Source organism: Cnephaeus nilssonii (assembly GCF_951640355.1).
Source record: "Cnephaeus nilssonii genome assembly, chromosome: 3".
NCBI lineage: Eukaryota > Metazoa > Chordata > Mammalia > Chiroptera > Vespertilionidae > Cnephaeus > Cnephaeus nilssonii.
Genome location: NC_137074.1, coordinates 53,319,611 through 53,389,783, shown reverse-complemented (window position 1 = coordinate 53,389,783; position 70,173 = coordinate 53,319,611). Strand labels below are relative to the sequence as shown.

Below are 70,173 nucleotides of genomic sequence, written 5' to 3'. Positions count from 1 at the left end.
ACCTCACAGTGGGAGTGATCTTCCTTATTCTCAGAGCTGATCTTGTCTCTATCCTGCTTACCCTCCAATGTCTGCCCAGTGCCCTCAGGATAAAGTCCAAATTTCTCACCACAGCTTATAAACCCTCCCGGGGCATGCACCTGCCTGGCTCTCAGCCTCATCTTACATTCCACACTTCAGCCTACTGAACACTTTGTCTTGAACCAGCCGGGCTGTCCCCCAACCAAGACTCACCACTTTCTCTCTGAAGTTCTTCTCGAGCTGTCGCCCACCCTGCAGACTGGATGAGACCTCACACAAGCCTCCCCATGGCATCATGTTTAGCTCTGACCCCTTCTCCTTGTTCAAATCTCCACTCAGTGTCACAGTGTCAACTCCACAGAGAGGCCTTCCTCGTTGATACTAGGTCATTGCCCACCCGTCATTCGATCACATTTCATTTTTAGCACTTACAGCTATGTGAAATCTTGCTAACTTGGTTGCTTGCTTATTATCCATCTCCTTGCCCTACAATATATGCTTCCTGAGAGCAGGAACCTTGCCTGACTTATTTATCTCTGAACCTCCACATGAGAACAGGGCCGGGCACACAGAAGGGACTCAGTAACTATACATTCGGTGACTAATAGATGTTCAATGTGAAAATTGTTTTTTAAAATCACATAATGATGTTTTTAAGTCACACATCGGAAGACCCCTTGCCAAAGGCCCTCTATCACTGGGATGCACACCTCTCCTTGACTTCATCCTTCTTTACAAAAGGTCACTCTCTGACCTCCATAGCTCCGGGGCCATCCTGGTTCTCTCTCTGACTGGTCCTTTGTCTACTTGTTTCCTGTTTCCTCTTCCTCTTTCTTCTCCTCCCAATTGTGAGCTCTCCCCACTCACCTGAGTCTTACTTCTTTCCTTCAGCGTATCACGCACCCCTTGGAAGGCATCTGGCTCACTGCGTGGACGGCTCACCAGTCCTCCCACCACCTGCAAACCACAGGGTCCCACTTGGAATTCCCTTTGTGCCTTTATTTATTTTTATTTTTTAAATATATTTTTATTGATTTCAGAGAGGAAGGGAGAGGGAGAGAGAGATAGAAAAATCAATGATGAGAGAATCACTGATCAGCTGCCTCCTGCATGCCCCACACTGAGGATGGAGACTGCACCTGGAATATGCCCTGATTGGGAATGGAACCGTGACCTCCTGGTTCATAGGTAGACACTCAACCACTGAGCCACGCCAGCTAGGCCCTTTGTGCCTTTAAACTGTGTCATGGGAGACTGCCAGCTCCCAGCAATGGGCTCCTGGGGACTTTGTAATTCCTATGAACTTACCCTGTCAAAACCTCATTATAGAATCTTCACACCATTGTATACTGTGCGGCCAGTGAAAAGAATGAGACGGCTGCACACATACTGATTTGGAACAATTTCCACAATGTGTTAGGTAAACAAAAGCAAGATGTGGAGCAGTGTGCAGGGCAGTGCTGTCCAGTAGAAATACAATCCAAGTCATGCATATAATTTTATTTTATTTATTTTTTTGCAATTGTATATTTCAATGTAAAGCTTTAAAATTTAGCTTGGAGAGAAAAGAGGTGAAAAATGATAAATTACCTCCTGGTACATTATTGGCCATAGTGAACCAAAATGTTATAAATAGACATTAAATGCAGCAATTTTCAACTGGTGTGCTGCAAGAATTTTTGAAACATGCAATACCAGACTATTTGGTCAGGGACACTCACCTCTTCTTCACTTAGATTGTCAAATTAAAAAAATGACAACAATAGCCATACAATGTGAACATGCATGTAATTTTGAATTTTCTAGTACCCACATTAAAAGTAAAAGAAAGAAAGAAAGAAAGAAAGAAAGAAAGAAAGAAAGAAAGAAAGAAAGAAAGGTGAAATTAATTTTAACAATATAGTTTATTTAACCCAATATATCCAAAACAGTATCATTTCAACATATCAATATGAGAAAGTATTAATGAGATAGTTAATATTTTTTTTCTCCTACCAAGTCTTGGAAGTCCAGGTTACTTTATATTTCCTGTACAACTCATATTGGCCTGCCCATATTTCAAGTGCTCAAAGCCACATCTGGCTAGTGGCTGCCATATTGGACCATGCAGGTATCCCCCTGGAAGACAATGTGAATAGCAAGCACATGCCAGGAACAACTACACAGCACATCCCGGAGCACATCCTCCGTCCTCAGTCATCTTTCCCCCTTGAATGCTCTATGGGACCATGGGCCACAGGATCAATTGGAGGTCCCTTCCCATGGCCCTGCTTAGATATTTCAAAAGTATTGCCAGTCTAAATTTTCACCCAGAGGCTGTGTCTCTCCTAAGAAGCAAGATAGCTCCTCTGGTTGAATCTCTTTAATATCAGTCAGTCAATCAACAATGTTCGTTGAGTGCTCACTATGTGCCAGTTGCTTGCCAGGCTATGGGGACACGATCCAAGCCTGGTTCCTGCCCTCACGGAGCTCCCCATTTGTCGGGGAATTTCTCCCCATCCTTCCTGACCCACTCTCTCCACCTGCCCCTCTTTTTTCCCTTGGCCCCCTTCCTTGCTCTCCCTGGGCCTCAGGTCTCTCTCCTGGCACCCACGGACCATGATGAGTGGCTGCCAGGGTTGCCAACCACATCCCTTTTGGGCTTGGTTTCCACTGCCATGGTCAGGGTGGTCTCTGTTCTCCCTGGGAGATTTCTGTGCGTTAGTCACTTTGCTCAGGAACATGAGATGACAGAAATAATGTGGTCACCAGGAGGACAGGGAGGAAGTCTGGCCTGCAGAGCAAGGACTCAGCTTGGGGTCCCATAGCCTCTGGGCTGCTCTGAAATAACCGAGGCCAAGCCTGTCCTGGAGAGGCAGGAAAGCGTGGGCCGTGGTGAGTGCAGTTGAGCTGGTCCTGGTGTAGGGTTCCAGCAGGGATTTGCCTGCTCTGTCCACACACCCAGTGGAGACAAGTACTAGCTGCCCGGGGTGTTCAGTCCTGCACTGACTCTTCTCTCCCCTTCAAGTCTGTCACAGATCAACTTCCTGCTTGTCCCTCGGTCCTGCTCCCTGAAACCACACAATAGCCTCTTTCCTAATCACCCCAACGCCAAGAGCCCCTCCCTCAGTGGTGCCCACTCCTGCTGAACAGCCCTGCACAACTCTTTGCCTTGGGGTTGCCTGAGACCATACGATCTCAGGTGTTTCTCCTACTAACCTGGGAACAATGTAACAGGCCACCACATTCACCCCACCCCACACTCTTCCTGGGGTGGGTTCTTTAGGAAAGTGAAGGGGAAAAGAGATGCTCTTAGCATAATAGTGCACCAAAGTTGTGAAGCTGTCCGTGTTGACAAAAGAAAGGTTTGTTGGCCCTCGCCGGTTTGGCTCAGTGGGTAGAGCGTTGGCCCTCGGACTGAAAGGTTTCGGGTTCAGTTCTGGTCAAGGCACGTATCTGAGTTGCAGGCTGGATCCCTGGCCCTGGTCTGGGCATGTGCAGGAGGCAACCAATCGATGTGTCTCTCTCACATCGATGTTTATCTCTCTCTCCTCCCTTCCACTCTCTCTAAAAATCAATGGAAAAATATCCTCAGGTGAGGAGTAACCAAAAAAAAAAAAAAAAAAAAAAAAAAAAGAAGAAGAAGAAAAGAAAGGTTTGATGGTTTTGTGGATGTGCCTCTCTGAGGCTCGACATGGAGGGCCATCTTCCGACATCCTTTCCCCTCCCTGTTTCCTCACCAGCTCCAGGAGTCGTAAAGGCTGACAGAGCCAAGATCCTGGGCTGATGGAAAGGCCTACAAAACCCAATGTGTGTGTGTGTGTCTGTGTGTGTGTGTGTGTCTGTGTGTCTGTGTGTGCCTGTGTGTGTCTGTGTACCCGTGTGTGTCTGTGTGTGTACCTGTGTGTCTCTGTGTGTGTGTGTGCTTGTTTGTGTCTCTGTGTCTCTGTGTGTCTGTGTGTGTCTCTGTGTGTGCCTGTGTGTGTCTGTGTGTGCCTGTGTGTGTCTTTGTGTGTGTCTGTGTGTATCTGTGTTGTGCCTGTGTGTGTGTGTCTGTGTGTATCTGTGTGTGTGTGCCTGTGTGTGTGTCTGTGTGTGTGTGTGTGTGTGTGTGTGTTTGTGTGTGTGTGTGTGTCTGTGTGTGTGTCTGTGTGTATGTCTGTGTGTGTCTGTGTGTGCCTGTGTGTGTCTGTGTACCCGTGTGTGTCTGTGTGTGTACCTGTGTGTCTCTGTGTGTGTGTGCTTGTTTGTGTCTCTGTGTCTCTGTGTGTGTCTGTGTGTGTCTCTGTGTGTGCCTGTGTGTGTCTGTGTGTGCCTGTGTGTGTCTTTGTGTGTGTCTGTGTGTATCTGTGTGTGTGCCTGTGTGTGTGTGTGTCTGTGTGTATCTGTGTGTGTGTGCCTGTGTGTGTGTGTCTATGTGTGTGTGTGTGTGTGTGTGTGTGTTTGTGTGGGGGGGGCGGTCTTTGGGGTCAGTGCAGAAGACCCCCAGGCCCCCAGCTCCCAAGCAATGACTGACTGTGGCAGGGATAGTGCCCGTTCCTGAGAGACACAGGCTCCAGGACCCCCGACGGCCTTGCTGAACCCCGTGTAGATGACCAGGGGTCCATCACACGCCCCTCCCTCCCCTCCCTCTCTCCCTCAGTGGGCTCAGACTTGTCGGCAGCGGAAGGCTCTCCCAGTGTCTCCGGATCCCTCCTTATTTCCTCTCACACAGTCACTTCCCCAAATAAAAGCCTTGACTCTTGGTCGCAAGTTGGTGACGGCTTCTCGGAGGATCTGGACTAACACAATTGGTCTGTGCATATTCTCTCCACACACCCTCAGCCCAACCAGACGCAGCTCGCAGAAGAAGGTGCGTAGCAGGGGGCGTAGGGACATGGAGGGCGTGCCCTCAGTGCTCCTGCTGCAGGCCAGCGAGGGGGCACGGGGAGAACGTGCCCCTCGCCTCCCATCTTGGCCCCTACCTCCATGTCTTTGTCGGCTCCCACTTACCCCTGCCACACTCAGGCGTCCTTCTAACCCTCACTCAAGGTCAAGTCAGTTCTCGGTGAAGCCGCATGGCCTCTGAGCTAGAAATTGGAACACTCTTCCCCCCATGTGCGGCCCAGGTGGGGAGGGTGGGGAGGGCCTGCAGGGCTGACTGGTGCCTCCTGGATCCTGGCCTGCGGGTCTCTCTGGGGTCTGTTTGTGATGTGTGGGGTGGACAGCTACTTGGGTGTCACCAGAGGAAGGAGGCCTGGGCTGTGGCCCCATCTGCCCACCCAGGCTCTGGGGCACAGGCAGCGAAGGTGGGAGTTCTCCAGGGAGGCCCAGCAGCTTCAGCCTCAAGTTGCTATAGTTGCCCTGTTGTCCCCAAACAGAGTGGGTTTTAAAGGCTTATTCTCTTCTGTATAAACAAACCTGACCACACCCTGGTGACCATGAAACTCTTGATAAGCTGCAAACACTTGCAAAACAACCCATAGCGGGAAACAGGGGCTTTGGCGATGGGCAGAGTTGGGCTCAAATCTTTCTTGCTCCCCCAATTACTAGCACTATGAGCTTCTCTAAACTTGATTTTCTCCATTAAGGAGAGGGAGTCATAACACCTACCTCCTAAACGACTGGGAGGATTCCATGAGTAACTTGCCCAAGTTCCCGGCACAGGGCTTTCTGTAGGGACCAGTGGTTTTCAGCAAGGACAGTAGCGACCCCTAGTGGACAGTGCTGGGTGTTTTTCAGTGGTCACTGACAGAGGCCACTGCTGTAGAAGGCAGGAACCAGGGATCGCCTACACTGCACAGAGCAATTGTACAATGAGGACAAGCCCTCTATTCTACATGGCAAAGTAGGTGTGGGTTTTTGTTGTTGTTGGTGGGTTTTTTTCACAATTTTAAGACGCTGAATTTTCCAGGAACACAGCTACTGGGTAGATTGAGGGGATTTCATAATGTCTTTTGTTTGGCACTTTTCCAAGAGTTGTTCACTGATTTGGAAAATCTTATCACTGACAGTACTTCCACTTAGTGGCCAGGTGATACCCGTGCGTCAGTCCACATTCGTAACGTCACACCTGACCCATGCGGTATCTCTCCGTGAGGCTCTTCTCACGCTCTCTCTGCGCACACATCCCCTGGGGACCTTCCTACGGGACAGATTCAAATTCCTGCAGGTCTGAGGTGGGGCCTGAGGTATGCATTTCTCACCAGCCCAGGAGAGGCTGAGCTGCCAGGTCCTCGTGCAGTCACAGCTGAGCAGCAACGTGTACAGAACACGTGTTATTGTGAGTTACATTTGTTATTCCCGTCCTTTGTATGACAGGACATTGTCTCAGGTCGAGTTCTCCAGGAACCAGGCTCGGAGGGAGATTTCTGTGCAGGTGGTGAGCCGGATGTGCTCTTGAAAACACCGTGAGGGGTGGCAAATGCAGCACTGGGCAGAGGAAGAGGTTGGGATGCGAAGCCAACACAGCAGAGGCCTCAGCTTACCCCTTGGGGAGCTCAAGACCTGGGGTGGCCCTTCAGAGAGGTCTCCAATTTAAGCAGGGGACCAGGCTTCTGCTCTGACTCCAGAGGATTCTGGTCGGGTTTTTGTGGGTTGTTTTTTTTTTCCACCCATCCTTTAATTCATTCATTCACTCATTCACTTATTTATTAAACTAGTGGCCCAGTGCATGAAATTTGTGCACATTAAAAGGGGATTAATTAGGGGGAAGAGGGGAGAGATCAACCAAAGGTCTTGTGTGCATGCATATGAGCCCAACCAATGGTTAAGTTCAACAGGGGGTTGGGGCATCCGTGGGGAGGGGTGTGGGATGGGAATGGGGGGATGAGGACAAATATGTGACACCTTAATCAATAAAGAAATTTAAAAAAAAACTTGGTGTAAAATACAGTAGAGATCGGTTCCAATATCCAAAAAAAAAGGGGGGGGGATTAATTAGAGGAAATAATTTAATATTGCTATTTGCCCTTTCTCTATAATAGAAGTGTCAGAGATGAAAGAAAATGAGTAAAATGTATATAAAACCTTCCTCCTGTCAGAGTCTGGGGCGCACCACGGGACCCAGAGTCAAGTCCCCACCTACCCACATACGCCTCAAAATCACGTGAGACCCAGACCAGGCCACCGCCCCCCCCCCCCCCCCCCCCCGATTGGGCTAGATCCAGACCCGGCCAGTCCCACCCTTGTCAAGCCCTTCCAGGCAGGGGGCATAGCCTCAGGTCCCCTGGCCCAGTGCCAGGATGGGAGGCATGGCCTGAGGTTCCCAGCCCAGACCAGGAGGGGGGCACAGCGTCAGGTCCCCCGTCAAGCCCCACTGGGTGGGGGCATGGCCTGAGTTCCCCTGACCCAGCACTGAGGGTGCACCTTGAGGTCTCCCGTCAAGCCCCACCTGGTGGGGGGGGCGCGGCCTGAGGTCCACCAACCTGGCGCTGGGGCGGGGGGAGCAGCCTGAGGTCCCCTAGCCCAGCACCAGGATGAGAAGCACACCTTGAGGTCCCCTGTCAAGCCCTGCCAGGTGGAGGGCGCGGCGCGGCCTGAGGTCCCCCGGCCTGGTGCTAAGGCAGGAGGCATGGTCTGAGGTCCCCCAGCCTGATGCCAGGGTGGGGGGCGTGGCCTGAGGTCCCCTGTCAAGCCCCACAGGGGCGGGGGAGGGCGTAGCCCAGGTCCCTGCTGATTGCTCGTTAAGGCTCCTTAAGGGAACTTGGCCTCAGCTGTGGGTGCAGCCATCTTTGTGATGGAGTGATGGTCAATTAGCATGTTCTCTCTTTATTAGATAGGATTCTTTTCTTTCTTTTTTTAATATATTTTATTGATTTTCTTCCAGAGAGGAAGAGAGAGGGATAGAGAGTTAGAAACATCGATAAGAGAGAAACATCGATCAGCTGCCTCTTGCACACCCCCTACTGGGGATGTGCCCGCAACCAAGGTACATGCCCTTGACCGGAATCGAACCTGGGACCCTTGAGTCTGCAGGCCGACGCTCTATCCATTGAGCCAAACCGGTTTCGGCTAGATAGGATTCTTACTGAGGGCATGAACCCACTCCGGGCCCCCTTTCCTCTGCGGCCGCCCCTCCCCCACGTCAGCTCGTACCCCGCCCTCACTGACTCACGTCTGGGAGAGAGAGCGGAGCCTGGGGCTCAGTCCAGGAGAGCAGGGGTGGGCCCCGAGCAGGAGGCCCTGGTGGTCCTCCCACAGCAGCTGTGTCCTCCCCTGGCTGCACGGGCCCCTCCCTGGGGCAATGCCACCCCTGCCCCGAGTCAGGGTCCTCATGCCTCAGATCCAGCCCCAAGCCCCAAGGAGAGCCAGGCGAGGGCCCAGGCAGGGGAACAGAGTGGCCATTTTCTGTGCAAATGGACAACACGCGTTTTCCTGCACGTTCCTGAGTGTCCATCCCGGCAGTCAGGACCCAGTTACACAGACTAACTTTCTAACGCACCAAAAGCCACAGTTATTACAACGGTCTATTTCTGTAATGTTTGATTTCCTCTGAGCATAGAACACCCACACACACATACATGATTTAGAAAGTTGAAAAACCTTTATAAAAACAAAAGAACTGAAAATTACCCACCATTTCACCACCCACAGCCAGGGGCACTGCTAACATCAAGATGAGTAAGGTCCTGGGCTCTTTTCTCTGCAGAATTACAACTGAACTGCATTTTCCCTTTGATTTTTCCGAGAGAGTGGAAGGGGAGACAGAGACACATCAACATGACAGAGACACAGTGATTGGTTTCTCACACACACACACACACACACACACACACACACACAGGACCCGACGGGGGGCAGGGATCCGACCTGCAACCCAGATACGTGCCCTTGACCGGGAATCCAATGCATTTTTATTAAGACCTTAGCATGTGTTCAAGGAACACGTGTTCCAGCCACATTGCTGTCCACATTCCCTCCCGGCACCTTCTCCTGCGTCCCCAGCCTCTAGCTTGCCCCACCCCCTCCAAAAGGAGAAACTGCCATTTGTGCCGAGCACTTTACATTCTTTACCTCATCGAACCTTTACAACCGCCTCAAAATAGGTTTTATCACACCCATTTTACGGGTGAAGAAACGCAGGCTCACAGTCTAAATAGTTTGCTAGAAGCGGCCCGTGGAGCACCCAGCTCTCTGGATTCCGAAGCAGCGGGCATGCTCCCTCGGGGACTTTCCAGGGTGGAGAAGAGACTGAAGGAAGATTCAGGAGCTATCTCCTGGTCCATGTGGAGGTTTCATTGGGCTGGTGCCTGTCCTGTCCCGAGAACAAGGCCAAGCCTGTGGCCAGAGCGTGGCTTAGCATTCCCCAGTGGTAGGGTTGACTCCGTGGGGTCCGTGCTGGGACACTTCTGAGAGTGCAACACCCCATGTCCTAGCAACACCCGGGAGCAATGGGCATCAACAGGAATGTGCCAGAGACACTGGGAGGGAGGGTCACCCTGCCCGGTGGAGGCGGGGTGGTGGAAGGGCTCTCCTGGGGGATTGCCCCGCGTGGCCGGAACACATAGCTCGGCCCCCTGGGTGAGCTCTGGGCACCAGGAGAGGTTCCAAAAGGTCCCGTGGTGCCTGGTGCCCTGGCTGGCGTGGCTGAGTGGTTAGAGCGTCAGCCTGCACACTGGAGGGTCTCAGGTTCAATTCCCAGTCAAAGCCAGGTGCCTGGGTTGCAGGTCCGATCCCTGCTCCCCATCAGGATGTGTGTGGGAGGCAACTCTGTCACACGGATGTTTCTCTCTCTCTCTCTGTTCTTTCTCCCCTTCCACTCTAAAAAAAATCAATGGAAAAATATCCTCACTCCTCGGGAGAGGATTTTTAAAAAAACACAAAAAGTTCTGTGGTTTCTTCAGTTGTCCTCTGACTCTCTTCACGGCTGGGCTCCTAGGATCCAGTCTGGTAGCCACACTGGGTGCTTATGCAGCAGGCAGCTATGTGGGTGCTGGAGTCACCCAGATCTGAATTTGGATTCCAGAGCCGTCTCTTTCCATGGCTTTTGGTAAAGTCAGCTGACCTTTCTGACCCTCAGATTCCTTGTCTATAAAATGGGACCAATAAAATCTAATTTGTGGGTTATTATCCATATAGTAAAGAGGTAATATGCAAATTGACCCTCACGCCGTTGCACAAGATGGCCGCCCCCATGTGGTCAAAGATGGCTGTCTGGGGAGGGCAGTTGTGGGTGAGCAGGCCAGCAGGGGAGGGCAGTTGGGGGGGACCAGGCCAGCAGGGGAGGGCAGTTGGGGGCGACCAGGCCAGCAGGGGAGGGCAGTTGGAGGCAACGAGGCCAGCAGGGGAGGGCAGTTGGGGGCAATCAGGCAGGCAGGCAGGTGAGCGGTTGGGAGTCAGCAGTCCCGGATTGTGAGAGGGGTCCAAGATTGGAGAGGGTGCAGGCTGGGCTGAGGGACACCTCCCCCCCCCCCCCAGTGCACAAATTTCATGCACCGGGCCTCTAGTATGGGATAAGGTCTGTGAAAGAATCAACTGCTTAGTAGGTGCTCAATAAAAATAGTGTTAGCCTCTGAGGTGGGGTTTGTGGGCGGGCGGGAGTGGGGTCATCAGGGTGATGTTAATTAAGTGATAGGTCCAAGTTTTCTAGACCAGGGTGAAGCCTCAGTTGGCCCGTGGCTTTCTCCCACATGGACGCCTCAGGAGCACGAACCTGGGAGGCAGATCCCTGTTCTAGCCTGCGATGGGAGACTCTGGGAAGTAAATGGTGGCAGGTGTGTGAGGAAGAAAACCAGAGCCTGAAGCAACACCAAGCCAGCAGTGAATTTTCCTTTTTTTCCTTTTTTGCTGGCATCTCCCAGCCTGAACTCAAAGACAACTGAGTGGATAGAGCTCGCACTGAAGGGTCCCAGGTTCAATTCCAGTCAAGAGTACCTGCCTGGGTTGAAGGCTCGATGCCCAGCCCTGGTCGGACAAGGTGCATGTGGGAAGCAACCAATTAATGAGTCTCTTTCACATCGATGTTTCTCTCTCTGTGTCTCTTCCCCTCCCTTCCACTCTCTAAAAATCAATGGGAAATATCCTCTGGTGAGGATTAACAAGGAGGAGGAAGAAGAGGAGGAGGAGAGAGGGAGGGGGGGAAGCTCTCTATTTCTGGTCAAAGAAGCAGAAAAGGGGGCTCCTAGGAGTTAAAGTGAGTGGAGCAAATCTAATTTTTTGTTGTTTTGTCCATCCTTCTCCACCCAGTTTCCCGGGCAAACCTACAGCATCAGTGGCAGCAACAGCTGGGCAGGCACCTAAAGCTCCAAAGGACAGGGTCGCCTCTCTGATTAGAGACTCTGGGGTCCCAGAAGTATGGAGGCAACCCCACTGCTGCTTTCCCTCTCCCCATTCCTGCTCTGCCTGCTCAGAGGCCCTTGTGGTAACGCTTCCAATGACCAGAGCGCGGGTGTTTGAGGGTGTCCTGCAAACCACCGGAGGGCAGGCGCCGCGTCGCAGGACAGCACAGGGCGTGTAGTCAGCCGTTCTGCACCTGGTAATGACTACGCGTGGTGGCAGGTGGTACTAGACGTATCGGGATGATCACTTAGTAAGGTACAAACATGTCTAGTTACTATGCATACACATGAAACTAATATAATAATGTATGTCAACTGTAATTGAAAATGTAAAATGATTTAAATTAAAAAAATAAAAAATTTTAAAAGTCAAGAAGAGACTTAGAGAAGAAAAGTGGGAACTACTTCTATACTCAAACAAAGGAGAATGATTAAGACTATTTGGCACTTGTACTGAATGAACTATGTTTATGAATCTATGGTGAAGTGAACATAATAAAAATAAATAAACAGAACAGAAACATCAAGATGTTAAATAAACAGTAGTTGTATTCAAGTATCTGGCTACAAATGAGCTGAAGATTCTATTTTTCTGTGTTCCAGAAATTCTATAACGAGAATGTCCTTTTGGCAAAAAAGAAAAGTGTTTTATTTGGGGGGGAGGGAAGCCACTCCTTTATTTTGGTGGTAGGACAACAGGTGGAACAATAGCAGCGTCCATGGCTGGTAACCCATTTGTATTTTGCTCGTGGCTATATCTCTACCTCCTAGTACAGTGCCAGGTACCCAATAGGAATACCGGGAATGTTTGGTGATGAATAAATGGACGGGTGGATGGATGACATATTTGGAAATATTTAATACTTGAAATTTAAAAACACCTAGTCGAGAAATAAAGGAATTAAGTTTTATTCCAAACAGGAACTATGTAACGGAGACAAAGAAAAAAAAATGTGCATGATAGAGGAAGCTGTCAGCCTTCTTCCCGTGTTAGGCTGTGGTTAAACACACAGAGCTCAAACCCAGAGCTACAGCAGCCAAACCACCTGTCCAAGACGCAGGCCTGACGCTGATTTCTGCGCCTCGGCCACCCTGTCCCACCAGCTCTCCCTTCCCTCCACAGCTATGAGGCGCTCTGAGGTTCCCAGGGGAAGCAAGTAAATGTGAGAAGTGGGCAGCTGGCTGGCCAAGAAGCCCTGGGGGCTTTCCCTCCAGGCTGTGTCCCTCCAGAGGCCGCCCCAACACGGTGCTCACTGCCCCCAGGGCCTCTCTGGTTCTGGCGGGGCGGGGGTGGGGGGGGGGAGCCGCTGGGGAGGCAATGATTTACCATCAGAGATGGTGTGTGTTAAAGTAACACAATTTGTGTATTCTAAGCGCCCAACAGTAGCCCCTCCATTACAGCAGGGCCACTCAGGGTAGGAGGAAGGGGGGAGGGAGGGAGGGGGATGAAACTGAGGCAGGATAGTAAGAAGCTAGGCAGGAGGAATGGGGAAACTGACACGATAATTAAATGAGGCCAGTTTGAACTACTGACAGACAGCCAGTGAATCGCAAGACCTTATCTTCCCTAACCAAAGTCACTGAGAACAAACACTTGATACCTCTCCTCTCTGACCAGAGAACACATAGCTTAAATCACCATGGCCAGGGAGAGAGAGGACAGAGACCCAATGAATGCCATCTGTGCCAGCCCAACGCAAGGGCGGATGAGGTTGGGGGAACACATAACAAGGTGCCTCTCCTCCAGGAGCAGGCTGGTCACCCCCTGGACAATGGCACAGCCAGGATAGAAGGTGCTGGTGTGCCTGGAGGGAGAGCCGGGCCCACATCACGGGTGTGGAGAGAAGAGAAGGCGGAAAGCAGGATTCCTAAAGCCCGTGAGCCAGATGGTGAGCGATGAGGCTCCAGGTCATGGGGTCCAGCAAAAGCGCAGTTAGAATGACAAAAACCCAAACAACCCAATTAAACAACAGAAAACAGACAAATGACCAACAAGCAACAAGATGCTCCCCATCACTAATCATTAGGAAAATGCAAATCAAAACCACAAGATACCACCTCATGCTCAGGAGAATGGCTGCTACTTTGAAAATAACAACAAAAAGCCCAAATGTTATGTTATGCGTATTTTTTAAAATATATTTTCTTGATTTTTTTACAGAGAGGAAGGGAGAGGGATAGAGAGTTAGAAACATCAATGAGAGAGAAACATCAATCAGCTGCCTCCTGCATACCTCCTACTGGGGATGTGCCTGCAACCAAGGTACATGCCCTTGACCAGAATCGAACCTGGGACCCTTCAGTCAGCAGGCCGACACTCTATCCACTGAGCCAAACCATTAGGGTATGTTATGCGTATTTTACCACAATAAAAAAAGTTGAAAATAAAAAGTATGACAGAAGCCATTTTGTAATAGAACAGAATACAGAAATTTAAAAAAAAAATAGCCACAATCTCATCACTCAAATTAGTTGAATATTAATGAACTCTCTTAAGGATAAATGGATTGCTGTGTTATTTCCCATTCAGTGGATAAAATAAAGTCTATTTAACCAATCCCCTATTACTGAACTTTTCCCCTCATCAGAGGATATGTTTTTATTGATTTGAGAGAGAGAGGGAGAGAGGGAGAGAGAGAAACATCAATGTGAGAGAGAAACATCATGAGTTGCCTCCTCCACACGCCCCGACCGGGGATCAAACACAAAACTGGGTATGTGCCCTGACCATGAATCAAACCCACAACCCTTCAGTGCACGGGACGATGCTCCAACCAACTGATCCACATTGGCCAGGGCCTATGACTAAACATTCTGATGGTTTCCAATTGTTTACTATTACAAACACTGTTGTGATTAAATTTCATGTATATTTTTTAAGTTTTTCTATTCAGAAAAGGGGGGGGGGGTTAGGATGGGTGATAGGTCATCGAGAAGGTGGGCAGGGAGCACAGCCCCTGCTTGGAGAGGACCAGGGGCTCCCGGGAGCCAAGGCCACCAGCGTTTTAGGATAGAGCAGAGCTGCCTTCGTTCAGGGTTCCACACACGTGACTGCATCCATGGATCCGGGAGGAGTCTTCAGAGAAGGACGATTCCAGCCAGTAGGTCCCGGAGGGGGCCTGGGTTCTGCATTTCTAACAGGCTCGCAGGTGTTGCTGATGCTGCAGGACCTCAGCCCACCCTTGAAGGCGCACGGCCCCGGGATAAAGGGTGAGCACACTGGAGGCTGTGGCGACAGGACTGCTGGTGTTTCCCTCAGAATTTGGCCGGGTGGTCTGTCAAGCTCCACCTTGTTTCTGCCTCACACAGGCCAGCAAGGGAAGGGGTTCCGTCCATCTTGTGCAAGAGCCGAGAAGGGAGATGCGAGGGAGAAGCCGTGCATCCCAGGGGCCATCCTGGTGGTGGCAGCAGGAAGCAAGTGAGAAACCTCCGAAGGGTCAGCTCCAGAGAAGACAGCTGGGCCGGTGGGGATTTCCCCATCTGGAGAGTGTGTGCATTTCTGTTTAGCTTTTCCTTGTGTGAAGGTTCATTCATCCTCTTAAGTTGAGGAGTACAATGACCAGCTTCAACAATTACCAACTCATGAGGGAATGGTCCCTCCAACGGTACGGACTCTTCTCAACAGATCATTTCATTCAGAAAATATTTCACAACACATCTGCAAAATAGATGTCCTCTCTTTCAAAACATACGTGTTTTGTTTTAATAAGGGAGACAGATCTTTCTGGAAAGCCATGTAGGAACATTTGCCAAGATAATTTGTTACCAAATAAGAAGGTTAATAAAAGAATGTGTTAAATAACAGAATTATATTTCATTTCTATCAAATGGAAAATATGCAGCGTCTAAATATTTTTTTCAAAAGATGAATTTTAAGATATAGGAAACTGCTTGCGATATAAAATATTAAGTAAAAAAAAAAAAAGTCAGGTTACAAAACAGTACAAGCCCCATGACTTTATTTTTATAAAACCATAACGCATACAGCATATATGTTCCCAGGAACCAAACTGGAATAAAATATTTCCAAATTTAAAGTGGCTTTCTGGGTAGTTTAAATTTTCTCATTGTGCTTTCCCAAATATTCCAATCCAACAACGAGCAGGTATGACAATAATAAAAACATTAAAAGGAAAATAGTGGTGTTGCTTCACGAAGGGCCTTTTCATTGGCAAGCGATTGTATGGGCTTCCTTCGCCTGTAGTATCTCCCAGAGAGCCCCTGGTTTCCTTCCTGGGTTGAGGGGTTGCCTCCTTCAGAGCCCCCAACCTAGTCCCTTTTCCTGGCTTGACTAGTTGGCTTTGGCTTGCCTCCAGATGGTGTTCCTTTCCCTCCCAGCTTCCCTGGGATAGATCCCTTCAGCACCCATGGGCCTGGACCAGCAGCTCTTGGACTTAACTGATCTATTGGGCAATGACTTTACACAATCTTACCCCTCCCCTGCGTTACCCTGAGACTGCAAAGTCACATGCTGCCAATAGGTGGCGCTGCCTCACACAAAAGCACTCTGCCCAAGGGATCTGAAGATCGACTTGAGGGATCATTAAAATAGTAATTGCTGGAGAGGGCATACTGACTGGCATAGCACTGCTACATAAAAGCATGGGGACCAATTTCCCCCTACCGCTACTGTTACCATCACAAGAATAGTCATTTCAATACCAAAAAATGTAGGAAGTCAAAAATCTCAGAGTAAAGACAGTCCTTGAAATGCAATACGTTTCATTTTAAGAAAAACTCAATTGTGTGGCTCTTATTTTTATTTCACCTCAGGCCTGTGAAAACTTGAACCTAGATCAGCACTGGCCCTTGTCTAGACTCCAGGAACCCCTGCTCTAGCCAAGGATCCCCCAAGCTCAAATTTCTGTAAAAATTAATTTGCTTCAAATTATGAATACCTTTGTGTTCCCAGTGTGCACCGGGACACGTGCTTTCTTCCACTCGTGGCTGAGCGGAGCAACGAGCCTCCTTTAAGCGGAGTCATCTCTCTTAAAAACACATCATTTCTCTGCTTATTCTCCTTTGCTGTCTCCTTTTGTCTATTAAGTCAGAAAACTCACCATTTCACCATGGCTTCATGGTCCAGGCCTGCCTCACTCGCCAGGATCACATGAAAAACCACCTCTAACCCACAACCAAAGCATAAAAGAATGGGTGCTGGCTTTGCTGAACGTCAGCACTGAGCCAGTTTGCACCTCCACAGCTTTGCACTCGCAACTCCCTCCACCTGCCATGTTCTCCTGCCCTCTCACCTGCCTGGCGAATGCCGTTTCCCCCATCAAGTCAGCACAGTGTCACCTCCTCCGGGAGCCACCTCCTCTGCTCTCAAGGCACCTGGCATGTAATGACCTGGGGCACTCATATTTTCTGTGATGCCAGGCTGCTGGGGCACAAACTGTTCAACTTGTATCCCCCCTTCAGGGCTTGACAGAGAGAAGATGTCCAATGACTCCTTGCTGATTTATTGATTCTCCATGTTGGCAAACCAACCCCAGTCAGCTTTTTCGACATCCTCCCTTACGATCTTTTCAATAACCCCAGGAAATTCTGGCAAAAGCTAGCAGGTTGATTTTTTTTTTTTTAAGATTTTAATTTTTTTGCCAAAGCCGGTTTGGCTCAGTGGATGGAGCGTCGGCCTGCGGACTGAAGGGTCCCGGGTTCGGTTCCGGTCGGGGGCATGTATCTTGGTTGCGGGCACGACCCCAGTGAGGGGTGTGCAGGAGGCAGCTGATCGATATTTCTCTCTCATCGATGTTTTTAACTCTGTCTCTCTCCCTTTCTCTCTGTAAAAAAATCAATAAAATATATTAAAAAAATAAAAATATTTTAATTTTTATTTCTTTTGTTAATGCTCAACCAAGGGTATTCTTTGCTATTGACTTTTAGAGTGGAAGGGAGGGGTAAAGACAGAGAAACATCAATTGGTTGCCTCCTGCAAGTGCTCTGACCTGGGGCCAGAGATCAAACCTGCCACCAAGGTACGTACCCTTGATTGGAATTGAACCTGGGACCCTTTAGTCCTGGGGCTGATACTCTAACCACTGAGCAACCGGCTAGGGCTAAGTGAGAAAAACAGCAGGAAACCCTGGGGTCTGGAGAGCTGTGTCTGGCAAGAAAAGTACATTGGGTTTCCTGATCCCCTGAAGGACCCCCAGATGCTTTCTGGAATGTATCACCTCTGCCATCATTTACAAAAAAAACCAAAACTTTTTTTTTTTTTAAGAGTTGAAGACATCCATGATCTGTAAAATAGGAATGACTGTGTAGCAAAACAACAAATTGATTTTTTTTTTTTTTTAATAAGGGAGGCCCTAGCCAGTTTGTCTCAGTGGATAGATCAATGGCCTGTGGACTGGAGTCCCAGGTTAGATTCTGGTCAAGGGCATGTACCTCAGTTGCAGACTGGATTCCTGGCCTTGGTCGGGACACTTGCAGGAGGCAACCAATTGATGTGTCTCTCTCACATCGATGTTTCTCTCTTCCCCCTTCCTCCTACTCTCTCTGAAAATCAATGGAGAAAATGTGAAAATTAACAAAATAATAAGGGGAAATGTGAAAAGACAACCCTGTATACAGAGTTGTGGTCAGTGTATAATGTAAGCTATTGATTGGTAGAGAGAGGCAAGAACATGGAGAACAAGAACTTATAAAATGTATAATGAATACCATTTATTGAGTACTTACCATGGTCTATGCACTAGGCACAATGTTCTACCCATATGACCTCATTTAATCCTCCCGACCGTTCTATAAAGCAGGAATTACTCCCCCAGTTTATAAGCTCAGGAAGGTTAAGTAACTTTCCCAAGATCAAACAGCTGAGAATGGAACCCAGGTCTAATAGCAATGCCCAAAGGTTACTTAATACTAACTTTGCCCTTTTATATCATATTTGACTACATTTTAAAAATCTCAGTTAAATAATTTAATTCCTTTCTTGGTGAATCTGAAGGCTCCAGAGCTCCCAAGCTTCAGGGCCCACCACATAGACCAGTGATGGGCAACCTTTTGAGCTTGGTGTGTCAAACTTCGCCAAAAAACTGAGCATAACTCGGGCAGTGTGTCACTTTGAGGAAAAAACATTATTTTGCAAATGTTTCATCCTCAGGAGCAGCAAATGTTTCATCCTCAGCATGCGGCTGCCTCAGCGGCCGCGTGTCATCAGAAATGGCTACGCGTGTCAGTGCTGACATGCGTGTCATAGGTTCGCCATCACTGACATAGACCAACCTGGGGCCAGACACACAAAGATCATCCTGAACGGCCTTTGTTTTATTTTTAACAACCCAAGCCATCATCTCACCTTTTTATGATTTACCTCTTTTTTAAAAAATTCAGGAAATATGGTAAAGCTCAGAGGACTAATTGCTTTGATCTAGTCATTTCCTAAAAACCAATGAGAAACAGGTTAATAATCAAGCTTTTTTTAATGGACCAAGGGTAGTAATAGGTAACTCATAGGAAATATAAATGGTCTAAGTTTTTTTTTTTTTAATGTTCATTCATTCATTTGAGAAATGCAGATTAAAGCTATAGAGACACATTTTTCACCTGTTGGACTGGCTAAAACCAGAAAGCTCCATAAAAGCTCTCACACCCCGGTGGCTGTGACAACTGGAACCACCCCTTCTAAAGAGAGCAATTCAGCAAGATCCATCATTACTGCGCACATTCTCTGACTCAGGAGTCCCATTTCTGGAAACTCATCCTTCAGTTGTAGGTGAAAAATAACCCACATATGCTATTTATTGCAGCAGTGGTTGCAATTGCAAAGGATTAGAAACAACCAAAATATCCCTTCATCAAAAGGGGCCTGGTTAAATAGATTATGGTATATCCATACACAAATGCCACCCCAACCAAGAACAGTGACGCTCTTTCAGTGGCTAGGGAACTCTTCAAAATACTGTTAAGTGGGGAACACACACACACACACACACACACACACACACACACACGAGAAACTGATGATCAGATCAGCTTATGGGGGGCGGGGGAGGTGGGCCGCTGGGGTGGGAGACTTCACTGTATGTATACTCTTTAGTACCTTTTGAATTTTGAGCCATGTGAAGTATCAGGTATTCAGAAACACGAAATTAAAATATGTATCCACATTGAAGCCTTGCTTGCTACTGAAGTTTCTGGCTGAGCCCCAGCTAATTCAGTTACTGTACTCTCTCCTGCAGTCTATCCTGCCTTACGTGGCCTCTGCAGCAAAAACATGGGGACTGTGAGCCAGTGGGGGCTCTGCCCCTCTGCCAGCTCAGGAAAGGGAGAAACCCTTAGGTCCACCAGCCCTGCACTTCCTTCCTCTGCCCACAGGTGGCGCTCTGAGGCCTGCTGCTCTGGACAGATGGTGGTGGCCTAGGGAGCACCCTGAGGCCTCAGGCTGCTGACCAAGATGCAAAGACACAGGCAGGCACAAGGAAGTAACATAAAATAGAAACTAATTTTATTTCTCTGGAAGAAGCAGGTATCCATAGCTGGGCAGCAACTTTGGCGACAGAGACTGGTGGGAAAACGGAACAGCACAGGGGAAGAGCTGGATCCGAGGAAGCTCTAGTATCCCTCCAGGGAAGCTACCCCTTTGGTCTCCTTCCAACCTGGGCCCTGGGCCCTGGTCCCGGCCAGAGAACTCCTGGCACCAATGCTCTGCTTCCTGGGCCACTTCAGGCTATTTCCAGGCACAAGATCCTGACAGCAGCCAAGTCCCAAAACACTGTCTACGGTAAGGCCCCAGTTACATCCTGTCCGACACCCCAGAACCCAGGGGCTCTCTGGAGAAGGGCCCAGCCGCGTGCTCGTCCACCTTTCAGTGTGGCCAACACATCCTCCCCGCCCAAGGTCAAGCCTGGCTTTCCCCTTGGCAGGACCTGGGGACACACTCCAGCGGCAGCCCCACCAGGGTGGATGCAACCAGAGGCACGTCAGCCGCAGGCCTGCTGAGGCCACCCCCATGCTGGCCTTCATGGGCAACTTCTTGCACCTTGGCTTGGGGCCCCGTGGGCTGAACCGAAGTTGCTGGGATGGTGCTGGGTGAGGGAGGGACAGGCAAGGCGGGGCTCCCAGCCTCCTGCTGCCTTAGCCTCGCTCTGCCAGTGGGTGTCCGCAGGTTCTCCAGGCCTGGGATGGGCATCTTCCCACCCTTGTCAGACAGACAGGCTCAAGTGATTCCTTCAGGGCAGATCTCCTGGCTCTCCAGACAGCTCAGCGCCTAAAGGAGGAAAAACAACCATAAAACCCTTCATCAACAGTGGCCAGTGCAAAGAGCATGCCCAGTGTGGGAGTATGCCCAATGCGGGCATGTGCCCAGTGCGGCCGTGTGCCCAGTGCGGGAGTGTGCCCAGTGTGCCCAGTGCGGGAGTGTGCCCAGTGCAGGAGTATGCCCAATGCGGGCGTGTGCCCAGTGCGGGAGTGTGCCCAATGCGGGCGTGTGCCCAGTGCGGGAGTGTGCCCAGTGTGCCCAGTGCGGGCGTGTGCCCAGTGCGGGAGTATGCCGTGTGCCCAGTGCGGGAGTATGCCGTGTGCCCAGTGCGGGAGTGTGCCCAGTGCGGGCGTGTGCCCAATGCGGGCGTGTGCCCAGTGCGGGAGTGTGCCCAGTGTGCCCAGTGCGGGCGTGTGCCCAATGCGGGCGTGTGCCCAGTGCGGGAGTGTGCCCAGTGTGCCCAGTGCGGGCGTGTGCCCAATGCGGGCGTGTGCCCAGTGCGGGAGTATGCCGTGTGCCCAGTGCGGGAGTGTGCCCAGTGCGGGCGTGTGCCCAGTGTGTGCCCAGTGCGGGCGTGTGCCCAGTGCGGGAGTGTGCCCAGTGCGGGAGTGTGCCCAGTGCGGGAGTGTGCCCAGTGCGGGAGTATGCCGTGTGCCCAGTGCGGGAGTGTGCCCAGTGTGTGCCCAGTGCGGGAGTGTGCCCAGTGCGGGAGTGTGCCCAGTGCGGGAGTATGCCGTGTGCCCAGTGCGGGAGTGTGCCCAGTGCGGGAGTATGCCCAGTGCGGGAGTGTGCCCAGTGCGGGAGTGTGCCCAGTGCGGGAGTGTGCCCAGTGCGGGAGTATGCCGTGTGCCCAGTGCGGGAGTATGCCGTGTGCCCAGTGCGGGAGTGTGCCCAGTGTGTGCCCAGTGCGGGAGTGTGCCCAGTGCGGGAGTGTGCCCAGTGCGGGAGTATGCCGTGTGCCCAGTGCGGGAGTGTGCCCAGTGCGGGAGTATGCCCAGTGCGGGAGTGTGCCCAGTGCGGGAGTGTGCCCAGTGCGGGAGTGTGCCCAGTGCGGGAGTATGCCGTGTGCCCAGTGCGGGAGTATGCCGTGTGCCCAGTGCGGGAGTGTGCCCAGTGTGTGCCCAGTGCGGGAGTGTGCCCAGTGCAGGCGTGTGCCCAGTGCGGGTGTGTGCCCAGTGCGGGCGTGTGCCCAGTGTGGGAGTGTGCCCAGTGTGGGAGTGTGCCCAGTGTGTGCCCAGTGCGGGCGTGTGCCCAGTGCGGGCATGTGCCCAGTGCGGGAGTGTGCCCAGTGTGTGCCCAGTGCGGGAGTATGCCGTGTGCCCAGTGCGGGAGTATGCCGTGTGCCCAGTGTGTGCCCAGTGCGGGCATGTGCCCAGTGTGGGAGTGTGCCCAGTGCAGGTGTGTGCCCAGTGCGGGCGTGTGCCCAGTGTGGGAGTGTGCCCAGTGTGTGCCCAGTGCGGGCGTGTGCCCAGTGCGGGCGTGTGCCCAGTGCGCCCAGTGCAGGCGTGTGCCCAGTGCGGGCGTGTGCCCAGTGTGTGCCCAGTGCGGGCATGTGCCCAGTGCGGGAGTGTGCCCAGTGTGGAAGGGCATCTCTGTACCAGGCAAATCGGTTGAAAACTGGTAGTTCTAGGCAATAATTCTGGAACTTATCATCCTGGGATGCCTTTTTTCTTTAAGGAACTGAAAATAAGAGACCAGCAGGATTGTGTATTAAGAGTATCCATGATGACAGGCACAGTAAAGCCTAAATTTATTTGGAGGCAAATTAGTAAGAATTTACTCATGGTGTTGTGTGTGCTGTGAAGTGTGACAGATGCATCCCTCATTAATTCTTCTACTCACGTCTGAGGCAGGAGGTGTCATTCCAACACCGATGAGGGCCTGAGAGATGGGGACACGTGTAAGCTGACGCTATGTGAGCGGGCACTAGGCTCCAACCCGGACTGTCTGCTGCCACAGCCCAGCTGCTCTGAAACCCCACATCCCACCAGCGCCTCCCAGAATGATGCTGGAATTTACCCATTCCACCACTTTTTAACTTGATAAAACTTTCATGTATATATTTATACTACATATCGCTGTATGTTATTTTTATAACTATTATTCTATTACATATACACTAGAGGCCCGGTGCACGAAATTTGTGCACGGAGGGGGCGGTGTGTCACTCAGCCCAGCCTGCACCCTCTCCAATCTGCGACTCCTTAAGGGATGTCCGACTGCCTGTTTAGGCCCGATCCCATAAACGGGCAGTCGGACATCCCTCTCACAATCCAGGACTGCCAGCTCCCAACTGCTCGCCTGCCTGCCTGCCTGATTACCTCTAACCGCTTCTGCCTGCCAGCCTGATCACCCCCTAACCACTCCCCTGCCAGCCTGATCGCCGCCTAACTGCCCTCCCCTGCCGGGCTGGTCACCCCTAACTGCCCTCCCCTGCCAGCCTGGTCACCCCTAACTGCCCTCCCCTGCCAGCCTGGTTGCCCCTAACTGCCCTCCCCTGCAGGCCTGGTCCCCCTCAACTGCCCTCCCCTGCAGGCCTGGTCACCCCTAAATGCCCTCCCCTGCAGGCCTGGTCCCCCCTAACTACCCTCCCTTGCAGGCCTGGGTCCCCCCCAACTGCCCTCCCTTGCAGGCCTGGGTCCCTCCCAACTGCCCTCCCCTGCTGGTCTGATCGCCCACAATAGCCCTCCCCTGCTGGCCATCTTGTCGCAGCCATCTTTTGTCCACATGGGGGCAGCCATCTTTGACCACATGGGGGCGGCCATCTTGTATGTTGGAGTGATGATCAATTTGCATATTACTCTTTTATTAGATAGGATATACTTACATTTTTTTACAGAAAAGTAATGGACTTTTTTGGTTACACATTCCTTTAAAAAGGCACTTAAGCTCTAAATGTTACTTTGAACTATGAGGTGCAGAGGTGAGAAATACCTATTTAAATCATTGGGTCCCAAACTGCTGCCCCCCCAGAGTGGCTCATGGTGCTGTGGGGCAGCTAGGGAAACAAACCCCAGAAACCAGAGAGGCTCCAACGTCCTCTTTCCCTCATTAGTTCATTTGAACCACGTGGCTAAAAGTCTAAGTAAAGGCACTTAGGAGAAACTGCTTTTACCCCGAACGACCTGCGTCCTGGGATTGGGCCCAACTTCCCTCCTCCAGCTGGGGAGCCTGTGTCCCCTGGCTGTGTGTGGCTGTGGACACCCCTCTGGGAACAGGAAGGTGACCGGGTACGGGGCTCACTCACTTGTGGTGGGCAGGGCCACAGGAGCCCAGGAGGTGGCAGCCGGCTTGCTCCAGGTTCCAGTCGAACATCTCCAGCACTTTGTGGCACTCGCCTCGCGGCCGCAGACCCAACCCAAAAAGCTGCTCCACCTGAGGGCAGAGGGTGGTGCGTGGGACACGCGGGGCCGAGGGGAACCAGACAAGGGTGGGGCAGAGGAGAACCAGAGGGGGTAGGGCGTGGGAGAGAGCAGCAGAGCCAGTCTTCAGGGTCCCTGCAAACCAGAGTGGGCAGGCGGTCGTGGTACCTTCAGATACTGGGCAGCCCTTTGCACGTTCCAGCTGTGGCTCTGCAGGGCCGCCTGGCACTCCTCTGTGGTCACCCCATGCACCATGGCCTGCAGCTGGGCACACCCACCCCTGGTCAGCACCAGTTGGGCCCATTCCTCCGGGCCCCTCAGGCTCCTGCCCGCCTCACCCAACAGCCAGGCCTGATACTCACCATCTGGATCTTCTCTGTGGGCCGTACAGCCTCTGGCCCGTCCCCCGGGCAGCCCCTCTGTGACAGCCAAGCGGTGGCCCTCGGGGCTGGCGGCCGGACCCCTGGATTGCTGTTGTTGGTGGAGAAGTTGGCCTTGGGGTCTGGGGCAGCCTGGGGCATGGGTCGAACAGTGGCAGTGGGGGCAGCAGGGGCTGGAGTGCTGGGTGGGGGCAGCAGGGGCACAGGCAAGGGGGTGGGTCCTTCGGGGCTCTGTGCCTCACGCAGGAAGCGCTGGTAGCGCTCCAGGTAGGGCGGGCGCTCAGGCAGCAGGTAGTAGTGGGTACTGCTGACCTTCTTGCCGTCGCGGACGATGGGCAGGATGCAGGGACCAGCCCGTGGGCCAGGTGCCTGGATCACCTGGGGGGTGGCGTACTTGGGGTCTGAGGCAAAGCTCTGGGTGGTGGGCATGGCCTTCCCAGGTGAACTGGAGAGCCGGGGTGGCAGCGGGGAGCTGCCACGTGGCACTAGGGGGCTGGGGGTCCTTGAGCCTTGAGGGGACAGGGGCTCCCGGGGAGGCACCCGGGGAGGGGAAGCAGGTCCAGGCCACCACCCCGTCTCCTCCTCACCCGAGGGGGCTGGAGACAGGTCCCCGCGAGGGCGCGTGGGCCTCGGGGGGATGGGCACCCGGGGGGGCACCTGGGGCTTGTCATCGCCCACTGGGCTGGGTGAGGGGACCAGCGAGCTGGCGGGGACCTGCAGCCTCAGCATGCACTCCTGCTGCAGAGCCTGGAAGATCTCCGCGGTCTGGGCCGAGCTGGGTGGCTTGCTGCTGCCCTGGGGTGGGAGGAACAGGTTGTCCTCCAGGGGCGCCAGGAGCCGCGCCTGCTCGGGCACGAAGCCGTAATTCGTCTCACCCTGGCCGGGCCCAGGAGAGACCCCTGCGCCCACCAGGGTGCTGTTGATGGAGCAGACTTCGAAGTCATCCTCGTCCTGGGCCACATCATCGTAGGCGGGCGGCGGCGGCAATGGGCGTGCATCCCAGTCCACCACAGGCGTGGGGTGCAGGGGCCGGGGCAGCGCCCGCGTGGGGCTCTGCGGTGGTGTCTTGTCCAACAAGGAGCAGGCATCCATGGCCAGCTGCGCCAGCGAGGGCGTGCAGGGCCGTGGGGACGGGACCACCGGCTCCTCGCCGAAGTCAATGAGTGTGACCTCAGCACCGCTGCCACCGCGGCCGGTCTTGGTGCCTGACACCCGGGCCGAGGGCTTGGTCAGCCACAGCCCACGGGGCAAGCCCGGCTTCCTCACAGCCAGCCTCTTGAAGTCGCTGGACAAGGGGTCTTGGTCCTCGCTCACAGGGTCATAGGTTGGTTCTGCAATGGACGGGAGACCCGGACAGGGAGGCAGTGTCAGGCAGGGGGACAGGGAAGGTGGGGTGTGGGAAGAAAGCCAAGTTGTCCCTCACCCACTCCCCCGGAAATTGGCCCTCAGCTGCCAAATTCTCAGTGCACAACAACTCCATTCAAACAGGAGGGCAAAGCCTGCTCTGGACACTGTCAGCCCTCTACATGGGCGGGTGAGCCCCTGCCTCCCTCAGCTAGAGCAAGGGACACCCACACCCACCTGCCTCTGATGCCCCTCCATCAACACAAGACCCCAAATGCTCCTGCCCCTGGTTAGCAGCCCCTCTCCCTCCCCGTTACCACACACCATTAGTGCAGGCGGGGGGCTACGGGCAATCTCCCACCACCAAGAGCAACAGGAGCTCCTGGCCCCCCATCATGAAAGCCCAGCCTCTGCAGGTTGCAAAGGGAGTGAGGCAGCCAGGCAGGTGCAGAGGCAGAGGTGGGCACCAGGACCGCACACCTGCTCCAGGAGCCCAGGCTTTTTTGGGAGGGGGAGGGGCGGGGGGTTGTTGAAAGGAGAGGCAGGCATGCTGGGCCAGGTCAGCAGCCAAAGCTCACAGCACACTCACTTCCCCTCCCACCCACCCAGCCACAGGGCTCTGTACCTTCCAGGAGAGGAGGAAGGAGAGGAGAGAGGGAGAGGGGGCGGGGGCCAAGGCGCCGAGAGCAGCCCCACTTACTCTGAGTGAAGATGGCAGGCTGAGGTGGGCGAGGTGGAGGCTCCCCTGCAGGAAGGGCCATGCAAAGAGTAGAGGGGGCAGAGCAGGACAGACAGAGGACAAGGGAGGAAGGCAGAGCCAGACAGAGAGCAGAGGGTGGAGAAAGAGAGAGAGAGAGCAGTGAATAGGGGCGAGTGAACGTAGAACTAAGAGCAATGGGAAGCAATGGGGCGGCAGGATGGGGGACTGTTCCGGAACGACAGGCCCAGGATCCAGGGGGCGGATGAGGCTCCTGGCCAAGATGAAGCCTGTGGGGTGGTTGTGGCTTAGGAGAGGAGAGGGGGGTTAGAGTGTGAGGAAGGCTCGGCTCTGAGCACGGCGAGGAGGAGGGTGAAGAGAGCTCAGGCAGCCGATGCAGGGCCGACCGAGGAGGCCCACCTCGGCGGATACAGCTGCCTCCCATCTCCCACCCCACACCCAGCTGGAGCCAGGGACACGACTGTCCCCTGCTGTGCTGAGCCAACCACCACAGAGCCAGGACAGCCGGCTCGGAGTGGACCTGAGAGGACGGTGCCCCTGGGCAGCCAATGAACTAGAGGACGCCAGGGAGTGGGGGCTCTTACTTTTCACCCTTCCCAGATGCTGGGTGGGGCGGGAGGTGCTCAGTTCCACGCTCAGCAGGTCGGGAGGGTCCATAGGGTTTCCCAGATACAGTCTGTGGGGAGAGCACGGGGTCAGAGGGGCGTCGGCGTGCAGTGAGGACACCTCTGGGGGAGCGCCTGGGGCTGCCCCCTGGGGTCAGGCGTCCAGGGCCCACCTCGACCAAGTCCTGCAGACGTGGGTCTGGGGCACAGGACTCTGACTCCCAGCAGCTCCCTTCGGGAGAGCCGAGCTGTACCAGGGGAGGGTGTAGTGGCGAGAGGGCAGGGAAAGGACTCCTGGCTGCAAGTCAAACGTCTCGGACGGTCGGGGCTCCAAGAACACCCTACAAGGGCAGAGCTGGCCCTCTGCAACCCCCACAGCACCCCAACCCACACCCAGCAGCCACCTGCTGGCACGCTTTCTTCTCTCCTGCCAGGCCCGGAGGCATCCGGCTACACTCCCCGGTCAGGGTGGGCAGGAGACATCCTTCTGCCCCACTGCCAGGGGCGGGGCCCCCGCCCTGCTCCCAGTTCACCCTCACCCCTGTGCCGACTGTCAGGATCTGGGACTTAGTCACCGGGGCTGATTAAAGCCTGGAGGAATGGGGCTGGGCTGGCACGGCACGCCAGGAGCAGGGCAGAGGGCACCCGGCCTCCTGTGGGAGGGTGCCTGTGCTCTCCTGCCCCAACTCTCTCGGGCCCTCACCTGGCTCCTGTGAGCGACACACACACACACACACACACACACACACACACACACACGTAGTGTTCTGGTGTGGGGAGCATGGGAGCATGGAGGTGAAGAGTCTGCTTCGCCATGTCCCTCGGGGCAGTACCGTGTCCGCAGTCAGAGGAGCAAGGGCTGCTGAGAGGGGCCTGGAAGTCCCCGGGCAGCAGAGGCTGGAGGCCTGGTAGGAGGAGCTTCTCGGGGAACCCTGGGGTGGGGCCCCCAGGAAGTGACTAATTCTGCTCCTCTCTGCTTCCCCAGATGCCCCCAGGGACCTCATCCTTTCACTTAAAGGAGACCGCACCCCCTCCCAGGTAGAGTGGGTAGAGCGGGCAGGCAGGCGAAGCACTGAGCGGCTGCCTCACAGGAGCTCTGTGCCGCGCACCTGGGCCGAGCCAGTACTCACTCATCGATCTTGTCGGGGAAGCCCCAGCAGTGGCGGGGGTCGCTGTCGCCATGCCCCGTGTGAATGAAGCTGTTCTGCAGGGGCTGGCTGATGTCGTGGGCTGACAGGCCAGCCACAGAGGTCACCACGTTTCGGGGGAAGGGCCCCACACACAGCGTCCGTGTGTTCTGCCCGCGCCACCAATAATTCTCAGCCCTGCCCGAAAGAGACAACATGGTCAGCACCAGGGTGTGGTGGGACGGCCAAGGAGCAGGACCCTTTCCACACCCGGCTCTCCAGCGAGGCTATCAAACCCGCTGGCAGAGGGGACGGGAAGGCCCAGGCCCAGGCCCAGGCTGGTCTGCCATCAGCCTGCCTCCTCCCAGCAGCCCCCCCACGACCACACCCCAGCACAGGGCCTGGCTGTTTGCACTCAGCCTTACTCTAAGCTACCTCGGTGAGTCACCCAGCTCTTCCTAAACTTTACAATAACGAAACAGGTTCAAACAAGTGGCACGACTTGCCTGCTGTTACCAGAAAGATCGCAGAAGACCCAGGGTCCAAACCCAGTTGTTAGTCTGTAAAGCCAGGGCCCTTCTCCAACCGCGTCACCTCGCCTGCCTCCTCCCGGACAAGGCCGGGGCTCCAGCCCTTTTCTGGCCACCCGGTTTCACTCTCGAGCCCCGTACCAAGAGTTCTGAGCTTCAGGGGCCCAAGGGAGCGCCATGGCAACCCACACTTCACCTCACCCATTTCCACGTCTCCAGTGCCTTCCACCAGCTCCTGCCGGGCTGTGGGACCCTCGCCCTTGCCCCATCCTCCTCCTTGGAGGAGCTCCTCTCCTGTCTTAAACCAGGATACAGAAAGGAGCCCAGCCTCCCAGCGTGGCTAGACCACCAGCTCCTCGCTCTGACCTCAGACACAAAACCTGGTAGGCAGCCTAAGCCTCCTGGGGCGGGGGGGGGAGGGGGAGGTAGAGAACAGAGCGCCCTCCTGGACACTTCAAACACCAATAAGCCACAGGCCCGAAGGCTCCTGCCTCTGCTGCTGGGACCACCCACCCCGAGGACGTGGGCCGAGTCGGGGCTAAGGCGGAGGTGGTGACAGCGCACGCTGCTGTGGTGGACACGTGTGGCACCAAGCTGCATGCTCTCACTGTCACCCCCACCCATACGTCACCTGTCCACAGCCAGGCGCGCAAAGGAAGGTCTCCAAACTGCAGCTAGGCCGGAGGGACTGGAGGCTGGAAGGAGGCGGTGCGGCCTGAGCACCTGGACCCCCCTCTGGGAGGGGATGCGACCCGCTGGGGCAGCAGCAGCCCCACACGGCGATTTCCAGAGACCCAAAGTCGAATCCCACGAGCGTAACCGTCCTCGGGGAGCCGAGAGTTGAGGTGAGGGATAGGAGCTCAGCCTCCCTGTAAACAAAGCCACTGACCGGCCCACCACAGACACAGCAACCCTGTGATTACCACCCTGCCCTCGGGGTGGGAAGGGCAGGAAAGGAAGGAAGGAGTGAGGACAACACCCGGGAAGGAAGAAAGCCCATCCGAAAATAGCAGGCCATTCCGAGGAGGAAAGTGCTCCCCCGCCCGGGGCCGGACGGAGGGCGAGGGCCGCCTGCGAAGAGGGTGGGAGGCATGTCTGGCACTGGGGACCCTGCTGCTGCTCTCCCCAACACTCATTGGCTCCTAGGTTCTGCGGGCCCCTCCACAGAACCGTGTTAGACACCAGCCCAGGGCGGAACGCTGGACTCTGCTCAATACGCCTCGTCAGTGGCCCTCGCTACCCTGGTGAGAAGCACGGCGGAGGCAGAGATGCAGCGCAGAGCTCACGCCCGCCCGTGGGCCTGCGCAGAGCCGACAAGCCAAGCTCCTTCCCCAGGAGCCTCATTTGGACTCACTTCGGAGAGCAAGATGGGGCGCCAAGCCCACCTCCCTTCATCACAGGGATGGCGAGGTGAGAGCCCCCATGCCTGCTGGGCGTCCTGACACCCCTCAAAAACATCTTGTTCCTAGGAGGGAAGTCAGAGTGTGAGTGTGTGTGTGTGAGTGTGTGTGTGTGAGTGTGAGTGTGTGTGTGTGTGAGTATGTGTGTGAGTGTGTGTGTGTGAGTGTGTGTGAGTGTATGTGAGTGTGTGTGAGTGTATGTGTGTGTGTGTGGTTATGAGTGTGAGTGTGTGTGTGAGTGTGTGTGTGTGAAAGAGGCCCCTTGGAAATTGCACCCCAAGCACATCGGCCCGACAAGACTCAAATGTACCTCTGAGACAGCCAATGAGTGGCCAATGCTGCGCCACACTGTCCACGTCTCCCCTGAGGCTCAGTGGGGCTGAGGTTCCAGCAGCCCAGAGAGGACCAAGCCCAGTGCTCCCCACCAGCCTGCTCTGGCCACACCCTCCCTTCCCCTGCCACCAACAGGCCAGCGTCTCCACGGCAACAAGAGGACCAGGCCCACCATGCCATCAGTCACTGCTGCAAAGACAGACACAGAGGGGGAGTCCTAGGGGAGTGAGAAAAGGGCCCAGTACCTCCAGCAAGAACTTTCTACTTCCTGCTTCCTGTCAGTGTCCTGGGACAAGCAAAATGTGCAACAGCACCCTGGAAACCCAGGTCTGGCTACAGCGGCCCCAGCCCCGTTGGTAACCAGCCTCTGAAATCCCAGCCCCGGTCCCAGTCCTGGCCTAAGGTAATCCAGAAATGGCTGACAAATGTTTAAGCATTCAAACCCACCCCACCCACTTCTCTCTGGTGTCCCAGGAGCCCCTGGCCTCGAGGAACACCACAGGCCTTGCCTCCCCCTGCCCCACATACTACAGGAATCAGAGGCTCCAGGGACCTCAGGACTTCAAAGCCTTGTCCCTGTCTTCCAGTTCTGTAAACACCGAAGAGAAAAGTGCCACCAGCCATCCCAGCCTCCAAATAAGAACCCCCGAAAAAGAGCAGGCACTGTCTGCCCAATCTAGACCGCGCCCCACAAGCGTGGCTCACACGACGTCGAGGTGTCTCTCTGCCTGCTGCCCGGGACCCCGAGAAGCACTGAACCTACATACAGAATCAGAGCCGAGGACAAGGGGGTTCCCAGACTCCGGACCAGGAAACAAATACCGGAGAGAGCTTCTGGCAGACTAATTCAACACCGACAGAAGAGGCCAGATACGGAGAGAGCTGAGAGCCAGGCTAAGAGGAGAGAGAGAAACAGCCGGCAGCCCACACGCACAAACACAGACCCAAAGGGACACACAGGAACAGAGAGCCCATCCACCCGGACACACGGAGACAGAGCCAGCCCAACAGAGACCCGGGCCCTGAGAAAACAAGGGGGCAGGGGTGAAGCTCGGGTACCACGGACACACAGGCCCACTCCCAAAGCCCCACCGGCTGCCACGGCCTCCCGCCCCTCACCTCCCGCCTCCGAGAAGCTCCAGGGACCAAGGGCAGGCACTGTGGTCCACGTCGCTGGTGCCCTGGAGGAGGAGCCCAGCCAGCCCACACTGGCAGGCAGCAGGGAGTCTGTGACAGAAGGCGGGGCAGGGCATGCCCACAGCAGCCTCCCGGGAGGAGCGGTCCCCTCCTTCCCCCTCCCTCCTCCCCCTCCCTTGCTCCAGAGGTGACCCGGGTGCCAGCCAAAGAGACACACGCCTTAGAAACACAAGGAGCTTCTGAGTCACCCCTGAGGAACACTGGGCTTGGCACACAGAACCCCCACTGAGAGCAGGGACGGGGCAAGTGAGGACTTGGGGACTGCAGGGCACGGAGGGGGCAGGGTCCTGGGTTCCTGGAGGTGGGAATGGTTGTAGGCCCAGACTTCTGGCTTGCGAGCTGCCATGCACCTCCAGAGGGGCCCTCACCCTAATCTTCCTATTTCCAGAATGTTCCCCAAAAGGCCAGGCCTGCAGTCCCTCTCCTGGCCCCTCAGCTCCACACCACAGACCATGTTCCTTCCTGTCCCTCAGGCCTCTATCCTAGAAGCTCTCTGCTTTCGGCCACTGCCACCAACACGCTGGTATTAATGCTTGTTCCCGGACGCTGTGCCCACAGGCGATGGGCGCCCGGCCTAGGATGAGGTGCTGGGGCCACGGCAGGTGCAGGTCATGCTCCTCCACCACCAGCCTGGGTCCCAGCACCAACTCCATCACTGACGCAGCCCAGGGGCTCTGCCCTGTCACCAACCCCCACGTGGCACAAGTTTTAACCAAAGACCCCGACGCCCCACGCCTGAGGACCAGGTGGAAAGGGCTCTGTGGGGAAACAGCCTCTGCCCCATCCCTGCCTGCCTGAATCAGAGGAGCTGGGACCACAGGGCATTCCCTCTCCCTCCCTCCCTCCCTGGCCCTCCATGCCCACCACCTACTCCAAAGGCACCTCAAGCTCGCCCTGCCCCAACCAGTCCCTCAGACACCCCGAGGCTCAGATAACAGAGGGTGGGGTGAGGGGTGGGTGGAGCTCCAAGGCAGGCGCCTGCGGGGGCTGCTGGTCGGAGATGTGACTCAGAAGATGCTGCTCACAGGCAGAGGGACACGCTGCCAGGAGTGACGGGGACGGAAGGCTGAGGAACAGAGGCCCTGAGAGGGAGCCTGAGGACGGGGGCCAGGGTGAGAGGCCCCGCAGAGGACCGAGGGGAGCCCTGGGAGCAGCAGGGGGGCTCGGTGGGAGGGTGAGGCTGCGAGGGTGGGCGTGGGGCTGCCTTGGGGCTCTGAAATGCACCCAGTCGTGTAGTGAAGAGTCCTTATCGTGCCCCACCTGGGTGGCTCAGTTGGCTGGCGCACAGTCCCATACACCAAGAAGGCTGTGGGTTCGATCATGGCACATACCTAAATTGTAGGTTCGATCCCCAGTCGGGGCAGGTGGGGGAGGCAACTGTTGGATGTTTTCCTCTCACATCGATGTCTCTCTCTCTCTCCAAAATCAATGAGCATATTCCCCAGGTGAGAATTAAAGAAAAGAAAAAGAAAAAAAAGAAGGAGTCCTTCCCCTGGGAGGAGGTGGGAAGGGAAGGAGAGGCTTAGAGGAGGAATGCTGAGGAGTTCCAGAGTCTCCAGGTGTGGCCCTGAGGCCCTGACCCACACAGCCGAGGCCGGAGCCGAGTGGGAAAAGGGTGACGGAGGAGGACCTCGCAGGGGAAATCCCTCTGAGCCGTGCACCTGCAGACTCAGCCTCCAGCGCTCAGATGCAGACCCGGCCCTGTCCTCCCTGCCTGCACAGCTCAAGCCTACCACAGCCTGCGTATTGCCGAGAGGACCGTGGAGGCAGGGCCTCGGAGAACCTCTTGGCCCGCAGGACCTCCACGCTGCGCTCTTGGAGGCGGTGCAGGTGCAGCCCCAGGCCCCTACCTCCCCTCGATGACGGTGATGACATCGTTCATCTGGATGTGCAGCTTGTCTGGCTCCTCAAAGTCCTGAAGGGCCCGCATGTCGGTGGGCTGGGCCTGCGGTAGAGACAGGTCACTCCCCACTCTGGGCCCGACCCCTGCTGCGATAGCCCAGACCCCGTGGGCAGACCTGCCCTTACCTCCAGCAGGAAGTCCCTCAGGGCCACGAAGGTGGGCCTGTCCTCCGGTTTGTGAGCCCAGCACTGGACCATGACATTGTAGATGTCTTGGGGGCAGTCCTCGGGCCGGGGAAGACGCTCCCCTTCCTTGTCGATCTTATGCAGGATCTGGAGAGGGGGTGCAGTCTGAGTACAAGCGGAGCACCCAGCTCTTCACTTCCCACCCTCCCTCCGGCCCACGGAACACCTGGGGCTTTGGGCTGCCGTGCCCGCACCCCGGAGAAGAGGTCTGCCTCTCGTGGGGGCAGAGTCTATCCCCAGGCCTCACTTTTATCCCCAGGTCTGGGCCTCTGCACAGGTGACTGTGGCAACGACGAAGAATGGGAGCAAGCCCCACCTGTCCCTCTCCTGACCGCTGGGGGCCCTTCTCTTCGCTCAGCTTTCTGAGAGGTCACACAGACATGGAGCCTGGGGGACAGGACTCCCGCAGGTAAAAGCCAGTTCTAACAGGGCCAGGTTGGGAGCCAGGAATCAAACCAACCCCCTCCCACCCTATAGGGAGCACACCCCCAGCCCCTCACCTGACTGCCATTAAGGCCAATCCAGGGCTCCTGGCCGTAGGTGAACATCTCCCACAGCGTTACCCCAAACATCCAGGTGTCGCTGGCATGGGAGAAGGTGCGTGTCTTCAGGCTCTCAGGGGCACACCTGGCAAAGGCAGGGGTCAAACAGAGGCCTCTCCGAGCACCCCCACCCACATCAGCCCCAATGGACATAAAATGCTCACTCAGCAAACATGCTGCTGCCCCATGTACTAGGCTCCACAGCAGGTACGAGGGACGTGCTATGAGGAGGAAGGGCAGGGCGTCCTGACTGTGGGATACACAGATTTGCAGGGAATAATGAATGCTCAGGTCTTTTACCCACAGGCGGCCTACAGGGGGAAGAGGGTGAAGCTGCCAGGTCAGGAAAGCAGGGAAAGGAAGACAGTCAAAGGCTCTAGGAGGAGCAGAGGGAGCGGGAGAGAGCTCAGGCTGCTTTGTAATTGTGGTGGGAGGATGACAGTTTCCAGATTTGGGGCAGGATCCTAGCATTTGGGTCATTTCAGCAGGAAGGTGTGGGTGGGAAATCTGGATGGGGTGTGGGGAAGGACACAAATGGGTGAAAACAGTCACACCAGCTTCACACAAATACCCCACACGCTCTCTGGGATGCCCTCTGGCCGAGGAGGACAAACACCACCACAGCGCGGCTGGCAAAGGGGATTCCCGCAGCGCCGAGGCGCAGAGTGAGGAGGAAGCCACTCGGGATGAAGAAGCAAAGGATCGCTCATGGGACTGGACTAGCCCTGCCACCCAAAGGGGGTGGAGCCAGAGAAGTCACTCCAAGCCTCCTATTCCTCCTCTGTGAAATGGGAATAATAATAATCTGCTCACTTCACAGAGCTGTTCCAAGGGGGCTGCATAAAAATAGGTGACCTTGCCCTGACCGGTTTGGCTCAGTGGATAGAGCTTCAGTCTGCGGACCCAAGGGTCCCAGGTTCGATTCCGGTCAAGGGCATGTACCTTGGTTGCGGGCACATCCCCAGTAGGGGGTGTGCAGGAGGCAGCTGATCGATGTTTCTCTCTCATCGATGTTTCTAACTCTCTCTCCCTCTCCCTTCCTCTCTGTAAAAAATCAATAAAATATATATATTTTTAAAAATAGGTGACCTTGCCAGGACCGGTTTGGCTCAGTGGATAGAGCGTCGGTCTGTGGACTGAAGGGTCCCAGGTTCGGTCCGGTTAAGGGCATGTGCATTGGTTGCGGGCACATCCCCGGTGGGGGGTGTGCAGGAGGCAGCTGGTCGATGTTTCTCTCTCATCGATGTTTCTAGCTCTCTATCCTTCTCCCTTCCTCTCTGTAAAAAATCAATAAAATATATTTTTTTTAAAAAATAGGTGACCTTATAATTACCATCCAAACCAGGATGCTTGGGTATGAAAGGGGGTGCTATCAATTACTCCAGGACAACAGGCACAGCCTAGGATGCATGATCCCCTAGGTATGAAGTCCATTACTAAGTAGGGTGACTGTACATCCTGGATTAGAAGGGTTTTCCGGCCAGCTGAACTAGACCGACGCCTTCCACCTCAAAGCAGGGAGACCAAGCTCCTTGGGGTGCCTTTGACACCAGAGGACCACACTGGTCTCAGCACAGGACTGGCTCACACAGGGGCCAGGGCAGAGCCAAGGTGAACATCCCTGCTCACGCAGGACAAGGTCTAGCCTGGTCTGGCCCTGCCTTCCACTAGCTCTACCTGGAACAGGCTTACCAACCAGTCTTCACCTGGCTAACTTCTGATATTTTAGGAGCTTAATACTGAGTTCTCCAGAAAGCCCTTATGAGTCCCCACAGCACTTATCCCTGTGTTCCAGGGCCTGGCACATGAACATTCCTGAATGAATGAGTGAATGAATGGGCACACAAGGACACCCCAGGCCCAGAAGAGACAAGGGTTGTTGTGGGTATAAAGGACCCAGATACTCTGAGCCTCGGTGTGCGGGGACCAGGGTGGGGTGGGTGGGGCCCAGGCTCTGAGCTGGCAGCACCTGCCCCTCACCAGGCAAAGGGCACCTTGCGATGCTCCTGCATGACATAGTGGTCGTCATTCTGGGGTAGTGCTCGCATCAGCCCGAAGTCCCCAATCTTGACCAGGTCGCGTGTGGCCAACAGCAGATTGCGGGCAGCCAGGTCACGGTGAATAAAGCGCTTGGATTCCAGGTAGCCCATGCCCTCAGCCACCTGCACAGCATAGCGGCTCAGAGTCCCCAGAAGGAAGTGGCCCTGGTGCTTGCGAAGCCGGTCCAACAACGATCCCAGAGGCGCCAGCTCTGTCACCTGAGGCCACAGAGAAGGTGGGAGGAGTAAGTGAGCCCTGCCCCGCCCTCAGCATCCTGCCAGAGCCACGCTCACGGCTCCTTCCTGGCCTGGCCTCTGCGGGCCTCTAGGAGTCCTACAGCTTCCCCAGCCTCTCTCTCCAGGCAATGTGGGAAACTGAGGCCCAGAGAAGCAACCCGAAGAGGCTCATGTTAGAAATCCCAGATTACACTCTAGGACCAGCTCCTCCCACAGGTGTCACTCTGCCAATGAGCACAAGCAAAATGCAGAGGTGGACACGGGCTCCCAAGGACATGGTCAGTCCCAGGCTAGGCCCCTGTGAGCCCCTCTGCCACCTCAGGTGGGGGACCACAGCAGGCTCTGGGGGGATCTCTGACCTTTGCCAGGATGGGAGTAACCACAGCACAGGCAGGAGAAGGGGCGGACCTGGGGCCCGGAGACCACAGCCAACTCACCATCTTCATGGGTGGCGTGAGCACCACACCATAGAGGCGAATGAGGTTTCGGTGGTCAAGCGAGTGCATGGCATTGACTTCCCGGATGAAGTCGTCCATGGCCTCCGGCTGGCTCAGCACATCGGGCTTCAGGCACTTCACAGCCACACTCACCTGCCCAGAGTGGAGATTGCATGGAGTCAGGACAGGCCCCAGCCCCCAGCACTCTGAGCCAACCTGCTCCTCCCTCCAACTAAGCTCACACATCCTGGCTTCAGATCTGCTCATCTGGGTGGGTGAGCATGGCACAGGTGCCCTGGCCTGGCTGGGGAAGGGCAGCTGGCTGACCCCCAGGGCCATTCGCTGGGTCTCCCTTTCCTGAGGGAATGCCCAGATTAAACAGCAACCATTTGGTAAAGATGACCAGTGTGAGATAGGACATTAAAATGTTATAGATGTTATAAAACACTAAAGGTGGTTTTGGTGTAGGAGGAAAATGCTTTAAATGTAATAATACCAAACCACGAATCTATGGTGACAGAAGTCAGAACAGTGGCCTTCCCTGGAGGAAGGAGACACTCAGCACAGAGGCAGGAGGGAGGCCAGGCGGCAGGAAATGCCCGATACCGTGGCCTGGGCGTGGTTCCCTGCGTCTGTGCACAGGTGAAAATCCACTGAGCTGGACACTCAAGAGCTGCACGTTTTATTATGTACATGCTATTGATCCCTCTGGGGGGGAATTTTAAATAAAATACCAAGAGAAAGGGCAAGATTTCAGAAGTTGTATTTAAAATTTGTATCTTAACTAAATTCAACAAAATACCTGAGGGGGGAAAAAGGCAGAAATGCTAGCTGCTTCCTGACTGATGAAAGTACAGCAATTTCCCCCTTGTTTTTAAAACAGTTTCCAAACTTTTATAATAAGTAAGTTATCTCTGTAATTTTAAAAAGAAACAGCTGTGTCTGGGTAAACCTGAGTGAGAATCCAGGGCAAGAACTCTGCGACCTGTCCCCACCCCCTTCACATCCTGGCCGAGGGGCCAGAGCCACTCTGAGGGCAGAGTGGGGTCTCTGCCGGTCTCCTAGGGGCCTGTCTCCTTGCTACACCCCACAGGACCCGGACAGCTCACCGTCTTCCCCGAGGGGGCGTCCCACTCGCCCCTGCGCACCACGCCAAAGGAGCCGTCTCCGAGCTTCTCGAAGAGACGCAGGTCCTTCTCCCCAATGAGGCAGGTGAGGCTCTGCAGGGGCCCCTCCCCTGCGGGGCCACCGGGGGTGGGGGACGTCTTCGGGAAGGTGCTCTGAGAGTGATGAGGGGGGAACTCAGCCTCCAGCCGCTTTCCACTGAACACCTGTTTGAAGGCAGCCAGAGGCCAGATGGAACCCTGAGGCCACAGTCCTGTCCCAGCCGGCCCTCACCCAGCCTCCAGAGAGGTCCTGGCTTTGCCAAACTGCCGGGGGCAGCCTGGCTAGAGGTCCAAGCCCCCTCCTGACCACACCCCCAAGACAGGAACCCAGAGCTGCGGTGTGGCCTCACGGTGTGTGTGTGGCAGAAATGGACTGACAGGCATGTAGCTTGTGGCTACTGTTGGCCCCACACCCAGCTGGGGGACCTGGGGCAGCCCAAAGCTACTCTAGGCACCACCTTCTACGCCATCCCCCCCTTTCTGCACCTCCTGCCCCGAAGAGACTCCGGCCCCAACCAGAGCCGATGGGCAGGAGCCGGAGGGGCCTGCCGCAAACACCTCTGTCCATTTTTAGCCTCGGCCCCTTCTCTGGGCTGCCCATTTGGTGCTGTCTGTCTCCACCCTCCCCGGGGAGCCGGCTGCCCTTCTTCCTGCCAGAGCAGAGGATAATTTGAGCCTGAGGTTAGGCTGTGAGTGTGTGTGGGGTGCAGATGAAGCAAGGCCTTGCTGGGGAAGGGCCTGGGAAGACAGCTGGGTTTCTGGAGGGGCGCCTAGAGCTGAGGGCTGAGGAAGGAGGGAGACGAGAAAGAACTCTGCAGCCGGAGCTGGACAGGGAAGAGGACAGAGGTCAGGGGACAGGAGGAAGGAGGCCCTGAGGGTCAGAGCTGGCCTGCCAGTTGGATTTGGCCACCCCTTGGCTTCAGGCTGCAGAGGCTACCCAGCTGGGCCCCTGCCCCCAAAGCTGGAAGAGTCTTATCTGTCCGGACAGGCTCCAATCCGAGAGCCTCTTCTGGCTGCTGCTCTGTCCTTCCTCCCAGTAACTGGAATCCCTGACGCTTGCAAACCATGTTCAGCTGACAGGACGGTGCACACAGCCGGTGAGGTGAGGTGAGCTGGCCAAGCGTGGCAGCACCGTCTTACTGAAGACATGCCTCACGCCTCAAGTCTGGAGAGGTTCAATGACCGGCCCGGAACCTCCTGCGAGTCCACGGTAGATCCAAGACCCCGGAAACCTGGCACACTGCACAGCTTTTCCCTCCTGCCTTCACCCGCCCCAACATGCTCATTCTTCCCTAAAACCTGGGCAAGGGACCAGGACAGTGTCCCCAGAAAAGGCCACAGGATCCCAAGAGACAGCCCCTTTGCCAGATCGCAGCCAGGAAATCTCTGCTGTCCAATCCGGTCCAACTGTGCTGCCCTGCCTGCCCCCACCCCAGCCCCGAGGCCAGCAGTGGGGAGGGAAGGCCCTGGCTGTTTCATTTCCTCCCTCATTGTCTTCCAGACAATGGGCAAAGTTCCACTGAGTCAGACAGGGACTCACCACTCCACAGACCCAAATTAGGACAAAGGGGGGGGGGGGGCGGGGGGGCGGGGAGGAGGGGAGCCTGTGGGGAAAGGAGCTGTCAGCAAAGCCAAGTGACCAGAGGAACCCTCCACAGACTAAGGAGGGTGGGGAAGAGGGAAGCAAAGCAAAGATGTCCTGGGTTCAGACAGTCCGCACCACCCCAGGCTTGACACCAGCCCCAATACTCAGACAGAACAAGGGCTCAAGTTACGGTGTACTTGTCAACCGGTGCCTGCTCCAGGCCCAGCACCGTCGCTTAGCGGGAGCGGATGTGAAGCCATGGCTGTACACAGGCTACTCACGTGCCGTCTCTAGCGGAGACAGACACTTAGCCAGGCAGCTCCACAAGTGCCCTGCCCGATAAGATCCTGGAGGAGGGAGGTCTGTACAAAGTGTGAGATTATACTGCCCAGGAATGGGGGAAGTTTCCTAGGACTGACATCAGAGTGGGGCCCCACGAGGCTGCTCCAGCCCGGCTCACTCCTCGTCCACCTACCTTGCTCATCCAGGACTTGCGCTTGCACATGGCCTTTCTCCTCTTCACAGCCTCCCACAGCCGCCGCTGGCCTGCCGCTGGCCTGCAGGGGGGACAGGGAACCCAGTGTTATTAAGGCTCACGCCCGCCCCTCCCAAGAGGCCCCTGCCCACTGCAGGCTCCCTCTGTCTCCCGTGGCGAGTCCACCACTAGATACTGCCCAGCACAATGAAACCAAGGAAACAAACCATCCCAACCAACCAGGGGCTGCAATTATTAGATGATCCTGCATTCCATTTCTAGGCAGTGGTTCTTGAATTGGATGGAGGTATTTAACCACCAACACTGAACAGTAGTTCTCTGTTCCAATTTTCAAGAGCAAAGGAAATCAAGGTAATAGAATTTTCCCCAATTTTGAGTTTTTCTCCCATAAAATGTTATTATGTGACTGGCATCAGACACCAACTCTCCAGGCCAAAAGTAGCAGACGTCAATGTCTAATTCAGCACACTATTACGTATTTAGCTACTTTAAGTTCAATGCACAAATAAGTGTCTATGTCCTATGAGGAACACCACGCGTTCTATATGCTGCAACCACTACTTTTAGGATCAATACGTCCTGACTGAGCAGATCTTTGTGAGAGAGACAGAGAAAGAAAGACAGATCAAGAGAAAATCAGCAAACCATCTGAGAGTTTTTTTATCTTCTCTTCTTCATACAAATCTCTGGATACTGAACCCTGGTGTACAAAATGGTGACTAGAACAGACTCGATTCTACAGGTATAAAGGAGGAGAAGATGGAAGAAATACGTCCTACGACTGTCTGAACAAACCACAGGGGCGGGAGTTAGTTCTGAGTGGCCAGAGCTTTAAGGAAGACTCCTCAGAGGCCCCTTCACCTTTGCAAGTGCAAACTGTTCTCATGCACTGACTGTGCGGCATCGACCGAGGCCCCTCCACCCCACCCGGGGGCTCTCGGGCAGGCAGGGAGGGTTCTCAGCTATGCCCCTCCATGCAATGAAGCGGGGAGGACCTTCCCTGTGCTTGGCAATCCTGAGGACAGAGGAGGCCAATGGTCAGGGGGAAACGACGCGCAAGGCCAAGGTCCCCACCTACCAGGCCGGCCCATGCCAATCTTCTCCAGGTCCTCGTTCTTGACATACTCAAAGTGGGACAGGCGGGTCACATTGAGGTCGTCGCGGAGACGCAGGAAGTACTGCTGCAGCTGCACCTCGGACAGCAGCTCCAGCAGCCAGCCTGTACCCTCTTCTGGCTGCATGCTGCTGCTCCCCAGCCTCTGGGGGAAGAAAGAGTGAATCAGGGCCCGGCCGACGTGGCTCAGTGGTTGAGCATCGACCTATGAACCAGGAGGTCATGGTTTGATTCCCAGTCAGGGCACATGCCTGGATTGCAGGCTCGATCCCCAGTATGGGGCGTGCAGGAGGCAGCCAATCAATGATTCTCATCGTGGATGTTTTTCTCTCTCTCTCTCTCCCTCTCCCTTCCTCTCTGAAATCAGTAAAAATATTTTTTTAAAAGACAGCCATAAAAAAAGAAAGAAATATATTAAAATAAATAAATAATTTTTAAAAATATTATTGTTGTTGTGTTTTTTAAAAAAAGAATGAATCCGGGAACTAGGGATACAGGGAGGTAAAAGGGGATCCTGCCCGAGTGCCCTGGGCTCACCCACATCCCACTATGCTACTTCCAGGATGGATTAAAATCACCTTCTTGCTCCTCAAATCAGCTGAACAGAATAGCAGATACCCACCTGCCCCTTTCTTGCCAGCAACAAGGGTAGAATTAGGACAGCTGGGATACAGCCCAGGCGCTGGAGTCAGGGTCTTACTCACAAAATCTGTGGCTCAGGGACCTGAGATCAACCTCTGTGTTCTCAGGTTCCCTGTCGGCTCAAACGCTCTTGGGGCCACAAACCCTTTGAGGATTTGATGAAAATGATTTGTGTCTCCAGGGGAAATAACACATTCTTAATCGTAAAGTTTCACTAAAAAAATGGGAGGTGACAGGGTCCCTTGAGACACATCCATGGGTTGGTTCTCCAGACCTGATGGACCCCACAGAAAGGACTCAGGACTCGGTGAGTCCTCCCAATGCTTGACATAGCAGAGCCTCTCTCCCCAACCCAAAGCCCTCCCCACTAGTGCCTCCAGGACCACAACGAGTGGGAGACAGAGGGACGAGTGGGAGACAGAGGGACAGGCAAGGGCTGGGGAGAGTGGGGCTTTCAGATCCAGCTCGAAGAGGCAGCAGTGCTCAGCTCCTGTCAATGGCTATCACAACAGACTGTGGCCCGGTATTGCCAAAATTTGCAATTTTTTCAAGAAATACTAGCTATCTAAATCTATATGTGAAATCAATAATAATAAAAGCACAATATGCTAATTAGACCAGACGTCCTTCCTGACATCCTTCTAAACGAAGCCGGGGCTGCGAGGGAAGCCCAGGTCCCAGGTGCCAGAGGGAAGCCGGTGCCAGCAGCCAGGGGAAGGAAGGCCTACTCTTGCAGGAATTTCGTGCATCGGGCCTCTAGTCTTGCCATAATTTTTTTTTTTTTGAAAAGGTAATATAAGCACATGGTAAAATATTCAAAAGGCACACAGGAGCCATAAAGTCTCATTCCCTCCTCTATTGCACAGACACCTAGCTTCCCTCCCCAAAGCCAGATGCCATCAATAACTTTGCAGATCTTTCCAGATTTTGTTTTGTTTTTTAAGGAGGAGCTTTCTTCTAAAGCTTTTAATTTTTTTTTTTAATCCTCACCCAAGGGTATTTTTCCCATTGATTTTTTTAGAGAGTGGAAGGAAGTGAAGTGGGAGAGAGAGACAGAGAAAGAAAGACATTCACTGGTTGCCTCCCATTCACACCCCAACCTGCCCCGACCAGGGCCAGGGATCAAACCTGCATCCCAGGTACGTGCCCTTGAATGGGAATTGAATCTGCAACCCTTTGGTCCAAGGGCCGGCACGCTAACCACTGAGCAAAACCAGCCAGGGCTTCCAGACTTTGTCTCTCCTCGCCCCTCCCCACCGCGACACACACACACACACATAAATATTGTTCCTACATCATTCTGTTCCTTTTCACTTAACATTATCTTTCTCCTGACTTTTTTGTTGTTAATCCTCACCTGAGGATATTTTCCATTGATTTTTAGAGTGGAAGGAAGGAGGAGAGACAGAGAAAGAGAAACGTTGATGTGAGAAAGACACATCAATTGGTTGCCTCCCGCATGCACCCCGACCAGGGCCAGGGATCAAGCCTGCAACCAAGGTATGTGCCCTTGACTGGAATCAAACCCAGGACCCGCAGTCCACAGGCCGACGCTCTATCCACAGAGCCAAACTGGCCAGGTATCTCCTGACTTTTTAACTATTTCAACTAATTCAAGTTTGAAACACACTCTCTCTCTCTCTCTCTCTCACACACACACACACACACACACACACTCACACAACATACTCTATGTTGGCCAAACAACACGTGTTTGCAGGCCACAATCAGCCAAAGCCCCACCAGTGAGTGACCTCTGATCTACACTTTCTTGGGCCCAGAGAAAGAGGCCAGGAGCACCCTCAAAACTAAGCAACCTGACCCACCAGACACCAAGCCCATCCCTGTCCAAGTAAGACACCTCAGAGCTGAGAGCTTGGCCAGGCCAGCCCCTGGCCCATGTTCAATCCCAGAGGTATTTAACAGGGAGGAAAAGGCAAGAGGCTAAAGGTCAGCTGCCCGAGACCTCATCCTCCCCAACTCAGAGGTTGCCTTGTCCCCCAGCTCTCATCACAGGTCACACTGAAAAGCAGGCTCTCAGAGTCGCTCACAGCCTGGGCCCAGCACGAGCCTCCCGCTCCCACAGTTCCCAGCAGTGCTGCCAACCCAGTGCCAGGAGTTCAGACTTTCCCAGGCAGCTCGGGCAGTACAGAGTGACAAATGGGAACCAGAGGACCTCAGTTCAAACCCGGGCTGGCTCTCCTGCCAAGGTGGCTGGGCCACAGGGGGTTCCCAAACTGGAAGCCGGAACCCTTTGCCCAGAAGGTTCTCACGAAGGCTGTACAGCCCCCTAGAGGGCGTTTCTGGTGGTCACAATGTAGGGGGGGCCACTGGTGGTCTTTAGGGGAGACAAGAATGTGAGTTATCCTGTAATGCACGGGAGAGTTTCACACACTGTCCCAAATCCCATACAACTTAATTCACGGAGGTGAGAAATTTGTTTGTAGCCCTAGCCGGTTTGGCTCAGTGGATAGAGTATCAGCCTGCAGACTGAGGGGTCCCAGGTTCGATTCCGGTCAAGGGCACATGCCTTGGTTGCAGGCTCAATCCCCAGTGTGGGGCGTGCAGGGGGCGGCCGATCAATGATTCTCTCTCATCATTGATGTTTCTATCTCTCTCTCCCTCTCCCTTCCTCTCTGAAATCAATAAAAATATATTTTTAAAAAATTTGTTTGTAATTATCTGAATCTAGAGTTGAATTTCATTTTACATTTGAACAAAAAAGTATTTTTGCAGTCTTGATACATACTGAATTTTTCCGGAATGGAACTAGCGTACTGTGTAAACTGAGGGAAAACCGGCCTTTGCTTTGTTCAGAACTTAGCAAAAGTGGTTCACTATTCAAAAAAAAAAAAAAAAGTCACTGAAGGCAACCCATCCTCATTCTTTCCAAACACCCCTCGGTCAGCACTTGTAGAGGTGCTTCGTGGTGGTTCTACATGAGGTGTTAGCGTCTCCTTCACGATGTCAGAGTGTACTGACATGGAATACATGAAGTGGCGTAATTACTTGCCTTTTATTTCTCTTTTATTTATTTTTTTTAAATATATTTTATTGATTTTTTTACAGAGAGGAAGGGAGAGGGATAGAGAGCTAGAAACATCGAAAAGAGAGAAACATCGACCAGCTGCCTCCTGCACACCCCCCACCGGGGATGTGCCCACAACCAATGTACATGCCCTTGACCGGAATCGAACCTGGGACCTTTCAGTCCGCAGGCCGACACTCTATCCACTGAGCCAAACCGGTTTCGGCTATTTCTCTTTTATAGTACAGGTGGCATTACATTTGTTGACTGACTGACTATAACATACACGGTAAGCATGTTATATTTCTATTAATTTTAAGAATAACAATCAAAATAGCTAACACTTCAACTACATTACTATATGCTGGGCACAGTGCCAAGCATTTAGCAGTATTAACTCATCCTCAGAAAACCATCTGTTATAAACAAGGGGTTGTGGGCTTAGGAGGGAGGGACGCCACTGCCTTCCAGAAGAAAACCCCAAAGGTGCACTGTGACGTCACTGCCCTCAGAAAGTTTCCATGGCCGGGGCCGGTGGGGCGGGGCCGGCTTCCTCACGGTCAACCCATCCCCAACATGGCTCAGCCCCCAGGGCAAGCGGTCTGAAGTCCTCTCCTCTTCCTCCCCAGTGCCCAAATTCCAGGGCTCCAGGCTCCCCATGCCCACCCTCCTCTGGGGCGGGAGGCAGCCACTCCTGAGGACAGCTCAAACCCACGCTCTGGTGTTCAGGGCTAGGGAAGACCCAGAGGTCCCTCCCCTGAAAAGCACAGCCCAACCTGTTCCTTTTCCCTGAAATAGCAGCTAACAAATCGCCCGACTCAGCTGGACACTCTCCTCCCTGCTCCGCAACCCCAGGCAGCAGGGCTGCTCTGCACAGGGCCACGTGTGGGAAGACTGAGAACACGGGGATCCTGGTGAGGAGATAGCAGGCAGGGTCCCCGTCCTGTCTCTACCGCCAAGCCCGGGATGACCCTGGACCAGGCCCCTCCTCGTCCCTACCTGCCCCTCCAGCCCAAGTTTCTTTGTGAAGCACAGAGCACGGCGGCAGCTGTCCCCCATGTGCCTGGGCCCCAGCGGAGCCCAGAGCCCGCACACCTATGTCTGGCACGTGCAGCTCTCGAGGCTGCATGCACATTTCCCAAGTACACTCCTCTAACACTCGCCAACAAGAACGCAGCACCGGAGGGGAGAAGCCACTCAGCCCGGACCCCCGGTCAAACCCTCACTGAAGGGGTCCCTCAGCCTTTCCCAGTCCAGCTCTCTGCCCCTCAGTGAAGTGCTGCTGGCTCTGAGGAGCTGATCTGGTCTCGTCAGTCCGCCTGGCCCCAGCCCCCCACTCACTGTGTAGAGTCTTCGCCGCAGTCTGGCCAGGAGAGGAAAGGAGAGCTCTAGGCCGGGGAACCGACGAGCTGCTGGCATCTCCACGGAGCTGGACCCCTGACTGGGTCCCTTGGACTTTGGCTTGAGAAGTGGGGGAGCAGGGACCTCAGCTCCTAAATTTCAGGTCTTGCCCAGAAGGGAAGCTGGCCAGAGGTCTGCCCTAGGAGCCCCAAAATCCCACACCAGGGTTGGGATGTAGGGCAGAAGAATAGGGTAGGTCCCGCTCTCTGCTGCACAGCTGTTTCCACAGCTGGCTAGTCTGCCAGGGAGCAGGTTCGCTCTTCTCTAGACTGCCTGCAGCCTGAGTCCTCTCTGTCCCGTTTCTCTGTCTTCTCTCCAGTGCAGTGGTCACAGCTCCAGCCCTACTCCCTGGCTCCCCCTCCTGACTGCCCTCCCTCCCTCCCTCCCTCCTCCCTCCCTCCCCAGCTGAGCAGCTCTGACACTGGCTGAAAAAGGACCTTTCTGAATCACTGCCAAGAAGGCGGCGGGAATGGGGGGACTCTTCCTTCCAGCCACCCGCACTGGCCCCCCTGCCTCCCCATACACAAGGCCCCCTGTCTCTGGCTTCCACCCCAGCCCCCATAGTTGCAGACAACTCCTGGGATTTTAGGGTGGGGGCTATGTGAATCAAGCAGCAATGTACAAAGAATGGTTACAGGCTCCCCTATGGGCTTATCTGGGGCTTGGGAGCTAGTACAGAGCCTGAGTTAGGGGCTAGGACCCCAGAGTCCTTCTTGGATCCTGCAGGCAGACCCTTTGGAGACCCTCCCCCAGCTCCCAGTCCCAGGCTTGGCTGGGTGTCTCCTGGCTCAGGCCCTAATGTGGCCCTGTTACCCTGGTGCCCGACGGAAATAGGAGGCCGGCAGCCTGCCAGAGTGGGGCAGTCCAGCCAAGATCGAGAGGGGGTGGAGGGGGTAAGGAATCTCCACCTCCTCCCCTGGGGTTGCCTTGTCTGCTGCCCACAACACCCAGGGTACCTCCTCCCCAGACCAGCTGGCCAAGTTCCAAAGCCCCCTCAAAACAAACAAATATGCTCCTAGACCCAGCTGGGATTTACCCCCACCCCAAGCTGTAGGATTCAAGGCTGTATGATGTCTCTTGTATAGCACCCATACACACAGACAACAGCCCCAGCTAAAGGGAACTAGAGACACTCCATCAAGCCCCCATGGGCCCCCCATGTTCCCGGAGCCGACAAATGATCCCTCGGCCCCTCCTCAAGAGAGCCAGCTGCTCTTACACCTCCCCTCCCCACAGCCCCCAGGCACACCTGACAGCTGCAGGAAGTCCTCTCCGGCTCCCTCAGCTCCCCCACCCCATCCCCCCACCATGCCCAGGGAGCCCCTGTTCCTTTCACACTGCTCTCTTGTCCCTATCCAGCTGGCCACCAGCACTGAGAGCCCCAGCTGGCTAGTGGGGCAGGCAGCTGGGGTGCGAATTTGGGGGAGTCAGCATCCCAGGCTCTCTTTCCAAGGCCTCTCTCAATGTTTGGAGAGGAGGTACCCAAAGGGACAGCCATTTCCTGGTCTGAGCCCTGATTGGCAGGGCGGGGGGGGGGGGGGGGGTGTAAACACACCCCAGCAATCAGTCCTTCTTCCCCACCCCCTGTCATCCACTACCCAAAGCTTGTGGAGCCAGCCAGGTGCAGCCTCCCCTCTGTCCAAGTGAATCACCAGTCTGAGGCTGGGCTCACAGATAATGGACAAGACCAGGCAGAGGTCACCCTGGAGCGGACTTTTTCCCAAACCCTGGCAGGCAATGTCCACAGCTCAGAAAGAAAAGCCTACTGCCTACCTCCCACCAGGCACCACTCTGAAGGGGGCCCAGGGACCTGATCTGGGGAGACAATTTAAGCAGGATTACTCCCTCAACTCCGAGACGGGGCTGCTGGGTTAGAATGGCCAGATTAAAAATCCTAGGCACCCCCTGAAAGATGTGCCCCAAATGCACCAGAACCCCATGCCTGACTCTCCCTCGGTCCTGAGGTAAGAACAAGCCTCGGCAGCTTGCTCAGCAACCCAGCTGTGAGAAGCTGTCAGAAAAGAAAAGCAGGGGCAGGGGTCTGAGCTCAGGCCGGGTCTGGGATCCCTTTCTCCCAGTCCTGGAAAACATCTTTGTCCTGTCAGCTATTGCCCTCTGCCGGCCAACAGAGGAAGTGCTTGATCTCCAAGGAGAAGGAGCAGTGGTCCCATAAATATGGATGGTGACCTTATTTTCTAGAGCAAACAGGGACATTTGGCTTGCTATGCATATTGGAACGGAATGTCCACGGGAATGTCCAGGCACAGGGATGCAGTGCCCGCAGAAGACTAAACCCAGACCCTAGTGTGCCCAGGGCTCTCCTGGAGCGCGCTGAAGAAAGCCCAAAGGGCAGCTTAATTGGGACCCAAGGGACCCAGAGACACTGAGGCCAATGTCAGCACCAGTAATTCATCACCCCTGATTCACCCCACCCCCTCAACTCCCCACAGCAACACCAGCTCCTTACCCAGCCTCCCAGGATCTGCCCCTGGGCCCAGGAGCTTAGACACCCCTCACTCCCGGCAGCAGAGCGCAGGGCTGGGCCCTCAGCTCACCCGCAGATGATGGGGGCGAGGGCCCGGGTACCTGGCTACCCGCCAGGCTTCCCCCATTACCTGCAGTGCCTCCTCGCCCCCAGTCAGGCGCTGATAGGCAGATCTCTCCCCCATGGAACCCAAACCGCCCGCGTTCGGGCCAGGAGGGGAGCAGCGCCCTCCCGCAGCCCCCGCCCCTCCAGCGGCACTGGCGGCGTCACCGGCCTGCGTCCTGAGGGGCCGGGCCTGGAGCATCCTCTGGTCTCGAAGGGCAGGGCTGCTAAAGCACATTAGCCGGGGGAGCTCCGGTCCTCGCCCCCACCCCGCACTCACCCCACAGCCTCCTTTCCACCACCCACCCGCTGGCGAGAGCCCCCGCGGTGGCTGTCTCTCCGCTCCGACCGCGGCAGGCCCCTCCCCCAGTCCTGTCCTGTCTGCTCTCACGAGCCGCCGCCTCTCCGCAGGGCCACAGCCCGATCCCCAGAGCCATGGCTCCCCTCGGCCCCTTGGTCTCCAGGATCCCAGAGCTCCACAGCCACCAGCTTGGTTCTGGGGATTCAAGGGTCCCCATAGTCCATGATAAGGTGGGGGGGGGGGGTGTTCCATCCCAGAAGCATACAGAACAGAAGCACGCCCTGTCCTGAACCAACCTGAGACCCCTCCCTCTAGCCATGCGGCCTGAAGCCTATCCCTCCACCCGCGCATCGTCCACTGAGCTCCACAATGAGCCCACCTGCCGGGCTCCCTGCGGCTCCTCTTCACTCCGCTCCACCCTCTCCGCCAGCCGCAAACCTGCCGGGCCCTGCACGGTGAGAGCCACGCCTCCTCCGGCACGGCCCCAGCCCCCACCCCCCTACGCCTCCTCGTAGCCCGGCCTTGACCTTTCCCTTCCGCCCCCTCCCCCGGAGAGCCCGGGCGGTGCGCACGGAAGGGCAGGGCAGAGTGCTGGGGCTGACCGCTCCGGCCTCAGGAGAGTGCCCGCGTGCCCACGCTGCCTGCTGGAGGGGCCGCTCCTATACCTGCCCACCACGGACTCTCGCCCAGCACGCAGGTGAGGCCTTGGCTGGCACAGGAAGCCCCGCCGCACAGGCTCCTCCTCCCCCTCCCTCCGGCCCCAAGGGCTGCAAGGCGGACGCACACCCTCTCATTGTGCTGGCATCTGAAGCATCCACTGACTCCACAGGAACAGGTATTTGCGGCTGGGCTCGGGGAGCTTCACCCCTTCCAGGGTGGGGGCAGAGGAGGAGAGAGGGGCTGAGACGCCCGGCCACACACTCACCATCGAGTGAGGCGCGATCCCAGGCGGGCACTAGGCGAGTTTTCCCCGAAGGCTCCCCCTCCTCACAAGCATGACCCTGCCAGGCAGCGGGTTTATTCTAGGCAGAAACTTCCCTGCACCTTACTGCAGCTATGACAGAAACCAGTTGTGAGAGTAGCTGCAAGAACCCGAAGTCCGATGGCTGTGGAGAAAAGAGGCTGAAAATGCCAGGCCCCTTCTTTCTTCTCCTGGTCTGATCCAAACCATTCCTCCTTCCTGCTTTTTTCTCCCTTCCTCTTCCCCTATAAGCCCCCTGCCATCTTGATATAAAGATATCCACAGGACCCAACCTGCCTCTAGGATTTGGGGAATCCAGCCAACTCGCACACCTCTCTGGTCTGTAACTTGCCCCCATATCTCTAAAAGGGAGCCGGGAGTAGCCAGGAATCTGCTGTGGAGCCCCCTCCCCCAGCCTCTCCAACAGCATCAGTGAAGTGACAAATCCATACCGAGGAGCAGACGTGACATGTAATTTCCGGCCAAGAGGATTTTTCCAAAACAATCTACCGTATTCTCGGGACTATATGCCAATCCCACCTCCAAGCCAGCCCTCCCTCTGCCACCTCTGCCCTCCCTCTTCTCCAAGCCCTAGAGGAAAAAACAACATATTGGGGGGGGGGGGGGGTAATACTGGTAGCTCCTCTCTCAGCCAGAGGATTATCTTGCCTTACATGTCAGTCCCACGAAGCCCAGTCAGCTTCAACTCACCCTCTGTGAGCAGGACCCAAGCTTCTGGATCCAGGCCAGGCTGGTTCCCCTCAGGTCCTCATCCCAGAGGGAACTGCATTAGGCAGCCCCACACCTTCAGGTCAGCCAGGTCTGACATCATGCTGGTCTGAGAAGGAGGCTGGCCAGGGGCCAAAGGAGAGAAGGGGATGATTCAGATGCATACCATGGCTGTTCACACCCTCTCCATCTCCAGGACACAGGCCCACTCCCTCCCAGGGGAGCTGGGCATCTGAGAGCCTGAGGACTGGCAAGGCTGAGGCATACTTGGCAGCAGGGCTGGGCCTACAGGCCCCGAGTCCAGCCCTAAAGCCTCTTCGCCCTTCTCGTTAACTGCTGGTGTTTCCTAAGACTTTTGAACACTCCCTTCTTGATGGATGTTCTGTCCGTGGGGGTCATCATCTCTCCTCCTAGAACTCCAATTACCACCATGAGCTATCTGTCTCCGTTCCCGAGTTCCTGAAGCTCTAGACCCACATTCCTACACATTACAGGGCAGCCCCACCAGGAGGATGCATAGTAAGTACCACAAATTCTGCATGTCCAGACTGAGCTCATCATTAACCACTTAAACAAAGCTCATGGGTGCTCCTGTATCCTGATTGAAAATCACAAGCCTACACCAGCCACCCAAGCTAGAAACCTCACCCCTGGCCCCCACAGCCATCCTACCTTCCCTAGGCAGGCCACAAAATCTTATTGTTTCTGCCTCTTTATTATTCCTCCCATCAATACCACTGGGATCAAAATGCAGGCAGGCCTGGGCTGAAATCCTGACTCTGTCACTTTCTAGTTGGGCAACTTTTGGGCAAATGACTTAACCTCTAAGCCTCAATTTCCTCATCTGTTAAATGGGGACAAATAGTACCTCCTTCATAGAGTGTAGACTCAATGAGATCATGAATAGCACACTTAGCACAGCACCTGGCACACAGTTGCCTATTGTTATTATTGTCATGTGAACACAGAGCTGAAGTCCCTCCCCTGCTTAAAGCCTTCTGTAGCTCCTCATTGAGCCAAATACAAGGCCCTTCAGGATCCACTCCTTGTCTATTTGTCCATCTCTTACCATTTCCCTTCAACTCCATCTCTTACCATTTCCCTTCAAATGTCCCCATGTTTTCAAATCCAGTCAAGCAAGCACCTTCATGGAAAGAGGGGCTGCCAAACTCATGACAGCCACTCCTGTCCCAGACCCACTAAGCTACTTGGCTCCCACAAAGCCACTTCAGCCCCAGGGACAACATGGCCGGTCACTCAGGCAGAAGGGGAGTCTTGCATTGGCCTTCCCTTCTCAGGAAGGCCTTCTCAGTGGAGGAGAGAGAAAGGGATAGGGAAGAGAGGGGGAGAGGGGGGAAGAGGGAGGGGGGGGACCCGAAGGGGAAAGGGGAGTGACAGGGAGGAAAGGCAGGGCACAGAAGCAGAGGCAGGTACCTCAGACCGAGGGCCCCTCCTATGCCTCATCTCCTTAGACCTCCATGGAGAAAGAGGTGTAAGGATCCTCAGAGAGGAAAGGATCTGACTAAGCATCATGACACAGACCAACACTGAATTCAACACCTCCCCGCAAGTACCAACTTGGTCCTGAAAGTATTTTGTAACTGCTTCATGCTCCACCAGCTGGAGACTGGCATGCCAACCCTGACGCTCAGAGACAGGACACTGCGAGCCCTAATGTATCCCTGGAGCACTCTCCCCCCCCAACACACACACCACTCAAGTGTGACGGGATAAATTCCTGCAGCTGCCCGGGTCTTACGCACACCATGCCAACCCTCTGGCCCAGGCACCAGCATGGCACCAAGGCCCGGCAGTGTCTCCGAGGAAGGGGGGGCTGTAGTGCCAGCAGCCAGGCACTCCCAGAGCTCTTCCAGGGCTAGGCCGAGGACGCCCAGCTAGTCACCCGCATTCTGGCTCAGGCCTCACCCCACCCCCACCCCTGGGGAGAGCCTAGAGCTGAAGTGGCCTATTGTTGGGCCCTGGAGGTGGGGTGGGGAAAGCCGGAGCTGTGTATTGTAAATCATTGACTCTGCCAGGGGGACTGCTCATCCCCAGGTCCACAGCAGAACCCCAGGAGCTAGGTACATCCAGGGCAGATCAGGCTGTGGGGCCCAGGAGACGAAGGGTCTGAACCTGGGAGAGAAATGTCAGGGACTTCAAGATATTTAAGATACCGTAAATCCCACCATCTCCTGCCCACCCATTTTAGCAATAGGGAAACTAAGACCCTAAATTGGAAGGGACTGGCCTGGTCCAAGGCACTAAGAACCTGTCACACGGAATGAATCTCCAGGAGCTGGGGGAGGTCAACAATTCAGAGTGGCCAACAATGGTCTCTTCTGACCACTGAGGAGGAGCGGCCCTGCCAAGATCAGGGACAAGTGAAGGTCAGGGGCCCAGAGAGGAGACCCTGACTCCTTAGGAGACAGCATACAGAGGAAAGGCAGAGATGAGAAGAACCCGGTGTCCTCAGACCCGCGGAGGCCCTTGGCTTCGGGTTCCTCAGGAGGTACAACTGCTGAAAGGAGAGGCCAGGCCAAACCTCTCACCCTACACCCCTCCTCAGTCCCTCATATACCTACTCTGTTTTCACCGTGTGCTAGGATTTGGGGGAAGTATAAAGGAGAAGTCACAGTCTGGGCTCTCAAGAAAACATTATGTGCAGGTTCTTTACTAAAAGCTTTATTTTCATTGGCCGGTTTAAACCCCCACCCCTTACTACTCTACATTATTCCCATTTTACAGATAAGAAAACTAGCTCTGAAGAGGTGGCCATGATCACCCAGAAAGTAAGAAATGAAGCCAGAATTCTGTACACTACATTGCTTGGCTCAAGGATGCAGGCCCATGGTGGATAGAGCCGGGATCTTATCCATTAAATGTATACTGGCCCTAACCGGTTTGGCTCAGTGGATAGAGCGTCGGCCTGCAGACTCAAGAGTCCCAGGTTCGATTCCGGTCAAGGGCATGTACCTTGGTTGCGGGCACATCCCCAGTAGGGGGTGTGCAGGAGGCAGCTGATCGATGTTTCTCTCTCATCGATGTTTCTAACTCTCTATCCCTCTCCCTTCCTCTCTGTAAAAAATCAATAAAATATATTTTAAAAAAGAAATAAATGTATACTGGATACTGAATGAATTCATGGATTCTCTAAGGTTAACGAGGGGATAGATGTTCTAGGAGAAAACTGTAGATTGCAAACATGCACATAATTTCACTCCTTCCCAAAACTCTACCAATACTACAATTGAAAAAGGAGACATTTTTGCATGGCAGAAGTCCCCAAGGATAAGAAGAGTAGAGACAACCACAACAAAACTTCGGAAGCTGGAAAGCAGATGGGCCTGTGACAATTGAGAGGGTGTGCTCTACCAAAAAAAAACTACAGAGTAAACCAACGAAGGAGAAGACACCAGATACAGGAAACAGAAGATCCCAACTCCGAAGGGCTGTGAAGGAAATGCCCAGGATGCCAAGAGGACAGCTAAGCACCATGATAGAAAGCAACCAGTCCGTGCTGCTTCAGGGCACAAGGCTCTGAAACCTCTTCCGAAAGATGAAGCTGACAGCACACCGAATGGAAAACAACATCTTGATAAATTTAGACAGCTACTGGAGAGTTTGACTAATTGAAAGATACATAGAAAACTAAGCAAACAGAAAAACCAACTCCAGGGAGAACAAGGAGTGGTGCAGGAAAGGAAAAGTCATCATAGTTTACTACACCATCACAAGGTAAACTCGGACAGTAGGGTGAAGAAAAAAAACGAGATATACCTAGAGTGGATGGACTGAAAGATAGGAAGCATTAAAAGGTGGAGAGGGGGAATGAGGGAATTAAAGTCAAATCCTCATCTTGGACCAAGATGGAATAATAGAGATTAGATTTCATTTCCTGTCTGAAATAACAATGACAGAAAAATAGATAAAATACACAAAATGGCTTTAAAGGTATCAGATATCAGGAAACAAAAGACACTGATTCCCCTGAGACAGGAAACAAAGACCCCAGCCCTACAGTTGGGTTTCCAAACTACGGCCCAGGGAAGGGAACCAGTCACACCCCAAAAGACGCCCTTAGCTGGGGAGATGGAGCTGAGTCTGGGGGTACGCCTGTGGCCAGAGTTCACAGAACAGATCATCAGAAAAGAGGGCACCATAAAGGTCTATAAAGGGCCCTCTCCAATATTCAGCTGAGTTCTGATCATCACGTGAATGTGCAGAAACTACCCAAGTCTGTGGGGGAAAACACTCAAAAGGATAGAAGTAACAGTGTCTGGTACTCACAAGTCTGGGAAAAGTGCCTATTCCTAACCGGTTGGAAAAGCTAGGCACTGAGTAGAATATACAAATGGGCCTTGCCTCAGCAGTGGGGAATTATTAGCCCTAGACTGAGCACAGCTCTGGTCCCATTTAACAAATCTTAAAAACAAGACCCAAGAGGATCACACTATTTCCAAGTCACTTAACTACATCCCTGAACAAAGCTCAAGAATATTTAACCCTTTGCACTCGCTTGCTTTTTTCTCGATTCCTTTATTCTAATGCTAACTGTGTCGAGTCACACTCGACATCCGAGTGCAAAAGGTTAATACACAGCAACCAACAAGAAAATTCACACTGTCTGGCATCCAATAAAAAATTACTAGGCATACAAAACTCTGTAATCCTATATAATAAAAAGGGAATATGCAAATTGACCATCACTCCGTCACAAATATGGCGGTGCCCACAGTGGAGGTGGGGGTTTCCGTAACACAAGATGGCTGCGCCCACGGCAGAGGCTGAGTTCCCGTAAGGAGCCTTATAACGAGAGCAATCAGCAGGACCTGAGGCTGCGCACCCCCCCACCCCGTGGGGCTTCACAGGGGACCTCAGGCCACGCCCCCCACCCGGTGGGGCTTGGCAGGGGACCTCAGGCTGTGCCCCCACCCTGGCGCCAGGCCAGGGGACCTCAGGCCACGCCCCCCACCCGGTGGGGCTTGGCGGGGGACCTCAAGGTGTGCCAGGGAACCTTGGGCTGCTTCCCCCGCCCCAGCGCCAGGCCTGGGGATCTCAGGCCATGCCCCCCGCCCCGGGCCAGGGGACCTCAGGCTGCACCGTCCGCCTGGCAGGGCTTAACAGGGGACCTCAAGGTGCTCTCCCCCCCCGCCCCAGTGCTGGGCCGGGGGACCTCAGGCTGCTTCCCTTGCCCTGGGCCGGGGGACCTCAGCCCACGCCCCCCAGCCCTGGTGCCGGGCCAGGGGACCTGAGGCTGCGCCCCGCGCCAGCGGGGTTTGACAAGGGTGGGCCCAATGGTGGGGGGGGGGGGGGGGGGCGGGCGGCCAGGTCTGGGTCTTGCGCAATTTTGAGGTGCACGTGGGTGGGCGGGGACTTGACTCTGGGTCCCGTGGTGCACCCGAGACTCTGACAGGAGGAAAATTTTCATATACATTTTACTAATTTCTTTCATCTCTGACACTTCTATTATAGAGAAAGGGCAAATAGCTATATTAAAATATTTCCTCTAATTAATCCCCTTTTAAATGTGAACGAATTTCATGCACTGGGCCACTAGTCCATAATAAGGAGAAAAAGCAATCAATCAAAACCAACCCAGAACTGACATACATTAGAATTAGTAGACAAAGACATTAAAACAATTATTATAACCATATTTTTAAAAGACTATAATTGAACTTCTAGAATAAGAACTACACATTATGAGATGAAAATATAAACTAAATGGAATTAAAGGCAGATTAGACACTGCAGAAGAAAAACTTGAAGACACAGTACTAGAAATTCCAAAATGAAACACAGAGGAAAAAAGAGATTCCTTTTTAAGTGAACAGTGGGACAATTTCAAGTGGCCTAACATACATATAATTAGAGTGCTTAAAGAAAGAAGAAAGTTGGGAACAGAAAAAATATTTGAAGAACTTACGGCTGAAATTTTCCAAATTGGATGAAAACTAAGCCTACAGATTCAAGAAGTTCAGTGAACTCCAAGTACAAGGCACATGAAGGAAACTACACAAACACATATCATAATCAAACTGCTCAAAATCAGTGATAAAGTGAAAATCTTAAAAGTAGCTGGGGAAGGCGAGGGAGACATGTTGCACATAGAGAAAGAAAGATAAAGATGAAATAATAGAAATGAGAAGACAATGGCACATCATTAAAGTACTGAAAGAAAAACTAACTAGAATTCTATTTCAATGGAAATATCTTTTTTTGTTGTTAGTTCATGTCTTTTATTAACCCATATACAATTACTTGTCTTCTGGTTTGCTGAAGTAATAGTTCAGGCAACATTTGCCACAATGTCTGTCAAAGTGGCTGGTCATAAAAACTCCAGCATTCATCTAAAGAGCACTCCCAACTAAGGCAACTGATTTTGCCATTCTCATCCACTCTGTAGCACTTTAGGACAGCCAGCTTAACCTTTTTTCTCTTATGTTCATTCTTCTGGGGACTGGTGTTTAAGACTTCCTCTTCCTTGTCTTAGCACCACCACGAAGTTTCAACACAAGATAAAGAGGAAACTTCTTTGGAATGTTGTACTCAGACAAAGAACATCCATCTTCCAGTTGCTTGCCAGCAAAGATCAGTCTTTGCTGATTAGGAGGAATTCCTTCCTTATTCTGGATCTTGGCCTTTACCTTTTTTTTTATTGTGTCCAAGGATTCAACCTCGAGAGTGATGTTCTTCCCTGTAAGGGTTTTCATAAAAATCTGCACCTTGGCCTTGATTCCACCGCAGATGGCAGATCAGAAAATGAAAATATATTTTTTAAATAAAGGCTAAATAAACTTTTTAAACATATAAAAGCTGAAAGAATTCAGCATCAGCAGACAAACCTACACTACAATAAATGTTAAGGTCCTTCAGATAAAGGAAAATAATGCCATATAGAAATATGGATCTCTGCCTCCTAAACGTTCCATACTTGGGAATGAGCTTGAAACCCGGGCATGTGCCCTGACTAGGAATTAAACCAGCAACCTCTCGGTTCGTGGGTCGATGCTCAACAACTGAGCCACACCAGCCAGGGGGAGAGTCAGTGTTTAATAAGTACAGAGTTTCAGTTTTACAAGATGAAAAATATTAAGAAGGTGGATGGTGATGATGGCTGTACAACAATATGAATTTACCTAACAATACTGAACTGTACACTTCAAAATGGTTAAAACGGTAAATTTTATGTTATGTATATCTATAATAATAAAAGCGTAATATGCTAATTAGACCAGACATCCTTCCGGGATGAAGCTGGGGCTGCAGCTGTGGCTGCGAGGGAGGGATCCAGGCAGCTGCAGCTGCGAAGGCCTACTCTTGCATGAATTCCATGCATCGGGACTCTAGCTTTACCATAATTAAGCTAAATAAAAATTTAAAAATAAAAAATCAAACACCATAAAAAAGTATCATTTACAATGGCACCAAAAATATGTTAATACTCACGGATATATTTGACAAAACATGTGAAAGATGTACACACTGTAGACTATATACCATTGGTGAAATTCTTAAATAAACACAGAGCTCTACGGTGTTCATGGGTCAGAAAGTTCAATGCTGCTAAGATGTCAATTCTCCCCAAATTAATCTATAGATTCAATATAACCCCAATAAAAATCCCAGTAGGTTTTGTGTTTTGTAGAAATTAATAAATTGATTCTAAAATGCATATGGAAATGCTAAGAACCTAGAACAACTAAAGCAATTTTGAAAAGGAAGAACAATGTTTAAGATCTTACCCTGATATCAACACTTACTATAAATCTACAGTGATTAAGATAATGGGATAAAGATATTCCAACAGATCAATGGAACAAAACAGAGCCCAGAATTAGATCTACACATATACAGATTTTTAAAAAATATTTTTTTACTGATTTTAGAGAGGAAAGGAGAGGGAAAGAGAGATAGAAACATCAATGATGAGAATCACTGATCCGCTACCTCCTGCACAGCCCCCACTGGGGACTGAGCCCATAATCCCGCATGTGCCCTGACTGGGAATCAAACCATGACTTCCTGGTTCATAGGTTGACGCTCAACTGCTGAGCCACACTGGCCAGGCCAGACAATTGATTTTTGACAAAGGTGCAAAGGCAACTCCATAGACAGACAAGTCTTTTCAAGAAATGGTGCTGGAAGAACTGGATCTCCACACATAAGAAACTGAATTTCAATTCATACCTTGCACCATATACAAGAATTAGCCCCAAATGGAACAGAGACCTAAAAGCAAAACCCATAACTATAAAACTTGTAGGAGAAAACACAGGAGCAAACCAGTGCTTTGGGTTAGGCAAAGGTTTCTTCATCATCACACTAAAAGCACAATCCATAAAAACCAAACAAACAAGTTCATAAATTAGATTTCATTAAAATTTAAAACTTCTGCTCTTCCAAAGGCACTGTTAAGAGAATTAAAATGTAAGCCAGAGATTGGAAGAAAATATTTGCAAATCACATATCCAATAAAAAAGGCTTGTATTCAGAACGTATAAAGAGTTCTCAAAACTCGCCAAAACGGGTTTGGCTCAGTGGATAGAGCGTCGACCTGTGGACTGAAGGGTCCCGGGTTCGATTCCGGTCAGGGGCTTGTGCCTTGGTTGTGGGCACGTCCCCAGTGGGGGGTGTGCAGGAGGCAGCTGATCGACGTTTCTCTCTCATCGATGTTTCTAACTCTCTATCCCTCTCCCTTCCTCTCTGTAAAAAATCAATAGGGTGCGTTTTAAAAAAAAAAAAGAGTTCTCAAAACTCAATATGGAAAAAAACAAAACTCATTCAATTAAAAACTGGGCAAACAGCCCTAGCCAGCTTGGCTCATTGGATAGAGTGTCAGCCTGCGGACTAAAGGGTCCCGGGTTCGATTTTGGCCAAGGGCACATGCCTGGGTTGTGGCTCGATCCCCAGTGGGGGGTGTGCAGGAGGCAGCCGATCAATGATTCTCTCTTATCATTGATGTTTCTCTCTCTCTCTCCTTCTCTCTTCCTCTCTGAAATCAATAAAGAAATATATTTTTTTAAAAAATGGGCAAACAATTTGAAGACATATCATCAAAGATATATAGATGATTAATAAGAACATGAAAAATGTTCAATGACATTACTCATTAGGAAAATGCAAATTAAAACCACAATGAGATACAACTACAGACCTATTAGAATGTCTCAAATTAGAGACCAAGTGTTGACAAAAAAGTGGACAAACTAGAACTATCATACACAACTGGTGGGTATGTAAAATGGTACAACCACTTTGGAAACAGTCTGGCAGTTTCTATCATATGATCCAACCATTCTAGTCCTAAGAATGTACTCAAGAGAAATAAAAAGCATTTGTCCATACAAAGACTTCAACAAATGCTCATAGTTTTATTTGTACAGGAAAACCGCGATCCTCAATATAACAGGTTAATTCGGGCAAGGGGGTGTCTGTTAAAGCTGAAAGTCCTTCTATATATATAAAAGTCTAAGCGACCATCCGACCATTCAACCGGTAGCTATGACGTGCACTGACCACCAGGGGGCAGATGCTCAACACAGGAGCTGCCTAGCTGCGGTGACTTAGCAGCTGCGGTTCTTGGATGACGCACCCAGAACCAGAGAGGAGGGAGCCTGATTCCGGGGTGCGTTACCCAAGAACTGCCCTCTTGCAATCTAGGATCCCTCAGGGGATGTAGGAGAGCCGGTTTGGCTCAATCCCCGCAGGCCAGGCCAGGGAACCCCACCTGCCAGAGGGACCCTGCTCACTCCGCAGACGCCCTTCGAGCCCCGGCACCGCCCTAGGTGCACCGGTCAGGGAGGGACCGAGGGAGGTTGGCTCCAGGGTGTTTCCAGCCTGTCTTGCCCAGTCCCGCCCCACCAGCCACCTTCTAATTAATTTCCTTTCAATGTGCACAAATCCGTGCACCGGGCCTCTAGTTATATAATAAAGTAGATTTTCTGAATGCATATGTTAAAAAATTGACAAATTAGCTTACCAGGTTTTACTTATGTAAACATGTTTGTGTAATTAAAATTAAATATGTATGAAAAGTAATTTTAAATGTATATTGAATAGATCTAGTAAATATGTGCATTCACCAGTCACCACAAGTAAACAAATGCACATGGCTGGGGAATGGCTCAGTGCACACCTGAACATAGGGTGGCCATCTGAATATCTGGAGGCTGGCAGCCATTAATATTGCTGCAGAGCCGAAACCGGTTTGGCTCAGTGGATAGAGCATCGGCCTTCGGACTCAAGGGTCCCAGGTTCGATTCCGGTCAAGGGCATGTACCTTGGCTGCGGGCACATCCCCAGTAGGGGGTGTGCAAGGGGCAGCTGATCGATATTTCTCTCTCATCGATGTTTCTAACTCTCTATCCCTCTCTCTTCCTCTCTGTAAAAAATCAATAAAAATATATTTAAAAATATATATATATATTGCTGCAGAGCCCGGCTGTGTGGCTCAGAAGTTGAGCGTTGACCTATGAACCAGAAGGTCACACAGTTCGATTCCCAGTCAAAGGCACATGCCTAGGTTGCAGGCTCAATCCCCTGAGGGGGCTGTGTAGGAGGCAGCCAATCAATGATTATCTCTCATCATTGATGTTCCTATCTCTCTCTCCCTCTACCTTCCTCTCTGAAATCAATAAAAATATTTAGCCCTAACCGGTTTGGCTCAGTGGATAGAGCGTCGGCCTGCAGACTGAATGGTCCGAGGTTCGATTCCAGTCAAGGGCATGTACCTTGGTTGCGGGCACATCCCCAATAGGGGGTGTGCAAGAGGCAGCTGATTGATGTTTCTCTTCATTGATGTTTCTAACTCTCTATCCCTCTCCCTTTCTCTCTGAAAAAAATCAATAAAATGTATTTTAAAAAATTAAAAAAAATTTTTTTTAAATGTTTAAAAAATATATATATATATATTAAAAAAAAAAAAAAAACCTGCTACAGAGCCCTGGCCAGTGTGGCTCCGTTGTTAGAGTGTTGGCCCATTCACCGAAGGATCACGGGTTCGATTCCCAGCAAGGGCACATACTTGGGCTGCAGGTTGTATCCCCGGACCCAGTTGGGGCACGTGCAGGAGGCAACCAATCGAAGTGTCTCTCTCACATTGATGTTTCTTTCTCTCTTTCTCTCTCCCGCTCCCTCTAAAAAACATTAGTGGGAAAAATATCCTCGGGTGAGGATTAACAAGAAAAAAAAGAAAACTGCTGCAGAAAGTCAAGACCAGGCGATAACAGAACCAATAACGGCACAAAATGCTGTGTAATCACATGCTAGTCATTCACTGAACACTCCATGAGCAGTGACTCTTGGATTTAAATATGTAGACTATAGTTATAGATGTGTAATATTTATTTATGTCGGCAAAATTACTAGTGTTTTTCCAACATATGGCTTATTCCCTAAAATTTGTTAAAAACAGTGAATATTAATAACAAAAAAACAGCCTGTTAACTTAATTATAAGCAAATCTAAGTTAAAAGCATTTTAAAATTAACAGGATGTTAATTTTCACATGATATATGGACCAGAAATTTTGTCCATTAAATCGAGGTCCACAAAATCGAGGGTTTACTGTAATAACCAAAAACTGAAAACAACCCATTGATATGAGAATGAATAAACAGACTGTGGTGTACACATACAATGGAATGCTACTCAGCAATGAAAAGGAATGTGCTATTGATATCCAAAACAACGTGGATGAATCTCAAAATAATCATGGTGAGTGAAAAAAGCCAGGCAAAAAAAGAGCTCATGCTGTATGGTTCCAGTTACATAAAATTCTAGGTAATGTCAACTAATGTATAATGACAGAAAGCAAACCAGTCTGTTGTTACCTGGGGAAGGGGGATGGCAAAGGAGGGGTGGGATGGAAGGATTACAAAACTTTTGGGAGTTTGGGAATAATGGGTATGCTCATTATCCTGATTGTGGTGTGGTTTCACAAATATATACATATATTAAAACATTAAATTATGTTTTAAATATGTTCCACTTATCTTATATCATTATACCGCAATAAAACTATTATTAAAAACAAATAAAAAAGCACTTCATGTTCCAGAATAAAGCACAGGGCAGGGGGATAATTGTGGGCTTATGGGCCAGAGTAAAAGGTCTGGAAGCACTGGCCCCTCCTCCCCAACATCTGCCAACCAGAGCTGCCGGGGAGGGGGTACCAGACTGACAAAGCAGGGTCTGAGCCCTCAGCACTCAAGACACTGGGGAGCCAGCAAGCTCAGTCGCTGAGCACTGACCTATGGACCAGGAGGTCACAGTTCAATTCCTGTCAGGGCATATGCCCAGGTTGCAGACTCTATCCCCAATGTGGGGTGTGCAGAAGGCAGCCAATCAATGATTCTCTCTCATTATTGATGTTTCTATTTCTTTCTCCTCCCTTCCTTTCTAAAATCAATAAAATATATTAAAAAAAAAAAAAAAAAGACACTGTGGTGAAAGGCATGGCCCACCACACAGAAAAGGAAATTGAAACCCAAAGGTGTTATCTTGCCCCAGGAGGTTATGTAGCTCATAAGTAATCGAAACCCAGATCTGGCAGAATCTTCCTCCTCATCTTCATCTACCACAAATTCAAAAAAGGGGACTTGAAGTAAGTGAAGATGTGTGCTTATGTGTACATGTTTAGAACAATTTTTGTTGTTGCTGTTAATCCTCACCCGAGGATAGTTTCCCATTGATTCAGGGGCGGGGGGGGGGGGGGGGGGGGGGCAAGGGAGGGAGGGAAAGAGAGAGAGAAACATTGATGTGAGAAAGACACACAGATTGATTGCCTCCCACCGGAGACCTGACCAGGGCCAGGGATCCAGCCTACAATCCAGGTACATGCCCTTGACTGGAATCGAACCCAGGACCCTTCAGTCTGCGGGCAGACACTCTATAGGGCTAGAACAGACAATTTTATGCACTGAAGCCAGAGGGACAGAACCAGTCTGGCTATCCCAGAAGAACCGGGCACCCTGGACACAGCACCTGAAGTTCAGGTACCTGAGTATTTGGGGTGGCAGTGAGACAGGCAGGCGTGGGATGAAGCTGACAGACAAGTCTGGGTTTGATGGAGGAGCAGGCTAACCGGCTCCTCCAGCACAGTCCCAGGGGCTGCCTACCCAGGAAGTCACCACCACTCCCGCCCAACAATTTCTACCCGGTCTGCTTCAGACAGGCGCCTGGGGGCCATGTGACCTAGAGCCACACCTCGGGCTGGTGCAGAGACTGGTCCCAGTGAAAGGCCCTGAAGCAAGCTGCAATTCTGCACACCATCTCCCAGTCCCCAAGGACTCGAGAAGCAAAAACCCAGACAGTACTGGATAAGAGGTGAGCAGCCCCTCTGGGGCCAGGAATGAGAAGGCCTGACACCCAAGCCATGAAGGAATCAACAGAAAGTCAAATCTAGCACTGACCCCTGCAAACCCCACCTCTAGGCTGGTCTAGGAGCTGGCTTCAGCTGGTACCAAACTCACGATGCCACAGCCGACCATCTGTCTACCTCCACAGGCTAGGGCTGAGGTCTGGGCCACAAAGGATGCCCCGAGTCCAGTGGTGTAGATCTCCTGTCCTCTCCCACCCCTTTCAGGCTGGGGTCCTCTCAGGAGACAGACAGCCTACCTAGTAGCTCTCCACCCTTCTGCCCACTATTCATCCTTGGCTCCGGGCCCTCCACATTAATCAACTGTGACAAGAAGGTGTGGCGGGAGCAGGTCAGGCTCGTGCCCAAGTCACTGGCTGCCACACAAGATAAGGTCCTGTTAACACAATGCTGCCCTCTTCCCTTTTTCAGAACGTGTTGTCAGGACTTGTGGCAACAACCTATTGCACCATCCCGGCTACAGCGTGGCATGGAGACACCCCTATCTCCAAAGGTAGACAAGTGGAGGGATGACAGCCTCCTCCGCCACCTCAGCCTGTGGCTACCCCTCTCTTCCCTCTGCCCAGGCCTGGCAGCCACCCAGTCTCACCTCCAGTCTAGACTCTAAGGAAATGCCCCATCACTCTAGTTGGCATGTAAGGGACTGGGGGGGCGGGGGGGGGGGCGGAGTTCTGCCTCGCTGTTGAAAACTGCACTGCTTCCTCCCTCCCCGGGTTTAAACACGGGGCAGTGAACAAGGGCAGTTTGGAGAGCACCCTCACCTGAGGTAAGGGCAGTCTCCCGGCTCCCAAACACCCCAATTCCGGCGGAGAGCAGAAATGGGCTTCCTTACCTCCCGCTGCCTCTCTGCAGGCACGGCTTTGGTGATGTCCAGACTGGGGTGGCAGGAGAGGATCCAGCAGGACACAGCCTGCTCTCAGGCAGTCGCTTCCACCGCTCCCAGGCTCACAGCGCTCTTCTGCTCCCCACCCCTCAAACCCCTACATCTTGGGCTCCCTTCCGCCCCGGGGCGATCCTGGTCCTGGGCAGCCCGCCTGTGGCTTACCACCTCCTCCGCCGCCGGCGCCTCCGGGTCCTGAGCCCCTCAGGGGGCCCCTCTCCCCCCTGGAACCCCTTCCCGTCCAGGTAGGTTTCCTGGACCGCCCGCACCACCTGTCCCTCCTGCACCCCGGGAAGCCAATTTGCTTCCTGCACCCCCAGGCGCCCCTCTCCCTCAGGGCCCTGGGGCCCCACAGGCCGTGCCCTCCCCACCAGCTCGAGTCTCTCTCTGCGAGTCCGGGCCTCTCCCAGAACCACCGCCTCCCGTCCGAGGTGCCCGCAGCTCTCCCAGGGATGCCCGCCCTGCTCCCCCGAACTTTCAGGCCCCTTCCCGCGCTCCCAGGAGCGGTCCCCGAATTCGGACAGCTGCGGCAGCCGGCGTGGGCTCCCCTCCCCCCGCTCCTGCACCCCGGAAAGGGCCTCCCCACGCTCCTGCACTGCGGGGCTGCCTTCCCCCTTCTCCTGGTGCTGCTTGCGGGCCCCCAGCCCCACCTCTTGCACCCCAGGCCAGCTCACAGAGCTTGTCCACTGCGACGGGCGCCTCCAGTCCGCGCCGTCCGGCGTCCCCCACACCACCCCCAGGCTGGGCTCCCGGCCGCGGCCGCCCCGCTCCTGCACCCACGGGCCCACGCCGCCCTCCTCCTGCACCGCCGGACCCACGCCCCCCTGCTCCTCCACGCCGAGCTTCAGCCCGCGGAGCTGCTGCGGCCCCCAGCTGAGCACTCCGACCCGCTGCGGCTGCTGCTCGGGCAGCGCCGGACTCAGTCCGCCCCGCTCCTCCTCCGCGCCCTGCTGGGGGTCCCCCGCCCGCGCCGCCCAGCGCACTCGCTTGCCCCCCAGAGGCCGCGCGGTCCCGCCTCTCCAGATGGTGCTGCCCGGGGCGCTCGCTCACACCGCCCCCCGCCCGCTCCTTCCGCCCCGTCCCCCGGGAGGGGGCTGCGGAGTCGCGTCCCTCCGACTCCGCCGTCGACCCCACGTCCCCGGCGCGTCTCCCGCCCTCCCCTCCGGGCGTCGACGCTCGCCCAATGGGCGCCGAGCCCTGCTCCGGCCCCCGCAGGTGCTGCGGCCCCGCGCGCCGGCCCGCGAGCCAGGAGCGCCCGCCCTCCCGCCCGAGTCCCCGGAGCCAGCCTGCGCCTGCGCTGCCGAAGGCGGGGCGGGGGGCGGGGCCCAGCACGCCCTCTTAAAGGGCCAGGTTCCGCTTGCTCCTCCCCCTACCCTCTCTCCCGGCCTCCCTCTCTCCCCTTTCGTCGTTGCACTCCTCCTTCCTCCTTCAGGCTCTGTGTGCGTCTTCCAGGGATGCCAAAAAAGGAAGGAGAGGTGAAGCATTAGGTCAGGAGTTAATACTGGGAAGGAGTAGTCAACCACACCCAATGGAGGAGCACTGAAATAGGAGTCTTGAATTCGAAGAAGCAGTTCAGTTGTGCTGAGTTACCGTGTGTCAGAGTAAAACGTCACTTCCCTCTGGCCTCAGTTGCTTCGTTTCTAAAATGAGGAGGATGGATTGGGAAGTTTACCAGGGCATAATCTAATGAGTGTTTGATTGCAGAGAAAGAGTCTAGTCCTAATAGATAAAATGGAGCCCAGGGGCCTAGGAACCTAGGCCAACCCCATCCTTTCCCAACAGAGGGCAGAGGGTACTTGAAGGGTATTTCAATAAGGGAGAGCTCTCAGGCAGGTGACACTTTCTGCTGAGAACACAGGCAGAAAGAGCCCCAGGCAAAAAAAAAAGGGGGGGTGGCTTCCTCCTGTCAGGGTCCTTTTAGGGGTGACCATGAGACCGAAAGTGGTACAGAATTATAAATGTATTAGGTCATCTGTAAACCAGATGGGTTGAGCCCTAAAATGGCACCAGCACCCAGGGATGGGAGTCCGAGAATTTAAAGGACTCTAGATGGGCTTTTTGTGCGGGGCATTCTCTGGGCCTCTGTGGCCCTCTTCTCCCTGTACCCACAAAGGAGGAGAAAACTTAGAGCTCCTCCTCCCAGTGATAGTGCAGCCTACAGACCCAGTTCCTGGCCCAGCCTTGGGATGTGGAGTTAGAACCCAGAGGCTTAGGGCCAGTTGGCCGTTGTACTGACTGTACCTCATTAGGAAATGGGTATAATAACAAAATAACTCCAGGAAGAAGTGTCCCCAAAATCGGACATCAGAGAACTGTGTGAGGGTGGTTCTTTCTGCACTCCCATTGTCTGGCATTGGGCCCAAGGGCCCTGGCCAGAGGACAGTAGGGCAATGAGAAGGGGATGGGTTCCAGACACCCATGGGGCTAGGGGGGGGGGGGGGAGGCTGGATGGGGTGGATTTGTGTCCAGACACCTATGATGGGGGACCAGATGGGGTGGATTTGAATCACTGCTTCTTACCCTGTGAGGTAGGCAGCACAACTTTCTACTAAACCATTTCATAGCAGTGTGTATAACAGCTGCCCTTCCCCATGGAGCCAGGGCTGTTGAGCAGGAGGTGAAAGCACCCTACCTGGGCCAAGAGAGGGTCTAGGACAGACAGGACTCCTGACCCCACCTATGGGCACAGCTAGGCTAAAGTCTTCCCCCTTGTTGCCTGACCTCAGGGGAAAAAAAAGTCGCGGGAAGGAATCTGAGGAGGTGTCCTCTCCCCAACATTCCTCACACTAACCTCAGTAATGGCAATTGCTAAAGTTTTTGGACCCTTCCTATTGGTAAGGTCCTGTCCTTGGCATTTATTTACATCCAACTCCCACCACAACCCAATGAGGTACACATTATCATCCCCATTTTACAGATGGCAGGACTGAGGCTCTACATGGTTAAGTACTATAACTTGCTCAGGATCATACAGCTGGTTATATAGTGAAGCCAGGATTCAAATCCAATTTTCTGACTCACAAGTCTGCTCTGAGCCACGGAGGAACAACAAAGCAATGCCAGAACCAGGAGCTTCATTTTGGGAAGCACTGGTTTTTACTAGATTTTTAGGGGTCAATAGATGCAAACAACTGATCTGGAGCACGCTTCTCTGCCAGTAAATCAAGCTGCAAATCAAACAAAGCAGGGGATCAAAGCACCTGCATCCTGGTGGATCCTGTTTGGTGATTCATCGGGGGAGCGCAGGTCCCCATTCTCCCACCTCTCCACCAGTTGCCCTCAAGAGCCAGATCCATGCCTCTAACATCCTTAGTGTAGGGTTTTCTGTTGCTTTAGGCTCAAAGAAAAGAGGCCTCCTGCTCTCTTCCCCCATTCTGCCTAGTCCTAACCCCTGGACTGTCCTCGCCTACCACCATGATGAACACGAGCTTTGCTGGGAGTTGTCTCTGAGGCTGTTTTCTCTGCACTGTTCTGTGACTCCCGTACTAGTAGCCAGGGAGACACCTAGGGAGACTGCTCTCTCCCCACCCCACCCTCCCACCCCCGCGTTGGGGAGCTGACAGCATAATGGAGGAGAGAAGACAGTTTAGAAGCACAAGGCTCAGGAGATACAGGAGGTGCTGTAGGGATAATCCCAACCCTCTAACATGCCTGTGCTAATCGCCTCCCAGATTTGGAGCTTAAGGAGAGCTGCCCACAGCAGTGACTCTGCAGAGAAGAGGGCTTGTCAGGTCTAGTTCAAAGTGGAGGCTCCTGATGGTGCCCTTAAGAATCTCCTCTGAGAGGTGATTACACTGCGGGCAAGGCAAGGAGGGCAATTCAGGGGTGATGCAGCCTGACTCATACCTGCAAGCAGGTGCTCAGCCAAGAGTGGTGGAGGCTGCTGAGGGCTGAGCTGAAGGCTTTTTTGTTCTGTTTTGTTTTCTAAAATAGAATCATGTTTTTTAAACGACTGTTGCAACGCATTAGAAGGAGAGGAATGGAATTTAGTGGGTTTTGACTGGCTTATTTTTTCATGGGAGAAGACACTAATGGAATAGAAAATACCAGAATGCAATTTTTTGAACTTTTTATTGAAGTATACATCCAGAGAAGTCCAAAAACATGCACATTTTACAAAGTGACTATGCCCAGCACCCAAATCAAGAAACAGAACCAGCTTCTGAAAGTTCCCCCAATTGCAATCTTTAAAAGAAATGTTTTATTATATTCATCTTCTAGCATGCCGTTTGTGGGGGAGGAACAAACTTCCCTCTACCCCCAAAGCTCTTCTGGCTGGCCTAATAATCAAATAAACATGAAACAAATTAGCAAAAGAAAATAACCAAATTTAAAATATACACATGTATGGGAACCCACATGCATGAGTCAGAGACCTCACATGCACGAGAGGTTCAGAGATAGAAAGGGGGATTGAGATACATTAGCCATCCTAAGCTAGGGATGAGGGAATGCACCTTAGAGGCTTTCCCTGAAGATAAAATTTCTCTTGACCCTGAAGATAAAATTGCCTTTAGCTCACAGTAATCTACATATAACTGAGGTATAACTTGGTGTGGCTTATTCTGAACCGTCGCACTTTCATATTCACGATTTTAAATTTCCAACAACCTTCTCTGCCCCCTCCCCGGCCCCCACACAACGACAGGGATTTTTGTCTGGGAACAGACTGACACAGGCACCTAGAACACTGCCTAGCAAGAAGTAGGTGCCAACAACGTCTGTTGAATGAGAGTGCATTTCAGGTAGTAAAGGTATGGTTTTGTGACATTTTGTTTCATTGTGTATACACATGTGCACTTTACATTGAAAATGAAATCTATTTCTTTCTGTAGATCACAGCCAATAGCTTCTGAAAGCCACTGCTCCAGCTTGAGAAACTTGTAGAGGCGGCGATTCAGGCCAGAGCAATGAGCAGGGGTGAAGCAGAAACGATATGCTAATGGGATCCATGCTTCTCAAACTTCAGTGTGGTACCGAATAACCCATTGAAATGCAGACTCTGATTCAGCAAATTGGGAAAGGTATGCTGAGATTTCTGATTTGAGTAGCAAGCCCTTGGACCCAGAGATTCTCAATAATGCTGCAACGTAAGAATCA

General features: G+C 53.3%; 1 protein-coding gene across 11 annotated transcripts; it reads right to left on the bottom strand.

Annotated features, from left to right (window-relative positions):
- Positions 1-19,671: 19,671 nt before the first annotated feature.
- Positions 19,672-66,181, bottom strand: TNK2 (tyrosine kinase non receptor 2). 11 transcript variants are annotated; one of them, XM_079767071.1, is made up of 18 exons: positions 65,026-66,181; positions 50,795-50,933; positions 41,128-41,308; positions 40,029-40,099; positions 37,912-38,133; positions 36,803-36,955; positions 36,070-36,347; positions 34,048-34,174; positions 33,488-33,634; positions 33,310-33,404; positions 28,003-28,197; positions 26,852-26,943; positions 26,250-26,294; positions 24,188-25,536; positions 23,994-24,089; positions 23,711-23,838; positions 22,306-22,344; positions 19,673-20,472 (listed from the first exon to the last, which is right to left on the bottom strand). In XM_079767071.1, the coding sequence occupies exons 3-17, from the start codon at positions 41,288-41,290 to the stop codon at positions 22,323-22,325; spliced, it is 3,183 nt and encodes a 1,060-aa protein (XP_079623197.1). In that variant the 5' UTR covers positions 41,291-41,308; positions 50,795-50,933; positions 65,026-66,181; the 3' UTR covers positions 19,673-20,472; positions 22,306-22,322. The 11 variants fall into 11 exon arrangements, with proteins under 11 accessions (XP_079623189.1, XP_079623190.1, XP_079623194.1 ...); XM_079767063.1 differs by lacking the exons at positions 50,795-50,933; positions 65,026-66,181 and adding an exon at positions 49,419-49,524 and having other exon boundaries at positions 19,672-20,472; XM_079767064.1 differs by lacking the exons at positions 50,795-50,933; positions 65,026-66,181 and adding an exon at positions 48,850-48,918 and having other exon boundaries at positions 19,672-20,472.
- Positions 66,182-70,173: the final 3,992 nt, after the last annotated feature.

What these genes read in the sequence shown, in the direction of transcription:
- TNK2 (XM_079767062.1), bottom strand. Translation starts at nt 49,059, where the DNA reads ATGTGCTTTAGCAGCCCTGCCCTTCGAGACCAGAGGATGCTCCAGGCC. An exon ending in GCAAGTCCTGGATGAGCAAG is followed by an intron (nt 38,134 to 40,028) that starts GTAGGTGGACGA and finishes GCCTTCAAACAG; the next exon opens with GTGTTCAGTGGAAAGCGGCT. An exon ending in GCATCTGGGAAGGGTGAAAA is followed by an intron (nt 26,295 to 26,851) that starts GTAAGAGCCCCC and finishes CCCTTCCTGCAG; the next exon opens with GGGAGCCTCCACCTCGCCCA.